At 35.3% G+C, this 51752-nt stretch overlaps 1 protein-coding gene and 1 long non-coding RNA gene across 5 annotated transcripts; both read left to right on the top strand.

The window, feature by feature from the left end:
- Nucleotides 1–220: 220 nt before the first annotated feature.
- On the top strand, nt 221–23571 carry LOC134841192 (uncharacterized). Its single transcript, XR_010162459.1, has 3 exons — nt 221–475; nt 544–691; nt 23186–23571. It is a non-coding gene; the product is annotated as an uncharacterized LOC134841192 (long non-coding RNA).
- An 849-nt stretch (nt 23572–24420) lies between these two features.
- On the top strand, nt 24421–47524 carry LOC134842252 (uncharacterized). Of its 4 annotated transcripts, none has more exons than XM_063858513.1 (21): nt 24421–24534; nt 24618–24656; nt 25332–25417; nt 25763–25950; nt 30253–30409; nt 32050–32172; nt 32445–32537; nt 32861–33106; nt 33418–33738; nt 34266–34543; nt 35103–35310; nt 36449–36538; nt 37213–37533; nt 39472–39546; nt 39986–40385; nt 40691–40884; nt 41834–42329; nt 42639–42809; nt 44881–45062; nt 45945–46085; nt 47095–47524. In XM_063858513.1, exons 3-21 carry the CDS (start codon nt 25345–25347, stop codon nt 47271–47273), a joined length of 3936 nt encoding a protein of 1311 aa, XP_063714583.1. In that variant the 5' UTR covers nt 24421–24534; nt 24618–24656; nt 25332–25344; the 3' UTR covers nt 47274–47524. The 4 variants fall into 4 exon arrangements, with proteins under 4 accessions (XP_063714583.1, XP_063714586.1, XP_063714584.1 ...); XM_063858514.1 differs by having other exon boundaries at nt 24476–24563; XM_063858516.1 differs by lacking the exon at nt 24618–24656 and having other exon boundaries at nt 24448–24563.
- Nucleotides 47525–51752: the final 4228 nt, after the last annotated feature.

Raw genomic sequence — 51752 nt, 5'->3', positions numbered from 1 at the left:
TTTTTTGCAGTTTGAAAACTCTTTTTAAAATTTCCAACAATGCTGGTTATTTTATTCCATGAATTTTTGTCCTTTTTGCAATTTTTTAAACTTTTTGACAAAAAACGTATTTTGAATGTTTTTTTTTTCAATTTTTGATTTGCTTGTAATCTTAGTCAATCTTTTTATGGCAAGTGGTGCGATGCTCATTTTCGCCTCTTAAATGCTCATTTTCGCCTGTTTTAAATCTTAAACCCTTCTTTCGAATGGTTTGCATAGAATACTTTAACTCTTTGTAAATTGATGCAGGTTATTTTAATTGTCTCAATGCATTTTCATGGCAAAAAAGCTTGCTTGTCGGTTAGAATTGAAAAAGATCTCGGCTCTGTCACTCACCTACCAATTCCGCTTAGTGTCTGAGGCTCGGCGGAATTTCGACCTGCTTCGGACAATTTTTTCCAAATGGTCTTATTCACTGTTCAATGGAACGGGTTCTGTTAGTGATATTACTAATCTAATCAGTATTCTAAAAACCGGATATTGAGGTTCGATGTTCAATTTCAGACATGGAGAGACTACATCTGTTTGCTAAATTCCATATCCCAAGATCCATTGAAGCGAAGCGGCCTCGCAGGGCTGTAGATCAGCAGGAGACTATCGGCAGGCATTCCGTTTGTAGTCAAACACAGGGACGTCGACAGCACGCACCACAGTAAGTACATTGCTCTGATTGACTTCCTATTTTGGAAACGGGGCTTGTCTTTATAGAAATCAAGGATACAGAAGTTCCGCAAATGACAATACCTCACCCTCCCCAAACAGTATTGAGCGAAAGGCATGCTCTTTCCGGGTTTTAGTTCCGGAACTTCCTAAGTCTGCCGGTCGCTTCGTCTATTAGTCCTTATTTTTCGTGCGGGAATAAACCTTAACCCTGGATCCCTTACCTGCTAGTAGTAGATGTTGGAGCTAAAGTGGAGGGGGGGGGAGGTGGATGACCCCCATGTTTTAAGATAGGGAATAGAGCAGCCGGTCTTCCAGCAATGTATTAACATTGGGTATAGAGTCTACAGTGTATTAAGATAGGGAATACCAATGGTAAGGTTTTATGGTTTGTGTGATTGTAAGATAATGGTAAGAAAAACGAAAATGTTGTGTGGAGAAGTCTATTTTTTCGCAAAAATTTTGGCACGCGTTATCTAATTAGTAATGATTACTGGTTAATTACGTGTGGGTTGTGGAATTAAGGTTATGTATTTAGGTTTTTGGTTAATGGTAAGTCAATGGTAATTTTTTTTGTGCAAAAACTTGGAGTTTTTGTCACGAAATTGAAAATTAAAAAAAAAAAATTTAAAACGATGTGATTTGCTGTAATTCGATCTATTTTTATTGGATAATCTTATTTTCTATCTACCTGAATCTATGCTGAAACCTACTGAAACTTGGAAAAAAGTCAAAAATTTGAGAAAAAAAGTAAATTACAAAGTATATAAATCACTGCATCGTATAGTAAATTTACTACAATATTTTACACTTACAAATGAAAAACTACACATTTACATAAAATTACTGATAAAATTCAAAACATGCACATCATGAATATTATTCATGTTTGTCTGGTAGAATTTAAAAAGAAGAAATGCTGAATAAATTGCGTAAAATCCACACAAATTATCAGTTTTTTGTAGTTTTCTGGGAACCATTCGCCGATACTTTTTGTTAGAAAGAAATAAGCTGTTCTTTTTCGACCCAAACAATCAGCAAAGTAGTAAATTTTGTTCAATCGAGCTATCATGATCTAGTGCTCCCCTCTATCATTGCTTGGAGCGGAGTTAACAATTGAAAAAGAGTATTTTGTTAGTTGAGGTACTTTATCAGAGGGGTAAGATCCTATGTACTTGAACCTGAGTTCAGGAATTCTTTCAATGATTTGCAGAAGTGAAAAATTATCCATCTTTGCAACTGTTAGCTGATCTAAAACAAAGAAATAGAAAGTTTGATATTGTAATTTAAGGTGAAAAAAACTAAAGTTATTGACTTACGCGCATTTAGGTATTGAATTAACAAAGTCCGATACACAAAACTTGTGAACTGCACAAAAGTTATTGAACACTGGTTTACATTCTAGGTTGAAGTATTTTCTTGGTTTTTCAATTAAACAGCATTCATTATCTGCTTTTTCTGGAGATTTAGGTCTGAAGAAAAACAAAATAGATATAACAGAGACAATAACAATGAAAAGTCCCAAAAAAGTTACATTATTTTTATAGGAACCTGAAATTCAAAAAAATATACATGGTTAGCGACTGTACCGAATTTGTCAATTTGAACGTTTGATGGTCTTTCTCCCAACACTATCACTTCCGTTACTTGTTCCCAGGGAAACTGGAAAAACATTTCTAATCGCAAGCTTTCTCCACTAAGTTCTGGATAATGCAACTGTTCAGCTGCATCCTGTAGTGAAGTCAAGTCAAAAACTAGAATATAGTGATTTTGAAAATCTTCCATAGGAAGAGCTGGGAAATCTTCGTAAAACTGCATTGCTTTCATTGTTGTAACATAAGGACGACAAGGAGAAGTTGTATCTAATGAAACAATTGCTCTTCCACCCCGAATAACTCGCAGCTCTCTCAAATGAAATTGTTGATAATTGAAAGGGTTTTCATGAAAAGATCCTGCAACAGCTGAATTTGTATTCATTGCAACAGCTACTCTTCTTATTGGAGCGTTATTGAATATATTTTCTTGTATGAATTGGTTTTGACGAGATGGAATCATAAAGGTTCTTGCTATAGTTTCCATGTAATTGTATTGAGCAGGTTCTCTTTCCAGATTCCATTGCAAGTATTGATGATTAGGTTCAGCGACCAAAATTCTTCTACTAAACAGCGAACAATCAACAATTTTCAGACTGACATTTGGATTATCAGATAGCATGTAAAAATTAGGTCTAGCTCGAATAAGTTTAGTTCGATCTTTGGTATTTGGTAGCAACAATTTTTCGCAAGTAAACAAATCAATGGCGAGCCTCCCATAGTGAAAAAGTTATCCCTGTTCCTAAGGAATTTGCTCTATCAATGAATGGATGCATATCAAATGCATCAGGATATTCTTCAAAACTGTATCCATGACAAGCAAGTATTCCTTTATTACTCACTGCTGACGAGTTGAATTCGTTCGGTATTTGTGCCTTATGAGGACATATCCATTGGCATTGTAAGCTATTGTATTGTTAAAATAAACTTACAGTTGGAGAATAGATAATGTAGTAGATTGTTTACATAAGTAAAGTAAGTTTGTGGTTCCTCATCTGAATCTTCCTCCAGTTTTGCTTTGTTCTGCTTTTTCTTTTTTTTGAAAGCATCAAACAATCTTCCTATGAATAGTTGAAGCTTTAAGCTAAGATGGGTATCACGCATATCCATGTAGAGATTACGATCCGTTTCAAATTTAAATTCAATACTGCTTTCATCCAGAGAAGTACTGGGGAATACTTCTTGTGTGTATGATGACATAATTGTTTCCAAAACTGGGACTTTAGCAAAAATCGCCAATGAAGAATTTGTAAAAGCCCCGTACCGAAAATGACTTTGGTTTACACTCATTTTATGTAGTCAAAATGTCGCGAGAGCGATTGTTTTTCGATAGGCTTTTTCGAGAAATGGATCTGGTTCTACCAGTTCTACGCTTAGATTTCTTTTTTCCACCTCCCAATTGTTTCCGAACTGTTTTTTGTTTTTTTGTTACCACATCTTTTGCAAATGTTTTGAGTTTTTTTTACATCCACTAACATTTTCCCCAATCTCTGGAGCAGCGATTCCAAACAAATCTGCCCCAATTCTTTTCGCAGCTGGGACTATATATTTTTTAATAAAGGGGATTGTAATTCTCCCAAGAGTTTGTGCAAGAGCTCCAAAACCTCTTCCACGTTGTCTTGCATGTCTTCGAAAAATAGGGAAATCTGCTGAGTTTTGAGCAACCATTTCGTATGAAGAATAAATCAAAAATGATTGTTCGAAATCTTGCGAAACAAGAGAACAACTCGGGCAATTCCTACGGACACAAAATGAGTTTTTTCACCTGTACTATCTTTAAGTTCTATCTTGATACTATGGAAAGAATTTTTCAACAGCTTTTTAAACTGTAAATTTGTAAAGGATTGATAATTCATGTAGTATCATGTAGAAATTATATCTCCACTCTTCACTTTGGAGATGAAAGGGATACAACGCAATAAGGGAGTTTTTGTATCACCGACTATGTATCACTATATATCATTAGGGAAAGTATTTTTATAATGTCGTAAGAATACTGGGGATAATGTGGACCTTTTCCTTTCATTATAACCCCTGTTTGATTTTGTTCTAAATCACAACCAAAAATGTGACTCAAATCAGCACTCTGAATTATGAACACTGATTGATTCTCAGGTCAATGACGGCTAACTTTTGTGTAACTTCGTCTACTGATACATCGATTCCGTTATATTCAAAAACTTGAGCACCTAGACGTTCTCGAATTTTGTTGTTCATGGCTACAATTATATCAACAATACTTGGATTCAATCCTGGTTCAATGTTCATCGGTACAATCTTTCTTTTCTCCGCAGAACTTTCTCTACCATCTACGAATATAAACTTTCCCTCTGTAACATTTTGGTACAAAGAAGGGTATGATATTTCTGAAAGAGCAACCTCCCTTTCAACTTTCAAATGTATATGTTCGGGTAGAAAGTTTGTAAAAGAACTAAAACTTTATTCGGATAACAATTAAAAGAAGCGTTGGAAACTAACTCAATAGTAAAAGAATCCATGACAACTGATTGATAGAACTTTAGTTAAAAAAATGATTTACCTTTAATCAGAACATTTTCTCAGCTATTTTTCGTAAAATTTTCCCAGATTTTCTTCTTTGTCGAGATCTTTGATGTATGTAGGAGGCTTCTTTGTAGATATTGCCGAAATTTCAAAAATTTCATCTGTAAATTGTGGTTTGTATCCTTTTCGGAACGAAATATCATTCTTTGAAATTCTCACTCTGTCTCAACTTTGCATTTTAGTTTCTTATACCTTGTTAGAGGTTTATTGTACAGAATTGAGAGGAAATCAGCATTCTAGGTGATTTCCCAATAGATCTATTGACGCGACAATTCATTTTAGACACAAATTACGGCAGCTTGTGAATGAATTTTTCACCATGATCTTCTATGAAACGGTAAATTATGTGTTTTAATGATTGAATGGCTCTCTCTGCAAATGCAGCTTTTGTTTCACTCGTTGTCGAGTAAACTTCAATGTTTTTTTCCTTGCAAAATTTTTTGAAAATTCCCGATATTCTGTTCTTTTATCAACCCAAAGCTTTTCAGGAGTGTTTTTTCATGGAGTGAAATGTTTTTTTTTTGGAAAGCTTGTAAAGTGTCTTTGGCGTATTTAGTTTTCATTGTTTGAACTTTGACAAATTGCGAAAAAACATCAACAGCAACCAATAAATATTTGACTCCATTGTTTTGAATCGCTAGTTTGTCCACAAATGCCAAGTCAATACACCAAATATCATTGATATATTTTGAAAACGCTTGAAACCTTCGAAAACGTCTGATTGGTGGATCAAATTTTGTATATGATGTCTTGGTTTGTAAAAATTGTTCTACCGAACACTTATGATACACAAACTGATGTTTGTCGTCGATATTTTACTACGTCACTTTTTGAAGATCCTTTAGCTCGCCTCGTAGCAAGTTTACTAGACATTCGCTGAGGAAGTGAATGAAACTTTTTGGACAATGGAGGATGAATTGTTTTTAAGGAAATGTTTGAAATATTGGGAGTTTAGAGAAGTATTGTATGCTCATCGTCCAAAAACATTGTTTCTGTTCCTTCTGGTAGATAAAATTTTGATAGAACTGAACCACTGTTTGTGCACTATCTTAGCGAATCAACTGTTTTTGTAGTTCAATCAATGAGTAAATGACCATAAGGAGTAGATGTTGCATCTTGATACCACTCTTTCAATTGTGATCCTAGACCTAGTTGTTGACTTAATGTATTGATTTGTAAAACATCTCTCGGTGACTTGAATAAGACTATATGTGTATTTTGTAACTCAACATCTCTTCCCAATTTGCTTTGATGAAACAAGTTATGCTTAATATATATGGTATTCAGTCCCCTGTGTCTTCCAGCAGTAGCAATTTTTACAAACTGCTTGGAATCTAAAATTTCTTTACAAGAGTTATCAAATATTCATAAGTATTTTGTTCCTTTATTGGGAAAGTTTTCAATCAGTTCAATGTCAACTCCTTGGATAAACTTAAAGTTTTTTCTTTGCATTTGTCCATAAAGAGGTTGATAATGTTGATAAAAAAAAAATTTTTGTCAAAATTTGGTTGAAATGTGCCAATTTTTAACCACTCAAAAATAAGATGCGATTTTCCAGATCTACTCGGTCAAACTAGCGAAATAAATACTCGTTCTTTGGTAGAAATTATTTTATTCATAGCTTTGGAGAAAATAAAATATAACCGACTGTAGTTGATAAAATTGCTACCCAAACTGTTGTTTCTTCACTTGAAGTGGATAAAATAATTCGCACGATTTCACTTGCTAGTATTAAAACTATGACCAAAAATTGGCACAAAAAAACTAAAAGAGATCTATTACACGTACGTCCAAAAATCTTCCATGATTTTCGTTCATGTTTCTCCTCATCAAAAACAAAATTTCCTAAATTTAATTGCTGGTCACATTCATCACCCATCTCAACTTTGGAATGAAAAAATTGATAATGATAAACATTTAAATTTCAAAAACACGATAATACAAAATTATTTAGATTATTTACAATTTATTTAAAAAAATCGAGTCCATGCTCCATATGCAAATGCTTTTTTTTCTGCACAGTGAAGAGTATTTGCATGACGAAATGGGTAGTTGCTACACCTCCAATCATATTCTTCATCTTTAAAAATCAAAATCTGAACTTTTGGACATGCGTAGTCATCCAAGTTTTTAACCTTTGTTTCCATAATTTCTGACAGATTTTTACATTTTTTATAACCTTTAGCAAAAAACTCCGTTTCTGGAGCTTTAAATTTTTTCAATATTTTTTCAAGCTCAGTATGTTTTTCATGGCCATTGTTCCAATTGATTCCATGAAGATGCTTCGTACACCAAGCAGACTGAGATGTAGCTTTGAATTTTTCGGGAGGAAGAAAGGAATATCCCACAGTTTGTCCATTTTTATAAACTCTTAACTCTTTCACTATTTTGTTTTCAATACATTCAATATCCAAAACAACTAGACTCATGATGGTTACTGTTTTTGCTGAAATTTTTAGTTAAAATAACTAACAATCGAACAATGCATATACTGATGAAGCAAAAATTTTAACATATAAACAGAAGAACAATCCAGTCACGTGACCAAGAAAACAAGAACTTGGAAATCTAGGTAAAACATAACAATAAACAGGTCCCTTATAAGTAGTAGACTTCAGATCCAGCTGCATCATGCATGAAGTCTGAAAATTTTTGAATTTGCAAAAAAATAATCCATACAAGAATTTACGTATCCAATTAGACCCCCAAAAGGAAATTTTTGGTCCATTTCTTTCAAATTTATGTTTGGGTCCAAAACAATACAGGTACAAAGAAAGTAATTTTTTCTTTTTGTATTTGATAAAAATTCATGCTTAATCAAATCAAAATTTCTGAGAATTTCATTCAATTTCTGAACGTTCATTTTCTACAGTGCATTCGTCAATAATGATTCAATTTTTCTTGAATTTTCCTACATAAGACAAAACCAAGGGGATAAAATCAACCAGTTTATCATACTCTTCTTTTTCCAACTGAAATTTCTGATTGTTTTTCCAAGTGTTTCCTTTTCTACGATACTCTATAAGATCTATTTTCTTAATACCTGAACGATAACTTAGAAAAACTTTTTGTCTTCTATAATGCAAAGTCCACTCAAATTGAGAAATTTGTGATTCTGTATCCAAATCTTGCATTTTTGGTAAACTTTGAGATTCCAAAACTGTTAGAGAAATTTACCTGGGCTCTTCTTGTAAGACGATATGAAAAAGTCCCAATTTATTTTGAAGCTTTAAAACAAGATTTCTGGAAAAAGCAATGTTCCAACTCATACTGCTCAGCTGAAAGAAATTCCTGCTCCATGGTTGAGTCTTTGTCCGAATAGGGTTCTAATACAGGAACGAGTCCAAGGTTTTCAGCACTGTGAATAACAGTATTCCTTATTACTGATATCCTTTCCCCTTCTTTTTCACCAAAATAGAGTTGCTGGGTTTTTTCGATTTGTCCCGATTCATTCTTCTTTAGCAATTGGAAGCAAGGTTCAAAGTAAATTTTTCCGTTGTAGGGTTTTTGGGACCAAGAAAATCTCTCATTCTTTTTTGGTTCTTTGCAAACTCAATATAGTTGGGATGGATATCTTTTCGTGAATTCATTTTTGATTTGAGACTCAGAGCCAACTGATCAGTAGTAGGTATTTCAAATTAATTTTATTTGTAAATAAATAGAAAATAGGAAATGTAGATGGCTCACTGTACATTCCAAATAAGGTATTATTACCTTATATGGAATAATGAGTAGGTGATGATCCAGTTATGGACATTGCGTAGGTGATGATACTATTATATAAGCAATTCAATGTAGAAAAAAATCATTTTCAACAAGTAATCGGTTATGGCATCTGCTGTGTGTCAAGCGTATCCCACTTTTTATTCGGACTACAATGCAAAATCTCTTTTTATCTCTGTCTCAGAAAACTTTTATGAAAGATTTATTGTCACCCAAGACTACTGTGGAAAATTGCAAATCTCACTTAGTATTAATCGGATCATCGCTCGATCAGATTTTGCAAAGATTAAATAAATATCATTTCACTTACCAAATTGTTGACTGTATATATACTTTACATAAATACAGATTTTATTCCAATATTATTTCAACAAGAGTTGAAGTTTTCAATAAATTGAATCGTGCAGTCGAACACAACTTGAAAAGTACAATACCGGGAAAATTACCCAGTGTTACAAAGAAACGTCTGCTGCAAAAAAAATTCAAAAGACATTATCTCAGTTCTGCTCAGAAGCTTGCGTCCACTCAGGCTCTTGGATCAGCTTTTTCTGGAAGGGATTCGAAAATTTCAAAACTCAAAGTATGAGACTGGTTTGTTGAAAATTGTTGAATTTTATTGATGGTTATCGTACTGTAAATATTTAGCGTATCAATTTTTCTATTAATAATTGAATATTTGTAATAAAAATTTTGTCAAAATTGTTTTTATTTAAAATCAAAAGTTTTGATTTGATTTTTTCAACACGTTTGCAAAAATTTAATTCAATTTTTTTTACAAGATGCAAAAAGTGTTTTGGTTTTTTTAACAAGGGTGCAAAAATTTTGAAAAGTTTTTTTGTGTTATATGCAAGTTTTTTCGTGGTTTTTCTGAAAACAAATGCAAAAATCTAACTTATTTTTTCCTATGCATATGCGAGAAACGCAAAAATTTATTGTAGAAAACTTGTTAAATTATTGCAAAATTTTTTTCACATTTGATGACTTTGAGTGCTATTCCCTACCTTAAGACATTGTTTTTCCGATATTTTTGATCAGTATACATGCAAAAAATGAATTTTTAAAAAATCAAAATCAGAACAAATAAATTCATAAATTTTAATTTTCAACAGCGCAATAAAATCTTTTAATTTTTTTTAAAATGCGAAGTTATTTATTGAATTTTTTCATAATTTGCGAGATTTTCTTTGATTTTTTTTTTCAACAAGTGTGCCAAAAAATGTATAAAGTTTTTTCATGGTTCAAAAATTAATGTAAAGTTTTTAACATGTTTGCAACAATTGAGAAATTTTTTTTTTGTCATGTTATTTAAGTTTTACAAGATGTTAAAATTGGTTTAATTTTATTGCCATCTTTCTAACAAAACTTGTGGAAGTTTTTACCAGTTGCATAATTAGTTTGATTTTTAACAAAGATTTTCAACAAATTTAAAAAAAAAAAAACTATACCTTTGGAATTTTTCAACAAACTTTTCTATGATCTCATATCTTTGTTTCTATCTCTTTGAAATAGAATTACTAGATGCAAAGAATTTAATTTACAAAACACAAGACAATAACCAAATTACTTACAAATCAAAGAGCTGTCGAGCAGCTGAGTTCTCAAAATTTTGCAAGTTCTCAATGGAGCGAAAGCTGGTCTTGCCTCCATCACTGGTGGTTCGCTGACTGGAGTTCTTGGCTCAGAGAACCCCTCATCCTCTTCGATGGTAATTGGGTTGTCCACAGATCCCTCTTCCCACGGCAACAGGAAATCGTCGAATGGTTGAGCCACATATCTAGAGTCAGGAGTTTCGGGGTAGTTCATTCCCACATGCTCGGCCACTTCCTCCATTTGCATTTCTCGAAGTTGGTTCTCTGTAGGGGGTACTTGAGTTATATGATGTTCGTTGAAATCCCTGCGCATTACCTCCACCATGTGCCAGACTTAGATTGGGATGTCCATTCGTGCCCGAAAAATTCCACAAACTGTTTCTCGCACTTGGATTTGTACTAAATCAGCCGAAAATTCTACCGAGAACATAAGGTTGTTGTTTTGTACTGAGAAGATCATTTTGAGCAATAAGTTGAGTTAACGATACAGAGTAAAAACACGATTTACAGTTGAGAGGGAGGTAGTTGACGGTAGTTAAGCTGAAAATAAAATGATTTTTTATTTAAGAGAGAGGGGTACCTTCAACTGGAATGTGTGGGTATAACCAATCAGAATGGATTTTCCTTATTTGATTGTAGTCGTGTCCAATCAGAATTCAGTTTCCTTTTATGGAATTCTTATAGAAAACTCGTATCCAATCGGAAACAAAGCTCCATTTTACCCATTGTCGTTTCCAATCACAAAAATGTTCAATTTTGTTCAAGTTTTCGTATCCAATCTGACAAAAGTTTACCTTTTAAGGACTTAAATCCTCCAAATAAGTAAAAAATTTCACAAAAGCAATCGCAAAAATAATTGACCAAAAGTTGTTTGCTGTAAAAATAAGAAATATTGCCGATATAAGTAACAAAAGAAGGAAAATTAATAGAAGTAGCATCTCTGCAATTTTTGTCATCAAGTTATTTGAATGTTTTGTATATAATCGATGATAAATTGCTGATTTTTGAGCAGATAGTCAAGTTCATTGATTTAGATGTAGATTTGAGAGGATAACTCAAAGTTGATGAATTTTTTCAAAGCAAATCTCTGGAAATCTGATTCCAAACCTGATCATGCAAGATTTTGAACTTTGATAATCTTTAAAAAAAATGGAGGAATGAAGAAGTTTGCCGGGGAGTTTTGACAATTTTGGGAGTTGGATAGGGAATAAAAAGAGTCTTTGAAATTTTATCGTACGACTTCTTTATTATCTTCAAATTTTCTAAAATAAATAAAATTTCTTTTCTAGTCAAGTGTAACTCAGTAGTAAGTTTATAGCTGTGATACGCAATATGTGAATCAAAAATAAACTCTTTGATATGGGTAAGTTTCTCCAAAGAGACCTTAACTTAGTCGGAAAACTCTTTTTTGGGCAAGATCAACGTCCAAAAAATTATGAAAAATGTAAGAGTCAATAATGTATTTCATCAATAAGGAAATCACACTGAATATTTTCTTTTTTTTTGTAGAGTAATTCGAGGAAGTTCAAATGCTTTTTAATTGACATTCTTCCAATTTGATTGTTTTTGATTCAAAGATATGTCTAGAAACTGTTTAATTCTGATTTATTGAAAATTTTTCTTGAAAAGTCTAGAATTTTCGAAGGAATAACGTAGGCGATGACGTCATTACCATAATGGGAATGTTGCGTGGGTGGTGTCGTCACTTCTAATTATAGAATGATGTCATTACCATAAAAGGAAATTGTGTAGGCGGCGACGTCACATCTATTCAAAGAATGACGTCATTACCATAAAAGTTTAATTGCGTAGGCGATGACGTCATTGTTAGTATAAATAAGCTGATTTTATTGGGTTAAAACATTAATTTTGTTTGCTAATCAGAAACAGTCAATTGAATTTTTTTTCAAATTTCACATTTCATTACTTCACGAAAAGAAAAAAGTAAGTATTTTCATTCTTTTGGTACTTCAAATTTTTAATTTTGGAATATTTCCCAATTTTTAGTCATATTTTTTTGTCCCAATTTGTTTAGATAATGCTTACCCTTAACCGAAACGCGAAAGTAAAGTGTGGAAACTGTGGAAATATGTATACTCGTCAAAACACAGCTCGACATCGAAAGAGATGTGCTAAAGGAGTTATTTCTTGTCCTGATTGTAAGTATTCTACTTACAATCAGCAAGAAATGAACTATCATATGGCCAAGAAGCATGCTCAACCAAGTTCAAAGCAGTCAACGGTTTGTCTTTCTTGTGAACAAGAGTTCCCAAGTTCCTACTCTCTCCGACAACATGGAGCAAAACAACGGAAACACAGTGATACGGTGGTCGACTTGAACAGGATTGTGGAGGAAGAATGGGAAGATGGTGAAAAACTAAAGGAGTAATTCAGTGCTTGTCAACATTTTTTGGCGAATACAGAAATGGAAAATGGGAGACATAAGGTATTTAACTTCCAAATGTCCAAATTAGACACTAAAATAATCAACGAGAAACTTGAAGAATTCTTCAACAAGCTCGATTCTGCTGCTAAAATCAACAATGCTCTGGGTTTTGTTCTTCGAAATCTTGAGACTGGTGAATATCGATATTTCTACGCCCATGAAAACAAAACTCTGTTTGAAAAATCACACTTACTTTGTACGAAAGCGGATTTGATAACAGTCCAAGGAAAAGTAGAAAAATTTGATATTGTGGAGCAATGTACCCAAGAACGCCAGAACACAAAATGGAGATTCAAGTTAATTACTAACGTTACAATTTTTGCTGCTTTGCTGAAAAACATCCCCATGGGATGTCCGGACTCTGTCTTACCCGAACCTTTACGACATACGCAAGTGAATTGTCTTTTATCTAACAAAAACAAGGAACCCTGCAAAGATCATTTGTCTTTTCCGTGCATTGGCCTTGTACATGAACGGACATAATGATCTCGACTCTCACACTTCTAGATACTTTACATAATTTGTATCAACGTCTGGTTATGATCCTAAAAGATTTCGTGGAGCTTCAGTAGAAGACTTACCTGTTGTCGAGGAAATTCTTCAAAGAAACATTTTTATATACGATTTCGATATCCAAGAAGGAGAATATATAGGAGAGCTAGCTCGACGAAGTATTGGAAGATTTGATAAAACAGTCGAATTACTGAGATTTAACAACCATATTATTCATACAAATGATATAGATCGTTTCTTCAAGTGCTTTCGATGTCCTAGCTGTGACACTTTCTTTAATAAATCGGACAATTTTAACAAAAATCTTCTGAGATGCAAGGACCGAGTGAAACATATTTACCCAAAGAACGTGTATGAGCTTCGAGAAAACTTGTTTGAAAAGCTAGAAGGATTCAGTCTTCCAGTTTCGGAAGACAACAAGCTTTTCAATAATCTAGCAATTTTCGATTTTGACTCGATTTGTGTTCCTGCAGAGGAACTAAAAGAAACGCAAGCTACTACCTGGATCGGAAAACATGTACCAATTTCAGTCTCTATATCATCAAATCTGATTGATGAACCCATCTGTTTGTACAACAAGGATCCACAGAACTTAATAATTGATTTTGTATCCAACCTCGAGCTGTTGGCTGAACAAAGTAAGCTAGAAATGAGAAAAAAATTTCAAGATATTGTAGCTGTGAATAAAAGAATGGAAAAGATCTTTGATCAGCTGAACGAACGTGGTAAAAACTATTCAGGTAACAAATTGAGTACGAAGACTACTCTTGAATATATTGAAGATTCAGTAGAAGCAGATATGTCAACACAATTCTTCCGAATTCAGAAAAATCAACTCATCGATTTAAAACAACAACTGGAGAAATATGTAAATACTTTACCTGTTTTAGATTTAACAGTGGTAGATATGATTTGAATTTGATCAAGTCATACTTAATCCCTTATTTAATTCGCGAAAAAGAACAAGAAACATCCGTCATCAAAAAAGCAAATGACTTTTTATCTTTCAAGTTTGGAGATGTACAATTTCTTGACATAATGAAGTTTCTGGTTGGGGCAACTACTCTGAACTCCTTTCTCAAAGCCTATAAAGCTAGCGAAACGAAAGGATTCTTTCCCTATGAGTGGTTTGATAACCCAGATAAACGTGACTTTCCTGAATTGCCACTGTATGAAGCCTTTTTCAGTAAACTTAGAAACGACAATCCTCTAGACAATGACTTCATTGATTATGAGAAGCTTAGAAAGAGTGGGCTTGACAAACAGCAGGCACTGAAAAAGCTTCAAATCAAGACTATTCCTCCAGCTAGTTTGGATAATTACAATTACTTACTAGAACTTGGAAGAAAAAACGGAATGACAGTACTCAAAGACTTTTTGAAATGGTGCAACAACAAAGATGTAGTTCCAACCCCGGAAGCAATGCAAAAAATGATTCAGTTTTATCATAACAAGGGGATAGATATGTTAAAATTTGGATGGACACTTCCAAATCTAGCAAACATATGTCTACACAATTCTACAAATTAAAGTTTGATCCATTTTGCGAAAGTGATAAAGATTTGTGTGAAAAAATTAGAGAGGACATGACTGGTGGACCTTCCATTGTTTTCACTCGAAAATCTGTTGTTGATGAGACATACATCAGAAATTCATCAATTGTTTGTAAATCAATCGTTGGAATTGATGCAAGCCAGCTTTACCCTTTCTCAAATTGGAGCCGGGTCTTTTTAAAGAAGAATTTAGATGTACATAAAGGCTCTGCTTGTGTAGCAAAACATATTGCTGCTATGACAACAAGTCAAACAAGTTCAAAGTCAGCAGTAAAGGTTTGAACAAACGAGTTCTAGAAGATTCTGTAGACGGACCTATGGCAAAGTACAGGAAAGTGCTCGATGAAGCAGTTAATCTCACATCTACTAATAGAGGATTCAGAACTATAAATGCTATATTTGCTACATATGAACAGACAAAGAAAGGACTAAGCTACTTTTATCCAAAAAGACAAGTTCAAGACGATGGAATTTATACAAAACCATTGAACTTATAAGAACTCATGCAAAGTAATAAATTTAAAACAAGTGATGCAATTTTTTTAAAACTTTTGTACGAAGTAGTATTTCGTTGGTGTATTATTTTAAAGTTGCGGTAAATTTACTATGCGATGCAGTGATTTATATACTTTTTTTGTAATTTAATTTTTTTCTCAAAATTTTGACTTTTCTCCAAGTTTCAGTAGGTTTCAGCATAGATTCAGCTAGATAGAAAATAAGATTATCCAATAAAATAGATCAAGTTACAGCAAATCACATCGTGTTTTGACGTTTTTTTTGAAAAAATTGCACAAAAACTCTTACCATTGACTTACCATGTACCAAAAAACTAAATACATAACCTTAATTCCACAAACCTCACGCAATTAACCAGTAATCAAAATAACGCGCGCCAAAATTTTTGCGAAAAAATAGACATTTCCACACAAAAACCAAAAAAGTTTCGTTTTTCTTACCATTATCTTACTACCATCACACAACCATAAAACCTTACCATATGGTTTCCCTATCTTAATACACTATAGACTCTATACCCAATGTTAATACTTAGCTGGAAGACCGGATGCTCTATTCGCTATATTAAAACATAGGGGTCTTCCACCCCACCCCCACTTTAACTCCAACATCTACTACTCCTGCTCCCCTTATTTTTTTGAGTTTCACGAATCCAATCAAGCGTCTCCTGTCACGTATGCAGATTGATCCATTTTGAGTGAAGTGGTCTTAGAAAGCTGAAAGATTGCCTTGGAGATTTTGCCTCGCTTGTAGCCAATCCTATGTGTTACACCATTCTGTGACTAACTAAACAAATCTCGCACGGCAGTCTGCAACTAATTCCCTCCAAAAATAATTTCACTTCCAGCCACCATACCACCTCTTTTAACAAATCTAGCACCCAATTTGTGTCCTCTGGAACCAATCCCCAATCAACCGAGCAAGTTTTCTCAATTAAATCACTGAACATTCTGCAACTGAGTTTGTACGGTTTCTCTGAGAAATATCTCGGAATTACAATCTTAATGTGTGAGTACCATACCCACATGGCTGTTTTCCAAAAAAAAACAAAGTGAAACTCATTAAAACCGTGAACTCCTCGCTGCCATTCCTAACTCTGTTCTAGAGAAAGAAGAGAAATAGTGGAACACAGAATTTTTGAGGCACAATGAATGCAAGAATGACGTCATTACCATAAAAGTTTAATTGCGTAGGCGATGACGTCATTGTTAGTATAAATAAGCTGATTTTATTGGGTTAAAACATTAATTTTGTTTGCTAATCAGAAACAGTCAATTGAATTTTTTTCCAATTTTCACATTTCATTACTTCACGAAAAGAAAAAAGTAAGTATTTTCATTCTTTTGGTACTTCAAATTTTTAATTTTGGAATATTTCCCAATTTTTAGTCATATTTTTTTGTCCCAATTTGTTTAGATAATGCTTACCCTTAACCGAAACGCGAAAGTAAAGTGTGGAAACTGTGGAAATATGTATACTCGTCAAAACACAGCTCGACATCGAAAGAGATGTGCTAAAGGAGTTATTTCTTGTCCTGATTGTAAGTATTCTACTTACAATCAGCAAGAAATGAACTATCATATGGCCAAGAAGCATGCTCAACCAAGTTCAAAGCAGTCAACGGTTTGTCTTTCTTGTGAACAAGAGTTCCCAAGTTCCTACTCTCTCCGACAACATGGAGCAAAACAACGGAAACACAGTGATACGGTGGTCGACTTGAACAGGATTGTGGAGGAAGAATGGGAAGATGGTGAAAAACTAAAGGAGTAATTCAGTGCTTGTCAACATTTTTTGGCGAATACAGAAATGGAAAATGGGAGACATAAGGTATTTAACTTCCAAATGTCCAAATTAGACACTAAAATAATCAACGAGAAACTTGAAGAATTCTTCAACAAGCTCGATTCTGCTGCTAAAATCAACAATGCTCTGGGTTTTGTTCTTCGAAATCTTGAGACTGGTGAATATCGATATTTCTACGCCCATGAAAACAAAACTCTGTTTGAAAAATCACACTTACTTTGTACGAAAGCGGATTTGATAACAGTCCAAGGAAAAGTAGAAAAATTTGATATTGTGGAGCAATGTACCCAAGAACGCCAGAACACAAAATGGAGATTCAAGTTAATTACTAACGTTACAATTTTTGCTGCTTTGCTGAAAAACATCCCCATGGGATGTCCGGACTCTGTCTTACCCGAACCTTTACGACATACGCAAGTGAATTGTCTTTTATCTAACAAAAACAAGGAACCCTGCAAAGATCATTTGTCTTTTCCGTGCATTGGCCTTGTACATGAACGGACATAATGATCTCGACTCTCACACTTCTAGATACTTTACATAATTTGTATCAACGTCTGGTTATGATCCTAAAAGATTTCGTGGAGCTTCAGTAGAAGACTTACCTGTTGTCGAGGAAATTCTTCAAAGAAACATTTTTATATACGATTTCGATATCCAAGAAGGAGAATATATAGGAGAGCTAGCTCGACGAAGTATTGGAAGATTTGATAAAACAGTCGAATTACTGAGATTTAACAACCATATTATTCATACAAATGATATAGATCGTTTCTTCAAGTGCTTTCGATGTCCTAGCTGTGACACTTTCTTTAATAAATCGGACAATTTTAACAAAAATCTTCTGAGATGCAAGGACCGAGTGAAACATATTTACCCAAAGAACGTGTATGAGCTTCGAGAAAACTTGTTTGAAAAGCTAGAAGGATTCAGTCTTCCAGTTTCGGAAGACAACAAGCTTTTCAATAATCTAGCAATTTTCGATTTTGACTCGATTTGTGTTCCTGCAGAGGAACTAAAAGAAACGCAAGCTACTACCTGGATCGGAAAACATGTACCAATTTCAGTCTCTATATCATCAAATCTGATTGATGAACCCATCTGTTTGTACAACAAGGATCCACAGAACTTAATAATTGATTTTGTATCCAACCTCGAGCTGTTGGCTGAACAAAGTAAGCTAGAAATGAGAAAAAAATTTCAAGATATTGTAGCTGTGAATAAAAGAATGGAAAAGATCTTTGATCAGCTGAACGAACGTGGTAAAAACTATTCAGGTAACAAATTGAGTACGAAGACTACTCTTGAATATATTGAAGATTCAGTAGAAGCAGATATGTCAACACAATTCTTCCGAATTCAGAAAAATCAACTCATCGATTTAAAACAACAACTGGAGAAATATGTAAATACTTTACCTGTTTTAGATTTAACAGTGGTAGATATGATTTGAATTTGATCAAGTCATACTTAATCCCTTATTTAATTCGCGATAAAGAACAAGAAACATCCGTCATCAAAAAAGCAAATGACTTTATATCTTTCAAGTTTGGAGATGTACAATTTCTTGACATAATGAAGTTTCTGGTTGGGGCAACTACTCTGAACTCATTTCTCAAAGCCTATAAAGCTAGCGAAACGAAAGGATCCTTTCCCTATGAGTGGTTTGATAACCCAGATAAACTTGACTTTCCTGAATTGCCACTGTATGAAGCCTTTTTCAGTAAACTTAGAAACGACAATCCTCTAGACAATGACTTCATTGATTATGAGAAGCTTAGAAAGAGTGGGCTTGACGAACAGCAGGCACTGAAAAAGCTTCAAATCAAGACTGTTCCTCCAGCTAGTTTGGATAATTACAATTACTTACTAGAACTTGGAAGAAAAAACGGAATGACAGTACTCAAAGACTTTTTGAAATGGTACAACAACAAAGATGTAGTTCCAACCCCGGAAGCAATGCAAAAAATGATTCAGTTTTATCATAACAAGGGGATAGATATGTTAAAATTTGGATGGACACTTCCAAATCTAGCAAACATATGTCTACACAAATCTACAAATTAAAGTTTGATCCATTTTGCGAAAGTGATAAAGATTTGTGAAAAAATTAGAGAGGACATGGCTGGTGGACCTTCCATTGTTTTCACTCGAAAATCTGTTGTTGATGAGACATACATCAGAAATTCATCAATTGTTTGTAAATCAATCGTTGGAATTGATGCAAGCCAGCTTTACCCTTTCTCAAATTGGAGCCGGGTCTTTTTAAAGAAGAATTTAGATGTACATAAAGGCTCTGCTTGTGTAGCAAAACATATTGCTGCTATGACAACAAGTCAAACAAGTTCAAAGTCAGCAGTAAAGGTTTGAACAAACGAGTTCTAGAAGATTCTGTAGACGGACCTATGGCAAAGTACAGGAAAGTGCTCGATGAAGCAGTTTATCTCACATCTACTAATAGAGGATTCAGAACTATAAATCCTATATTTGCTACATATGAACAGACAAAGAAAGGACTAAGCTACTTTTATCCAAAAAGACAAGTTCAAGATGATGGAATTTATACAAAACCATTGAACTTATAAGAACTCATGCAAAGTAATAAATTTAAAACAAGTGATGCAATTTTTTAAAAACTTTTGTACGAAGTAGTATTTCGTTGGTGTATTATTTTAAAGTTGCGGTAAATTTACTATGCGATGCAGTGATTTATATACTTTTTTTGTAATTTAATTTTTTTCTCTAAATTTTGACTTTTCTCCAAGTTTCAGTAGGTTTCAGCATAGATTCAGCTAGATAGAAAATAAGATTATCCAATAAAATAGATCAAGTTACAGCAAATCACATCGTGTTTTGACGTTTTTTTGAAAAAATTGCACAAAAACTCTTACCATTAATTTACCTTGTACCAAAAAACTAAATACATAACCTTAATTCCACAAACCTCTCGCAATTAACCAGTAATCAAAATAACGCGCGCCAAAATTTTTGCGAAAAAATAGACATTTCCACACAAAAACCAAAAAAGTTTCGTTTTTCTTACCATTATCTTACTACCATCACACAAACCATAAAACCTTACCATATGGTTTCCCTATCTTAATACACTATAGACTCTATACCCAATGTTAATACTTAGCTGGAAGACCGGATGCTCTATTCCCTATATTAAAACATAGGGGTCTTCCACCCCACCCCCACTTTAACTCCAACATCTACTACTCCTGCTCCCCTTATTTGTTTGAGTTTCACGAATCCAATCAAGCGTCTGCTGTCACGTATGCAGATTGATCCATTTTGAGTGAAGTGGTCTTAGAAAGCTGAAAGATTGCCTTGGAGATTTTGCCTCGCTTGTAGCCAATCCTATGTGTTACACCATTCTGTGACTAACTAAACAAATCTCGCACGGCAGTCTGCAACTAATTCCCTCCAAAAATAATTTCACTTCCAGCCACCATACCACCTCTTTTAACAAATCTAGCACCCAATTTGTGTCCTCTGGAACCAATCCCCAATCAACCGAGCAAGTTTTCTCAATTAAATCACTGAACATTCTGCAACTGAGTTTGTACGGTTTCTCTGAGAAATATCTCGGAATTACAATCTTAATGTGTGAGTACCATACCCACATGGCTGTTTTCCAAAAAAAAACAAAGTGAAACTCATTAAAACCGTGAACTCCTCGCTGCCATTCCTAACTCTGTTCTAGAGAACGAAGAGAAATAGTGGAACACAGAATTTTTGAGGCACAATGAATGCAAGTAATTCAGCAACCAAAATCTCTGTATCACCCCCAATGACTATGCAGCTTTCATCATATCTCTTAGATAAAAATCGACGCTTCTTGGCGATGTTGCACTAGTACTCCAATGTCTCCGAGGTCCAAAAAGAGGTTAGTTTCGGGGCCGTCATAATTGGATCGTTTTTACCACACTTAACAATCATCATTAAACGAGGCTCCCCTACGACAACACATTATTATGATCTCCAGATTTTCCGTGGCCTCGTCGTCTTTTGTAATAAATCTGCCATGGCAAACACTTTTAAAGGCAAGCTCAGATGAACTCTGAATTTTAATTAGCCTCTCAATTGCTGAAATTATACCATTTGCGCCTCGCAAAGCTTTAGTTGCTTTTCAAAAGTACACTGAAAAATTTTGAAAAACAGAATTGTTGACGCTTGAGCGAAAAAACCGTTGCAGTATGATGTAAACGCCGCTGACTAGACCTTCCGTGACACGATACTTGCGGCCGAACATCACCACTTTCTCAGAAACAGGCACCATTTCTTTGCTGCTGCCCTGAGTGAAGATACAGAAACTTGCGCTTATTTCAACTCACAAATGATGTAGATCAGAAAAAGCTTGTCAAATTTTATTTCTTTGGAAACTCTGAGCTGCATCAAAGCGGCAAAAACCTCAAAGTTATTGCACCAGATTGTCACTGTACAGTCCACCTTAAGCGTTTTGGCCCATTATCACAAGCATTTTTATCAGTATTTCTTTGTTTAGTTTCTAAGTTCTGGAAAAAAGTCAAGTAGTGCTTGCCTAAATTCTAACACTCATTAATCTCGAAGTTATGTCGCTTTGTTTAATCTTAAGACGTGCTGTCTTAGTTTTGCCCCCGATGTAAAAGTGCAATCATATGCGGACGTTGTCAACCCTTTTGTCAGTCAAGTATCAATACCACGGCATCCTCAGTTATCTTATCTAAATAACAAACCAACTTACGGTTTTTTCTTGAAGGTAATTTGTTTTTTCTTCAAACGGTTTCCACGTCTTAAAAAATTTATTTTTTTAGCAAAGGTCTAGCCCCGACCCAAAGGTGGAAATGATTAACTCAAACCTGCCCCTCGTGAAAAATTGCTGGCGAACGTTCGCCGCAAAAGACGCGCGCATGTTATCGAGGCTGAAGACTCTATCCGAGTTTTTTTGCTTTCAGTCCTAAGAAATTTTACTGGTTAGAACAATTTTGGATTTTGCTAGCCTTGCTTGGTCCCATGATGTCAGTAAAACTTCATTCAACAAAGCAAACAGTACAAAATGCTGCTCTCCGCGTTATAACTGAGTGCAAAAAAAAGATGAGTGCGCTCGAACATTTACTTTCGTGTCAATTTTTGATCGCCGACCACCACCATCGTCAACTGGCTTCGCAGTTTGCCCTGAAAACGTTCTTTCCACAATTCCCCTACTTTTTTCGTCCGCATCATCATCTTGAACCCTCCACGGGAATATTCGCCCGTACCTGCTGAATTGATACGCATTGAAAAAATATCCTATCTGAAATTACTAACCATTTGTTTTTCATCGCAATTAGATACTTATAGAGTTAGGCAGACCATATCAGACGCACCGCCCTCGAAAGATCGTGGCCTAAGACCACCTTAGATCTCCCCGCTGAATAGTCCCCCTCTCGTTTCACTAGGAGAACGCTAATTTAGTTGTTTGGGTACAGCCTATACTCCAACACTTTCTTGAACCATGCTAACACCAACGTTTCCCAAACTGCCCCTTGTCGTTCACCCGCATCATTCTCCATCTTTACTCGCGCCATTCCCATAATTGTGGCTTCGTCACGTTTCTATTGCATTTCGAAGTTGCGACTCTTCTGAAGCTCTGTTCGAGCATGTCTGATGTGCCTCTTTGGGCCTTAAAACAATAACACAATGAAACAAGGATAGACGGCTACTATGCAAGTAGCACAGTGTTCCGACTTTAGTCTAAAAGTCTTTTTTGAAATTAGTGTCGTTTTTTTCTCTACGCGATGTTATAAAAGGATCTGAACGAAAAACTGGGTTTTAGGATTGAATAAGTTCACAATTTGCAAGGATTGAATAAGTTTACCATTTGGAAATTTATTACAAACATTTCATACAAACAGTTCATACATCTCAATTTCATTGTTGAGTTTTTGATTTTATCTCGACGAATGAATTTTTTGCAGCTTTAGATCATGATTTTTTCGTATTTCAGATCTGATAATTTTCTTATTTGAAAATGTGGGAAAGTGAAGAAAACGATCCTACTTGTAGCTGGCAATATATTTATTGTTTCATTCGTTGTACTATTTCAAGGAAATTTAAGTCTTTTAGTAGTTGAACATTTTTTGCTGCTAAAATATCTATAAGCGTTTTCTCGTTTTTATCCTTTAAAATGGCGCGTATCCAATTGTTTGCTTGTGTTTATTGTAGTTGAGCGTGGCCCTATCAGACTAGAGGATGGCAGTTGGGTCATCTACAGGGTCTACCAACTCAAAAAGATCAACGCCATATTCACAGCTAACGACCAGATCTCATGACAGTTACTGTATTCAAGATCAACCGGAGGCGAGACAAATGGTTGAAAGAATACCAACGCGAAATGGAGCATCCGAGGAAAGATCTGGCAATGAACAATTTTTGGTTGAAAGTAGACTAAGTTTCACGAAGTTATAAGTTAAAGTTTTTGTATGCTCTGATTGAGTGTTCAGATTGATTAATTGCAATATTCAAATTGATTTAGTTAAATTGTGCATTTTGAATAATTATTTTGAAGTACAACTAATTTTTTGTACATAGCTCAAGTGAATTCAATTTATCGCCAGAAGTTTTCATTAGGGTACCAAGTAAAAAATCTTGCAGATTTTACATGTCGACTTTTGTGACGCTAGATATCGTAGCTATCAGGTATTAAAAATGCGAAGCACTACAATCATTTTGGATCAGCTTGACGATTCTGTGTTATTTATCCAAGAAGCGACCCACGAATTGTATTCTAATGCTGGCTTACAATTCTATTTTTTTTTGTCTGATTTTTTTGTCTGAAGTATCGACTAATCAAAAATCAGAAATTTGTTCACTTTTTTCAGAGGAAAGAATCGGCATCTAAACCCTTGTTGATTAGATTTTTGTACTCCCTTGTTGATTAGATTTTTGAATAGTTTAAAACATGAAATTACGATTGTTGCTGCCTGCCCCCGCACTTACACCGCCTTCGCCAAAGACTGACGGTTTTTGAACTGACTTTTAAAATATTTACATTACACTCCATAAATGGAGACTCAGTAGCTTTTATTACTTCTGTAATGGTGATGCAAAGAACTGAGACGCCAGAGCTTAATGAGCGGAACAAAAAGGCGAACGTTTTGAATATTTTCGCTAATGAGCAGATCTTTTGATGATTGGACATTTCTTCATTAAATTGTTCTACACGTGAACTGAAGTGAGGCCAATTACAGCTTTTTTATCTAGTTTTTCGATGTTCACTGTTCAACTTTTTTACATTTTACCATTTTAATACCATTGAATAACTTCATAAAGTTAACAAACCGTGCGATGGTACGTAGGCCTACTGTAATTACCATTGCTTTAGTTAAACTGCTCTAAGCAAAAATTTTTTAAATATAAATACACGTTCTATGTTATAAACGAATACACATTTAAGTTGCTAACAAGGTGGATTTGGATCTGAATCAGAATTTTGAACGCCTTCTTGCCAAAAGTGGTCATTTTTGTGGTAAAATTGATTAGTTTCATTCTTGTGATATTTAAAACCATCGGAGGTACCGTGAGACTTGCTGTTTGCTTATAAGTGAGTTCATTTTCTGCTCAACTTGAAACTTTCTTAGCATACATTATTTTTTAGGCACTTAATTCGGGATAGTCTGTGGAAAATCTAAAGAAGGTAAGATCTTTACTTAATTTCGTTCAAAATTACCGGTAGAAAGCCACGAGTTTCTGATAGGCTCTAAACATTCATTGACTTCCATCAAATTTGATTGTTCAAGTTAATGTGAAAATGAATTCAAAACGGTATTCAGAATTTTTTTCTAAAATTTCAAAAAATGCTGCTTTCCTTTGGGGTGATCTGATCATAATGAGACTGGTAAAGCTAATGATTTTGAAATTGATTCCAAATATTGCAGAGTGATTCCTAGTAATAAATTTCCTGAAAAGTGGCAGAATCTGGGACAATTTTGGTGTTTTATAAGTTGCTTACTCTTTAGATATACAAAGTAGCTCGGAGATTTCAGTGTAGCTCGGCCAAAACTCGATGTAAATCAGTAGTAAAGGGGATTCCTTTGCGCGTCAAAGTAGTAGTAGTTTGTACAATCTCTGGGTATATGCAATATTATATTTAATTGCTCCTGCTCCTACCCGCGACCTGCTCACTAATCCCCCCCCCCCCATTTGTGATTTGTCCAAACAACGTCTACTCTCCAAATTTCGGAGGGTAGATAAACCTCAATGCCACGCCCCCTTAAATCTGCTCCTGATTTAATTAGCTTAGAGCTGGTAAGGTTGTAGAACAAAATTTTAATCCCAGCAACCGCTGTTGGAGTGAAAGATTTTCTTTTAGATTTCTGTGTAAGATGAACTCGGTAGCCTGGGTCTTTGTGGCCCTGCTAGGCGTTGCACTGGTTCAGCACGCTGTAGCCCAAAACAGTAAGTATTAAATTGGAATTTTTGTAGTAATTGTTGTCTCTGTACCAGAAAACATGCTCTAGCTAATTTATAATTCTAGGAAGGTCGTGAACCGGTAAATTTGTGGAAAATTAGCTTTCTTCTGCAACTCAATTGTGTTTAAAAAATCAAAACTAGAGATTTTTTTGCGTTTTTTTTAGGTTTAAGAAATGTGTGACGTATAGAAAACTTGTAAACCTGAAATATTTTACCACTCAAGACTTTTCGAAATACCAATAGTTCCATCCACAGTGTTTGATTAAGTTATTTTAAATATTTGATGCCCTGTGTGAGCGCGTCAGGAAAAACTGCTGGGTTTTGTTGCAGCTATCACACAATGTTTTGTGTCTGACTTGAGCGAAGGCACAATCTACTACTCCTACGACTCCGCCACTAACATGAACAACAAGCCGATCGCGGTCATGCAGAGTCTTGACTCACAGAACAACATTGTATCGCCACTGTTCCAGATCGAACTGGACACTTCCACGTCCAACTACGAATTGGAGTGTTGGGTTAGTTGGCGATTTGTGATGAATCTGTAATTTTGCCCCTTAATTCTGATCTTACACATCAATTTTAGAGAAATTAGACGCATATTTCTTTCTCATTTCAAGTATCAGAAGACGTCAATTTTTTATTTTTGTCTCATAGCTCAACACCCAACTCACATTTCTCTACAAAAGTTCAATTATAAATGTATCTGTATATTTTGACCTAGAAAAGTAGCTGAACGTATGTATATTTTTTCTGATTATTTGACTTATTAAGAGGCGATGAACATAGTTCAGGCTCCTATATAGGTTAGGAGGTTTTTTTCTCGTTTTTTTTTTCAGGAAAAGTCTTAAAGGTTGTTCAGGCTCAATTTCACGGTTTTACTTCAGATTTTTTTAAGTTCAGTTCATTTCTTTGTTAAAAGGAAAGCAAGCTCACCTATCGAACAGCAAAAGTGTAAAGGTCACTAAAAACGTGATCGACTTCTAGTTTCGAAAGTGGAATTGAATTTTTAGATTTTCCAGCGGAATAAAAAATTTACTTATTGATCCAGTTTTCTCAAATTGGCCTAATTTTAACAAAGAAGTTTCAAATCAAAGAGTTTGAAGGTCTTTTTAATTTTGAAGTCCTTATTTTTGTTTATGTGTGCTTGCGGCCATGTTTTTAATTGAAAGTTTTCTTATTCGCCAAGTAACTGAGGAAATCAACCCAATCAGAATATTTGAAAAAGTTTTGAAGAAGTGAGTTGAAAAAAGCGAAGAAGTGCTTATTGCCATACATTTCAGAATAAGATATAAATGAACAAGGTGAATTTGCACTAATGAAGGCCGTGCGTTTTTCAGGAAAAAAATGATTTTGAATTGAATTTCTTCTGAACTGGTTGTAGTTTTCTTTAAGATCAATGAACGTAGTGAAGCCTCTTATGTAGGTATCACTGATTTTTTTGTTTTTCTTAGGAAAGTCTTAAAATATTGATGAACTTAGGTATAATCACTTATTGAGTTCAATTGAAATTAATCTGCTGAAAGTGACGTAAATAGCACTCTCCAAAAACGAACGTGGAAATGGCGCGAAAAGACATGAAGGATTTCTATTTTCGAAAATGGATTTTATTTGTAAGATTTCCCAGCGGAATAAAAAATTTATCTATTGATCCAGTCTCAAGTTGGGTTCATGTTATCAAAAAAGAGCCGATCAGAAACTGTTCTAGAAATTCAAAGAGCTTTTTTTCTTTGAAGTTCAAAAGTTCAGTTTTTTCAAGAAAGTCAGTGTTTTTTAATGCTTACTTGCGTTCATTGCCCTTTTCCAATCTTCGATTGGCTATGTGTACTTTTTGGAAGGCATTTTGGCAATAATAACAATTATATATGGCGGTTGCTGTGCAAGTAGCCTAGAATATTCCAATCATACTCATAAAAAAGTACCTAAAAAGCTTTGTATATTTTCAAATTCGTGTTGGTTTTTGTGAGTCGTGCGATAAAAATATTTGATAAAAACATAGAAATTAGGCGCGTTCGACAGTCAAAGTAAAAATATGAATCGGGCAACGGTTTTAGTCAAAAAATCCCAAAAAAAATTATTTCATTTTTTTCATTTCAAAAAAAGTTTTCTTCATTTTTGTGATCGAATCACGACTGAAAGGGCTTTGATATGATTTATTGCTTGACCTATATCAATGATTATTTATGGCACCTAATTTTGCGTGGTAAAGAAAAAAAGAAAAAAGTGAAACACCTGAATACAAAGTTTCTCCCCATTTTTCAAATGGTCGGAGCAATAATTATAATGATCATGATAATAACAATGGAATTGGAGCCGAAAAGTTGGGTGATTTTGTTTTAAAGGTTTATTTGTTTCTGAGAATTATGAACGGATTAAAATTTTTTACATATTGATCCAGTTTTTTTCATTAAAAGTGTCTTTATTAAAAAGTGCCTTGAATAAAAATGTATCTTTATCAAAAAAAATGTCAACAATAAAAGTTTCGGCTCTTTTCCACTACCCCTCACCCTTGAATTTCCATTTGAATTTCTGAATTGCATGAAACTTGGTATAGTGAACAAACTAGCAATTGTGAACAGATTTGTTCTTCATGCTTTACATCGTAACATAACGCGTTTAGACATTACATGTAAAACAACTATGAAAACAAAAACATTTGAAAGGGAAATAGAAAATAGCCAAAGGTTCTTCGAATTCAAAGAGATAAAAAGGGGTTGCAGTTTTCAAAGTTGCCAAAGGGGTTGCAATTTGCGGTAAAGCTTAAAGATGGATCTTGGGAATTCGATAGTTCAAAAAAAGTCGTAACGGTGAAAACCGTTTTGACTGCCCTTGCCTCTTTACAAATAACAAGCGTTATAATCATCAACAATCAAAAACTAGTGGTTTTCTACCCAAAGTTTGAAGAAAAGTATTTGCTCCATGAGTGAAGTTAGTCAGTGGCGGATCTACGATTTTCTTGAGCGGTGGGAGGGGGGGAAGTGGGGGTTGGGTTTGGACGGTATTTCAAAATTATCAAAATTTTGTCGACTTTTTTTAGATCGACAATTTTGATTTCCCGAGCTCTCCGAAATCACAATAAAGACCCTATGTTGGCCAAATTTCCTGCGCAACAGGCGAACTTGATAAAACAAACAGGCAATAAAGGCGTTTGTAGGCATTTTTTGGAAACGTTTGACCAAACAAGCGTGTTTTTTCGGCGCCCGCTACCCCTCAAAATTATTGTAAATTGGCGCCAAAGGCGCTTTTATGAAGATTTTTGCGTAGTTCAGCCACAAATGGATGTCTTGAAATACAAGCAAAGGGGGACCCCTTGGGTCGTCAGGGGATCGAATCCCCGAGGGAGGGGAAGGGTATCCGCTAATCACCCACCCCGCCTAAGTCAGCTACTAAAGTTAGTACCAAGTACTGGTAATGCCTCGGAGTTGAATTCAATTGGTTGTGTGAAGTAAATTTCATTCCCACTTTGAGGGCTAGACGAAAGGGGGAAAGAACTTCAATTTTGGATGTATAATTTTCCTCGTTCGACAAGTACCATAAATAAGCGTTGGTTGTAGTCGAATATGACTAGAGTAAATTTTTTGCAGTGTCGAGAAGAAGCGACGGGCGAGGAGTTTAGGATTTTAGACTAATTGAGAACTTCAGAACAGAGGATGAATTCGGTCAGTTTTTACTGTAAGTAATGGAACTGAAATAGAATGAAGGATTTAAGTCATTATTAGTTAATTAAGGAAGATGAATTTTTTAACCTTTTCTGTCTAAAAACAAAAAGTATAATCCATTTAAAAAATCAATTTTATTATTAAAAAAATATATATTTACACAAGGGAAGCAATGCTTTATGGTACGATTTTTTTCCAATCTAAGTCTTTATTGTTGCGACTTTTGTTGCGACTAAGTCGCAATTTTTGTTGCGACTTAAAGCTACAATATTTTATGCGTCGAATTTGATGCATAGAATTGGCAGCAACATATTTTGATAGTTTGTTGCACCTTTGATATTTACTTGCTATGACTTCGAATAGTTATAAGTTTACACAGTTGATGCATTTTTAATTCATCAAGTGAACCGAAGAAAGCTTTTTGTTGCAAACAACATAACAATAATGAAATCTCGATATCAGAATTTTTCTAACTCAATATATCTCGCAATATATCTCGAAATGGATGATTTATACATAATGTGCCTTATGATTTGCGATTTTTTTTTACATTCAAAATTTTACCTTTTTGTATTTGATGCTACTTTTGCTGCATCGAATTGCAATTTATTAGCATATGTAGCTGTTTTATTGGTGGCTAGTTTTTGGGGATCTTAAGCATCCGTGGCTGAATGGTTAGTGCGTGCGTGAGACTCAAATTTGCTAGGTCGCAGATTTTTGCTTATTCGAATTTTTGCTAAGCCTCGAGTTTTTGCAAATTCGATGCTTATTTCTACTTTTTCTTATGTCACATGATAGAGCTGCTTTTTGGTCGTGTTCTCGCAAGAGACTATCTGTGGCACTTTTCGTTTTTCAAAATGTGACGGGTCAAAACATAGTTAGTTTTTGAAAATAAAAACATGAAGTAATATCAAGTTTTGTTAAGTTGAAATTGTTGATTTTAAGTGAAGTTGGGCAAATTTTAGTGAAATAGAATATATTGACCGAGTGGTTGGTCTTCACCCAAAACCATGTAGACTCAATGGCTTGAACGAATTTTTGTCTTGAGATGGGGTTGTATAAGGCAAGACTAGAGCGCCAAAAATGGTAACGATTTTCTTGCTAAGCGAAAACCTTTTGTTTTTATGTATTACATTAATCAAAACATGGAAAATTCAACAGGAAAATTTGAAATTGTGCAAAGCACATCTCTGGGAACTGCTGAGCCCTGCAAGGAGACAGTTCTTTTTCGGACCCTCAAGTGGAGCCGCGAGCGCATCGCTGGGCAGAGTGCAGGTGGCTGGAATCGATGGTGGCACATTTGTCGACTGCTATCCGGGTAAGCAGACAAAAACAGCTATTTTATTCATTTTGAAACTGGAACTGACACTAGTGTTTAATTACAGAGCATCCTTTGAGAAATGAGTTTTTTGCACTATATAGAAATTATCTCTCTAGTTTGTTTTTAAGTCTTAAGTTTTTAATTTTTTTCTAGAAAAAGACAAAAATTTGTTCACGTTCAAATTTGATTTGTGCTACCTGACTTCTGATTTAATTTCAAACTCAAATCATTAGCTAAAAATAAGACAGAATTAAATCAGAAGTGCTACCTGACTTCTGATTTAATTTCAAACTCAATTCATTAGCTAAAAATAAGGCGGAAAAAAAAGATTCTTAGTTTCAAAGATGGATTCGAATTTGTAGATTTACCATCAGCACTATCTCTATATGGCGTCTCGAAATAATTGAGGCAGTTGAATTGAGTCTCTTTTTAATTGCGATATAGATATATGCACCTATCTTTGGTAATCTGTATCATAAATTAATTTTTAATCCTCTATGGGGTATTTTATTGACGCGGGCTATATTGGCATGGGCTATTGTGCCCATTGGGATATATCGGTATGGGCTATTTTGTAATGGGATAATTTCGTATGGGATACTTTGTCCTGTCACCGTAGATTTCCCACTGAAATTTAAAAAAATGCTATTTGCTGTAAATTGGGTAGTTGAATTTTAAAAATCCATCAAAAAAGCAATCATAAATTTGAATTCAAATTGCCTTGAAATGATATATTTTTTTCGCTGAAAATATTTTATGTTGAAGCCTTTTCATCAGCTGTGGTTTCGATTCGAAAAAATATCAAGAATAGATGTCTCACTATTGAGAAAAACGGGTCTGAAGTGTGTCGTTTTTCTAGACTAAATTGATAAAGGCTAACAGGAATTTGGTTTGAGGCGGACCTTCAAATATCGTTCTACTGCATTTTTAAACGTTATATTAATCTAATACAATCGAATTTTGCAGAAAAAAAAACAGGAAAACTTTTAAGAAATGAAATAAAAAAAAATGAAAAAGATTGGGTTTTTTGGTTGAAGTTTTTTTGAACTATATTCTTCAATCAGTGTGGTCGGATTGTTGTGTGCAAATAATTGTCCTTTTTTGGTAAATCTATTGTATTGAATATCGAATTTCTCCAAAGCCTGTTTTTGTTTTGCCTTGGTACGTTTCAAACACCGTTGATATGTGATGATTGAAGGAAAGGGAGACTTAAAGAATGTCATTCTCTTGAAGACGTACGAAGCTCACGTTTCACTGCGGGAGCCGAATTGTCTTGCTATTCGGTTTTTTGGTCGCTGGAAAAATGAAAGACTAATTAGTCATTCAGTCTTCACTTTTCCTGCTTGGTTCCTCTCACAAAAGTAAAATTTGTTATTGTACAAAATTTCACGAAGCAACTTCTTTTGACGAGACCCTACTGCTTTTTTTTGCTATCACAATTGAAAATTCAGTTAGGTTTAATGTTATATTCGCTGTTTATCCTAAATGATACTGGATAGTACGGTGCTAGGTATTTCAGCAAACCGGTTTTTAGCAGACCGATTTTTTTAAGCAGATTCAGAACAATTACCAAGTCAGAACAGTTACTTCAAACGCGGCATTGTTACTAATATTTAGTGCTGACAATTTTGTTACAGTCGGAAGAGTGTTAGATTTCATCAATGATCCTGTGGACTCACTTACTTCTTTCACTGGAGCCGAGACGGATTTTGGAGGTGTTAACGGAAACTTGATCGGAATTCAGTATTGGCCAGTTTCGAGTGAGTATAGAAATAGGAAAACTAGCTGAGCGTTGAAGCTTGCACGAATCATGATCAAGGAGGTTATACACAGAGAAGAGCCCACATGACGAGGGGCTAATTTTTCTTGTTAATGATTCCGCTTGCACTTAGGGGAAATATTTAGTTTTTTTTCTTCTCAGTTTCAGTGTTATTTTTGTTAACATCGTGTTTGCATAATTATATAATATAATTTATATAAGATGGATTCCGGTCCCGTCTTTGTTGTTTTTAAAAGACAATTGTATTTTCAGTTACACCCTATTTGAACAATAACAACCTGCAGGGTCTTACGGTTTCGTATGGTGGCGGCAACAGTGCTAATTTCGGAATCACCAATAATGGAGGTAAGTCAGATTGATATATTGATTTAGTTGTGAAATGCGTATCGAAATTTTCAAATTTACCACATCGTTCTGTATTTTTACCTTTGATTTCAGATCAGTATTTCATCTGTGTTTAGTTTTGAAGTTACTATGGGGACTTGAAAGTTGTCAATTTTGTTATAATTTGGTTTATAGTGAAATTTGGCGCGAAATTTCATATCTTATGTAAACGCGCAGCAAATAGGGCGAGTTAATCCGGCTCAAAACCATTCCAAGACTCTAGGCCGAAAGCAGGTGTCGAAAAGGCAACGGATAATCGATAATTAGTTCTGTTGTTATTATAGGTCAGACCGCGGAAGCATTTTCTGCCGGCAATATCCTAAGAATAACTCTTTACTACACTTCGTCAATCAGCGTGGGAACTACGTGCGGATTGGCAATTGATTACGCTGACAACACAAATGATTACGCAGTCGGTTGTTCTACATTCGGTGACACCTTCACTATTTCGAACGGCTTTGATTTTGCTGGTTTCATGGGATACCATGCCAGTGGCGACAACAACCTTCTTCTTTTCCCTCTCGAAAACCGTTAGTTCATAAGTTTGATAGGATAGGTAATCTTTCTCTGTAAATGAAATTCAGACACAATTAAAAACAATTGGCGGAGACTTAGCCACTTTCTCACCGCTCATCTTAATTAAGTGCTGCCAATAGATGTATAAGGCTATTTCATTTTGTCCTAAGTGTCGGAAGTTTTGCATTAGGTTGCATCATAACAAACTTTGAACTTTTGGACTAAATAGTTTAGTCTCAAGTTAAAATTTATCGTTATAAAAATATTTTAAATCCCTTTTTCGAGGATTTCGAAATTTGACCGATGAGCAGTTGTTGTTGTTTAGAGCGAATGCAGCCTAAAGTGTTCTACTACGGCCGCACTCACAGTTCAGTGACAGCCTACGTGAATGCTTTCTTCCCGCTTCCCACAGATCTGAGCTACACCTATACACTAGTTAATGGCATCGACACTAGCTCTGACTCGCCTTCATATTCTTCAGTACTTGTAGGAAGTGTGTCTGCATCACAAGGTAACTCTGGACAATTCCAATTCCAAATCAGAACCGACTGCGGGTGTGTGCCTGTGAACTTGACCGTGGCCGCAGAATACACAGATGACAGTGACGTTGTGAATGGTCCTAGTGATCAAACGACTCTTTGGTCATGTAAGTTGGGAAGGATTTTTTTCCCCAAGTGTTACTCTAACGCAGCCGAGACACTATTCTAATCATCTGCTTCTAATTTTGCCTGCACGTTCATATCCTATTTTTGTTTTGATGATTTTTCCTATCGCAAATCAATAGTAAATCGCAATGTCTAATTTTCCAAGCAGAGATTGGATTGTCAGTTTAGTGTCAAAATGTGAGTATTTTTGAATTGTGTAAAAAATCAAATTTAGTTAAATGTTGTGCAAATATTGCCCATGAGAGGTTTCATTGAAGCTCACAATCTGATCTGAAATTGTACTGACTGCGAAGTTATATCTTTCTTTTTTATCGGTATTGGGCACAACTGGGTGCGTTCCGTTAATGTTTCCGATGACACAAACAAAAACATTCGTTTCTTTGCATCAATCATGATCCCTTATCAAATTTTTGATCGGCATTGAATGGTATGTTCTAATTATTCAAAGCATTTTTAGCCTTGTACTCTCTTTAGACGTGCGATATAATTATGTTAATGTTTTGTACAGTTGGTTATGAGGCTGTGGAGGTTGATCAAACCAACATACTTGGGGGAGTTCAGAATTATGGAGCTACCTACGAGACCTACTCGCAGTTCGTGTCGCCGGACGAAGGTCAGCAGCGTGTGGATAAGTGTCCCGAAATGTTTCTGCTCTGGGCCATAACTGACCTTGTCAGAGGTCAACTCTACATTGATGGACTTCTGGGAGACGCCGATAACAGTGTTCCTACTGCATATAATGACGCCATGTTCACCCAAGCCTCTACTCTGGGACCATTCAATACAGTAAGTAAATAAAGCTGCTTTGAAGCACTGTTTTTGCTGCAGGCGGTTTAGATTTCATAATCCTCGAGTTTCAATTGAATTGATTCATGACGTAGTTCATAGCTCTAGGTCTTTGTTCTCTTCAGAAGCAAATCCTCAGTTCAAATTTTTTTGTGCAGTTTCTTTTTCGCCTATTTAGTCAACATAAACGCTGTTGCTTTTATTTTTTGCAAGAAAATATTACACACCAGGTTTTGTAGCATAGTAGGGCGCCTGAAAATTCAGACGGCATTTGTTTGAAAAAAGTGAGGAAAGAGTCTATTTGAGGGACAGGTTTATTTTCCAGCGTCCCAGGCAATCCTTCTTTATTTTTCAATTTCAATTTTTGTCGTACCAGTTTTCAATTAATTGTGAATATTGTTCAAAATATTCGTATTTTGATTGCATGTTGTCTCAATTTCATATTCACACTAGTTAAAACTCGAAGTCTTAGGTTCTCAAAAACGGCTTAAGAATAATCTAGCTTTAAATTGTCTCAAGTTTGTTGTAGTTCAAAAAAATACAACCTTATTCTTTTTAGGTCATTGTTTCCTTTGATAACAACAACGCTGTTCAAGCGTTATCGTTCGGCTGGAATGGCGGTAGTGCGCTGACTATCGGCGATACTACTGGTGCTGCTCAGAGTGTTACATTGAACTCCAATAATCCAAATGTCATTGTGATGAAGGTGGCTTTGAAAAAAGTATCAGGCGCATCAACGGCGGAAGACATTGAAGTTACATTCGGGCGTAAGTTCCTTCTGATCAACCAACAAGTGATCAACTTTAACATGTTCAGTCTGGTTCTTGAGGGCGATTTTTAGAAAACTAAAGATTACCAAGCTTGTGTCTTTCTGCATTTTTCCCGGAAAAAAAGCTGTTTTTTAAAAAATTTATTGTGTTCAGAACTTTCTGTGCTACTTTAACAGCAACCTGCTATTCATGTGTGCATTTAGAGTTCTTAATGTGATGAACTTAAACGGTTATCCTTAATCTCGAAACTTTGAGAAGGATAATTTGCACGGTAAAAATCCGACTGTCTTTCTGTTCGGAATAGCTTCTTCGCGGCAGATGATTTTTTAGATTCGTGCATGCCAGTTATTCCGTATAATATTCAACGTTGGTGGAGCTAATTTTTTTTTGCTATATTGTAAAATAGTAACGAAGATTTTTCAAAATGTGTTTAGTGAACTGTAATTGCCTTCAGATTAACGATTGCTTTCATTTTTGAAGAGTCTATGAATGTAGTTCAGACTATTATACAGGAAAAAGACTTAAAATTTGTTCATGCTCAAATTTGATTTTCGGCGGTTTTACTTTTGATTTTTGTATGTCCAAATCATCTCCTTTGTTGAAAGAAAGGCAAACTCACCTATCGAACAGCAAAAGTGTAAAAGTCACGAAAAACGTGATCAGTTTCTAGTTTCGAAAGTGGATTTTAAATTTCAGATTTCCCAGCAGAATGAAAAGTTAACCCATTGAAACAGTTTTCTCAAATTGGGTTCATTTTTCAAAAAAGTGTCAATCATAATTTTTTTAGAATTTCAAAGAGCTTTGATGCCATCTATTTTTTTTCTTTGAAATTCGTTATTTCCATTTTTTAATAAAAATTAAGTCATTAGTTTTTATCCGTTTACTTGCGTTCATTGACTCTTTTCCAACTGTCTGTTGGCTAGGGTTAATTTCAGGGTGGATTTTGTTACTACCCCTATTGGTAAAATCGTGTTTTCCTACATGGTGCAAAATTTGTATTCACTTAGCCGTTAAATTAGTCCTTTGTAGGGGGTGGAAGCTCTTTCATGAGTTAGCATGAGGAGCTAACACTTTATTTTCTGTTTGATGTAGCAATAGTTTTGCTCTTTTTTTAAAGTAGTTTGTCTGTGTTTAGAGCCCATAGCTCCCTGTCTGATCGAAAAGATGGTGGTTCCGGACGTGGCTGGACAGTGGTTCACCGTTTTCACCAATATCTTCAGTGTCGGTAAGCGTCCAAACTGTTTATTTATTCAGTTTCAGTCGCATTCATAATCTGAAGAGAAAAAGAGCAAGGAATATGCAAGTTTATTTATTGAACTATAAACATGGCTGAGCGAAACAATCATGCGCACCCTTTGGTAATTGATGTCCATCTTTTCATTTGATTACATTTATTCAATTTAATCCTGTTGGTTGTTTCCTTTATTTTTGGTTTCATAGTATCACTTCGTCAAGAAGACAGCTGATGCAAATTTATACCCAACTTCTGATTGACTTCGTTGTTTAACTAACATCTTAAGTTAGGTAAACGTGAATTGGCCATGATCGGACCGGACCCAGTGATGTTTTTGGGGAATTAAAATTAGACCTGAAATGACATCTTTGTCGGCTGCAGTTAGCATATAGGTTTCATATTTCACAGCGGAAAAATATTAAGGTATTCACAATCAGAAATTGCCTGTTTTCAAATTTTCCTAGTTGAGCATCTTGAAGAACAAAATTAACTATGTTTAAAAGTAACTAAATGCAGTTTATAATGGTGCCTAATTGCTGAACAACCGTTTTTTTTTGGTTGAGAAGTGTTGTTTAACCGCTCTTAATTTAGAAACAAGCGCTAAAGTGGGCCTGATCGGAGTAAACAATACATCTAATGGTAGTCATAGTAGTGCTTCTGCTTAGATGATGACAACGATGCGGACTTGTATGATTTCTGGCTCTACATACCGGTTGACTACACCCAACTACGATCCAGACTCAATGGATACTTCTTGACAGATGGAGGCACTTACAATCTCACCATGCTGCCTGGGCCTGCAACGGTTGCATTCGACCGAGCGACTGTAGTTAACGCCAAGTTCTACCACTTGCAAGCTGAACACACGTACAATGTCGATTTCTGGGGCGAAGTTGACAACCTGGCTGGTAATAGCAATGCTGATCTGACCAGTCTCGAAACGGTATCCACTGATTTCGAGGACGGCATGGAAACATTCAGAACGCGTGAGATATTTTACCTCTTCATGCCGATTTTGATTATTCATATGCGCTTGATGTAACAACACTTGATTTGGGTTGTTGACTGAAAATAAATTCCAAGAAGAACCAAAGGATCATCCTGACCTTTAAACCTCTATGGAGGGAGAAGGAGGAAGCTAACCTGATTTAAAGCATACAAAAACTTGACCTGACTTTCAATGGTTATTACGAAAATTGTTTTCTCAAGTGGGCACATACATAAAAATATGAGAGGTTTGTGAAGTGTATGGATTTTTTGATTATGTATGTGCCCACTTGAGAAAACAATTTTCGTAATAACCATTGAAAGTCAGGTCAAGTTTTTGTATGCTTTAAATCAGGTTAGCTTCCTCCTTCTCCCTCCATAGAGGTTTAAAGGTCAGGATGATCCTTTGGTTCTTCTTGGAATTTATTTTCAGTCAACAACCCAAATCAAGTGTTGTTACATCAAGCGCATATGAATAATTGAGTATTGTGGGGGATGGCCAAAGGTTGTTGGATTGATTTTCTTTCAAATAAATATACAATTCAGCCCAAATCGAATTTAAATAAAACGTCGAATTAACTTATTTTGTAGCCTGCCAAAGTACAAAATGTATGAATAATTTATAATTTCATTCAGAATTAATCTGAAATATGCTTGGGGAGATTTTATGTTATTATAAATTTTTTTATATTCTGTATGAAATTATAAATTATGCATACATTGTGTTGTGTACTTTGGTAGGCTACAAAATTAGTTAATTCGACGTTTAATTTAAATCGATTTCGTCACTTTTTTTAAGGGGGAGAGGGGAAGAGATGATTAGATTATACGGTTGATCCACATTTTCTTCCGAACACCTCACTGAAAGAGACTTGAAAAAACTATGGGACAGGCTCTTTTTTTCAGCTGATTATATGGTATCGTATAAAATTTTTCAGAGCCAAAAAAATTTTGTTTCGAGAAAAGCTGGTCTGAACTTTTTTTTATATTAAATGACACAAAGTTGACAATAGACACGATGAGAGACTAAAATTTCAATTTAATTATACTGCAATTTTTTCATTTATTTAGCTGATATATTATCTCATTTTGGATCTTTGTACTTAATTCAAACGCTTTTTACCAGGGGCGGATCTAGGATTTTCTCGAGGGGGGGGGCGGATTTTCAAAAAATTTTCCAAAATTTTGACGACCTTTTTTTTTTTTTAGGTCGACCAAATTGATTTTTGAGCTCTCCCAAAGCACTGTTTTTCCCCTATTTTGGCAAAATTTTCTGCGCAGCAGGCAAATTTTTGAAAAAACAGTCAAAAAAGCCGTTTTTGGGCACTTTTTGAAAAAATTTTGACAAAAAAAATCGCGTTTTTTTTGGCGCGCGCTCCCCCTCAAAGTTAGTATATATTGGCGCCCTAGGCGCTTTTAGAAAAATTTTAGGGTCGTTCGGCCTAAAATGGATTTCTGAAAAAGTATCAAAGGGGAAACCCTTTGGGTCGGCAGGTGGTCGAATCCCTCAGAGGAAAGCGTCCGCCCCCCCCCCCCCCCTAAATCCGCCCCTGCTTTTTACTAAAAAACAAACTTCAGCCAAAAAATGAAAAAAAAAATTTTTTTGGTTTATTCGTATTTTGGATTTTTCTTAATTCTTTTGTTATTGATTTTTACTGTACAGCAACGGGATATCCTGGTTGATACAACGTCAATGGGCAGAAAAGGATAAATGAAGAGCGCAAAACAGAGAAACAGACGTTTTTTTTTCACAAATAAGATTGAAATCAAAGAAAAGATGACGCACTTTTTGTTGCATACGGATTCATCAAAATGAATGTTATTTGTCGTAAACCAAAAAAAAAATGCTGTACTTGAGACCTATTTGAGCATTCCAAATGAAATTAAGTTGTAATATCCCTGCATTGTGGTCAAATTTCCACTTGAATTTTTTTCAGCACATGGTGTGAGGTTGGAGTGTACCACGGATGGACAAATGTATGAACAAGTGGAGTACGAGGCCGTTCCCGACCGTAAGTTGACAAGTTTTATTTCTTCGTTTTCCTGCCTGAATTTGGGACCAGGTCTAGACTGGAATGGTTTAATGTTTAAATGTCAATGAGTGCTTCTGGCTGTAATTCCAGTTAGTGAACAGGTCTATACTGCCATCATGCCTTATATTTTTTTCTGTTGTTTGATACTATAAAGGTATGTAGCCATAAGTATCTTTACGTGCCAAGTACCAAGGGCTTAATTTGGTAAGCTAAAAGCTCAGTGTGCTAACTTTTGCTAATTTTATCAACCAGTCAAACAATTTAAATCATTTTCACAAATCTGCACTAATTCGCACATAAGTCGCGTAAACTGGCATGGTTATTGAAACACATGCTATCTTAGAGCTAAACGATATGAGCAAAACCTATGCTTATTGACATGCATTCTAAACACTATGAAGATGTGCAATAATTTCAGCCGAGATAAAGACATACTACACTGCTGACTCTGGCAGCCTCGGGTCGACTGTGGGGGGAGTGGACACAGAGGCAGCCCAACAGGACCAGTTCAGCAACTACAATTTCTTCCACTATGACCCGAACAGCGACAACTACCCCAAGTACGGAGACTTCGCTGGATACCCCACTGGAGCAGCTGTGTATTACAGCAATACTGATAATTGCATCCAGGGTTTGGCTCTGACTTACCGTGCTTTCGACGGCAGTACATTTCGTTCGTTCGTGGCCGGAGACGAGGCTGGATACAACACCAATACCTTAACTAGAGATCAAGTAACCTTCACGATGCCCGTCACTCATGTCTATGGCAACATCGGTAATGATGGAGGGTCGAGTTGCCTGTCCGGAATCAGATTCACGTATGTGCTTGTTTTGAGTAGTTAGTTAATCGGTGGAGACTCTTTTATAATGTGCTACTTGCCAAATTATACTATTTGCATAGACCCTTGTTTGGAACAAAAGACAATAGACAAAACCAAAACTGATCACTGCGAACAGTGTGGTGAAGATAACTTTCAGATGCTACAAACATCACTGATCTAAAAATAATTTTAAGAAAAATATCCAAAACTCATGTGTGGCTTATGTGGCTTACTGGATACTATTTTTTGCCACCTCAAATACTGTTTTTCTAGTCTCCTCTTGTAAATTTTGACTGTTTTAGAATCGGACCTGCTGGCTCAGTTGGCACGACTGATTTTGGCTGCATCGGGCCCAGCGCTACCAGTTGCAACACTCAGTTATTCCAAGATGACCAAAGCGATACAGGTATCACCTACTACCTGAGCGGACTCAAAGTTTCCAGTGACGCAGACGGAGACTACGTCAGAGGAATTGCAGGAGCCTTCACATATGTCGGTAAATAAAACGATCACAGAGTTGCTGATACGTTCACAACATGGCAAATGGTTTACTATTAGTCATTACTCTAGTTTCTCGTAACTTAAGATTACGAATAAGACCATTTTATCCACGGGGGAAAGGACCAACACAAGAGCTGTTCAGCTCATCATGGCGAACCGCTGTTGTGCCCCTGTTTAAGAACTACATGCAATTTTTTTGATTATTTTTCTGGGCTGGGTAATGTTGCGGATTTAGGGAGGGGGAAGTGTGGAGGCCGGACGTCCCCCCCCCCTCCTTGGGGATTTAGGGAGTTGACCCTCTCACCAACCATAGGGTCCTCCCTTTGGTATTTCGTCATGACATCCATTTTAGGCCGACCAACCCCATTTTTTTCTAAAGGCGCCTTTGGCGTCATTATACTAATTTTGAACGGACCGTGAGCCGAAAACAACGCAATTTTGTGGTCAAAATAGGGTCTTTATAGTGTTTTGGGAGTGCTAGGAAAACCGTAAAAAAGGTCAACAAACTTTTCTAAAAAAAATTGAAAATCCCCCCTCGAGAAAATCCTAGATCCGCCCCTGGTATGGCAGAAATGTTGGTTCAAATAACTAATTTAAGTTTTTATGACATGACTCCCTCGCATTGCAGTGTTACATATTTTATCTCAAGCAATGTTGTGCAGGTAAATTAAAGTATGATATAAATCATAAAGTAAGTTTTCCTTTTAATTATGTAACTCATAAACTGTTTTCTGGACTTCATGTTAGTGTTACCGTCTTCTTTCGTTGTAAAAACTGTTTGGACGGGAAGTTGTATCAGTTTTTCTTTTTCTTTTTGGTGCAAACACTGTAGTTTTTGCCGGAGATTTTATCTTCTGTTTTTGCTAGATCATTTATGCATTGATTTGTAAAAGTGAAATGCAACGTATATAAATTGAATACAAAAAGACTTACATTTTTTGTAGACCTGCCAGAGGTTGAAACCAACGGTAATTGCATCTTGGACATGGATATTGATTGGAACTATATTAGACATTCCAGTTGGTGCAAGGAACTCAACTTGATTACTGATGCGATCGACTGTGCTATTAGTACCTACCGATACCCCGACCACCAAACTGACACTACTGATAAACCTGACCAGAGAGACCCGGATGACGCTTTCTACGAAGGCGACGAACACCAGATCACTTACCACCAAAAACTCATCCGAACCAGAGACCGAAATCAAGAGACTTGGAAGGATAATACCAAGAACACAGGAGGTACAGACCTAGGTCTGACTATAGTGAGACAGAACGACTGGCAGGCAAATCTGTTCTGCTACTACAATGCCACTGGTCTGGTCAGCAGCAGTTTCAGTGTGGAGCCAGAGGAAGGGATCTTCGCCGCCGGCAAGAATGAGTTCAATTTCGCACTCAAGATCTACCAGGATCACACCTACAGTACCGCATACGGACCGTATGTTTGCTAATTGTACTTTATAATTGTCATCATTCAGTCCACGCTTCTATGATTGATATTATTGATAGAAACTCATTGTTAATTAAAATTGGGCAAAACATGCAACAATTTCAGCTCAAGGATAAAAAAGACAAGTGTTCGAAAAGGACATGGTGGATGAAATAATAGCGGTCTGAACTCGACAATTTTGACTTGAAAATACTTTCAAGAAATTTTTAACATGACAATAAAATCAAAAACGATAGAAATGATATATCGATACTCGAATTTCCAAGAGAGTTGTTAAATATATTTGTGGTTTGCTAGAAACGAAGTGCCTATCATGTTGTTGGATGAGCCAGTGTACATGGCTGTGACCATTGAAGACAGCGAAAGTGCCTTCTATGTGAGAGGATTCAAGTGCTGGGCTTCTAAAACAGAAACTCTGCCCGCACCTACAAACAACGAAGAATGCTATACCCTGTCCCAGGAATCCGGGTAATCAATTCGTTTGTTAAACGCTGCTCTCTGATTCCTTTTTAGGCATGGCGACAATTTGTCGCAGGCGACAACTCGTAGCCAGCGATAATTCGTCGCAATGATGTAAAGCTACCTTCGTCGCAAACCTATTCCAATTTAAGCAGAACTCATTGCTTAATAGTTTTGTTAAACATTGGATAAAGAAGCCCACACCCGCTAAGGCTTTCGCCGGTTGGTTGCTGCACCTTACTTAAACAGTTTGTAAATATTTTGTTTTGTTCCGACTGACAGAATATTTAAAAATGACGGAATATTTATTGGCGTTGTATTCAGTCAAATTTCGACTTGAGTAATTTCATATTGAATACAATTTGAGATGCATTTGCATCTAAAATATCGCATGGGAGCATAAAAAAGGACAAACATAAAACAAGGCTAGCCAGTTGCTGTGCAAGTAGCACAGAAAGTTCCAACCATATTCATAAAAAATAGAATTTTTAAATTGCTTTAAATTAGTGTCGTTTTTAGTGGGTGGTGTGATTCGAGAACTATACGATCGCGTAAAAAATAAGTGAATTAGACATGATCAACAATTTTTTTTCAAGAAAAGAATACCAAACAAAAAATGAAAATAAAGTTTAAATGTTTTTAAAATTTTTTAAATAATTTTTCTACAATAGTTTTAATTAATTTTTTTTTTGTAAATTTTTATTGTCAAATGAGCGCTGAAAGAAACGTCCAAAACTAACTTTCTTGATGGTAAAATCAAGTTTTGTGAGCCTAAAATTACTTTAAAAATTGTTAATTTCCATATAACGAACGTTACTCAATCGCGTTTTTGCTCGATTTTGAACTAAAAATCAAAAATTTTAAACAGGTTTTTCCCGACACTGAATAAATTTTTTGGAAATTTTTAATGCCATTTTAGTCATGACTGAAAGGCTTTTAATATACTACACCACTCAACTTTCTCGATGATTATTTGTGGTAGCTGATTTTGCGTAGAAAACAAAAAAGAAAAAAAACAAAGAACTAAAACACACCCGAATACAAAGTTCCTCTGTGTTTTCAATGGTCGGAACAAAATATTCTTTTTTTTTCGATTATTTTGATTTTTTTTTCATGCTTGGTCGAAATAGGGTCTTAATAGTGTTCTGGGAGTGCTCGGAAAATCAATTTGTTTGGTCGACCTAAAAAAAAAAGCTCAACAAAATTTTCAAAAAGTTTTTGAAAATCCCCCCTCCCCCCTTGAGAAAATCCTTGGTACGCCCCTGTTCGGAACATTCAGGTTTTTTTCTTGGCGCGCGGGTAGTATTGTTTGAGTTATTTATCGAAATGATGATCAATTTAATGCCTCATTGGACAATTATTCATTCCAGCCGGATAGAGGGTATAAGCTATGTTTCCTACTTAGGAAAAGACAAAAAAAGCACATGGTGAATGGATACATGACATTTCAATTGAAGTATTTGGTGTAAAAAATATTATAGGCCGATAACCCTTTGCTGTCGATGAATTTTTTTGGTTAAAATAACTGTTTAAAAATGTACGAAAAAATGAAAAAATGTTTTCTGTTTTTTTTTTAATTGATCCACCTACAAAGTGGTATCGTTTGCTTCTATATCGTATCCTAACGTACAGTTACCAATGAGAAAAATATTTTGAAATTCAATCCCTAGAATTTTACAAAAGGTCCCAGGTGAAATTTCTTTTGAATTTTGGGCTTTGGACATCAATATTGTTCAAATGGTATTAGAAAAATCCGCAATAAATGGCCAGTTAAAAATTGAATTTAGTCTCGAGGAAGAACGCTTGGCATAAATTTTTCATCACTTCTTTCAAAAAAAAATTCCGCTTTAAAAAATTCAATTTATATGCTCTTCGAAGCAGAAAGGAAAATGTGTCGACAATCGCTGTTGGCTTCATGTTTCTAAATTGGTTTTAGATTGAATGTCTCATTTCAAGTCTCACTTGAATACAACATTTTATCCACCATGCTTAATCAGATTGGATGAGTGTAATAAAAAAGCGCTGTGTTTTAGCCAGATTTTGATTTGTTATTATAACGGGTACGTGATCGTTGCTACAGGTGTTATCAAGACGACACTTTCCGATGGGACACAGGCTTTAGTACGCGGCTTATGGATCCTTTCTACTTCGATGCCTTCGCCTGGTTTGATAATAACGTAGTTTCGACCGAAGTTGTCTTCATTCAGTGCGAAGTCAGGGCGTGTCTCGAGGACGCGGAAGATTCAACATACTGCTCCAGAAGTTAGAACTATTTCTTTTAAGATCTTAATAATTAGTTCGTTTCTGCGGATCGTAAAAGGATAGTTAGTATTTCATTATAATCAGCGATTTTATCAGTGATCCTTATGCAGCAAGTGTCATTGATCAGTGTTCGAAAGTAGATTTAAAGTGTTGAAAAAAAATCCGCACTCTGGAGATTCCGCTTCAACAATTGTTCAGATATTGTTCTAGACTATACATATTATTGAGACTTCATCATTGCGAAGTTTTCAATGCAGCCTACGGGCCCACGGAGTTCTGAAAAAAGCGCGGAAAGTTTTAGCAAAAAAAATTCTTATAGAAAAAAGCGCGGAAAATTTTAGCAAAAATTTTTTTATTGCGCAGGCGTTTGATTTTCGAGCTCTCACGCCAGGGGCGGATGTATTTATGGAGGAGAGCAAAGGATGGGCAGAAAAACTTCCTCCTCCTTCACGGTTTAACCTTCTTGCCACCCAGTGCCCCTTGCAACATAGTGCCCTTACAGTGTTTTCGGAAATCCATTTGGTCGACATCAAAAGTAGCAAAGTCCGTTCTACCCCAATTTAAATTAATTCGCAGATCGGCATTGTCTCACGAGCCATGTCTCCTTTGAGAGACAACTGATAGAGGCATGATGAGTGGTCGCTTCTATTTATAGCACAAGATTGATTTATCTTACCAGCGAAAATCTTTTTTCAAATAAATGTTTGTAACATTAATATTTAGTATTAAATGTTACAAATAAGTTCGCCAATGCGTCGTATTTATTGAAATTTATATCTACGAACTTGAATCTTGCCGTTTGAATGAAATTGGATTGCTTGTTGTTTAGTATCTGAGCAACTACTTTTGACTCATAATTTAGTGGCAGCTATGATGTTTCAGCTTCTGAGAATAATGCATGTACAGATTTGAATACACGGCAGCGTAGGGATCTTTCTCCGATCGAGAATAACATGGAGACGGTCATCACTTCCACGCCCATCATCATCAAGCGACGAGACACTGCGGCCAACACTCTCAACAGTTAGTGTATTTTACCCTCCTCCCACCCCTTGCTTTTTTCCAATGACGAGCCAAACCCGCCATTGATATCATGTCAACATAATGCATGGCTATAATTGTTTTCAAAGAAAGTTTTATGTTGCTTAGGCCGCCGAAATTGATACCCGAAGCACTGTTTTTCAAATAATGATGGAAGTTTGTTGGCGGCACCTTCAGTTCTAGTTTTTGATACAGCTTTTACTGTAATTTTGTGTCCGAGTCCTGAACAAATAAGATTAAAGACAGGTCAAATTGAGCATACTTCATTGCTTAAAGTAATGATACACATGAAAAACATTAAACTTTTTGTGTGACAAAACTCCTGTGATTTTCATTCTGTGTTGTTTTTTGTTGACTATTTTCCCCTTTTTTTACTCACAAAATGGGAAGGAGGAATGAATTGTTGAAATTTATTCGCCCATTTTAGGTTCACCAAAGAAAGCTTGAAGATTCAAGGTGGTATCATAATCTGCTCCTTTTGGTTCAGATTTGAATTTCAAACCAAATAAAGTAAAATTTTTGCAAGTGTTTAAAACGCGGGTCTATTTTTATACCTCTTGTGTTTTTCGCAATTGACCCGAGCTCAGAACATTAACAGTCTAATTTTTCTCGCCGATGTATTAATTGGATTTAAATTACCTGAAACTAATTAATTTCAATGGCAGTAAGGAAGGAATGTTGTTAATTAGAAATGATATTTCGGCGTCTTCTTAATCGCAATTTTTTTACATCGAAAAATTTTGCATTGTTTTGTTGATGAGAAACTTTGGATCTACTTAACAATCTCCAAATATGGTACCTAAGAATCTCCACCCCTATAAATAAAAGCAGTAAATTAGAGCTAGTGCTTTGTTTTGAGAGGTCTAATTTTGCTTTATTCTGATTGGTCAAAAACCGACCCTTTTGATCCCGCGGAGTTTGTTAAGTAGATACGAAATTTTTTACCTCTCAAATCGGCTCACAATGAATTGTTTATTTGTGTTTGTTGTAGTTGAGCGTGGCCCCATCAGACTGGAGGAGGGAGGAGTAAGGATGGCAGCTGGGTTGTTCAGTCTTTTTGTCACCACCATGTTCTTCTGCGTCCTTGTCATCTCCTACAAGGTCTACAAACTCAGAAGCAACTACACCAGACTGAGGACTTCCACCGGAACGGTTAACAACCAAAACTAAGAAGACCAAGAAAAGAAAGGACTGGAACAAAGAGGAGCAAATATAATGCTTGTTTTTTTTCTATGAAGATTTCAAATACATCTTTTTATGCGGAAAATACTACGCTTTTGTAAAGCGGAAATTGTAAATAATTTCGTACCCTTTGAAAATTTTTGTATTCACATTTTGATGTTATTATCGGAGATTCTTGAAAGTAAAAAAAAATAATTTTGCATGTATTTTGTATATACGAAAATAAATGTTTATATCGGCGCTTTTGACGATAGTGTCGAGTTGTTCCTGAACAAACTCTTGGGTGAAAAGAAACCATAGTCTGTTCCACAAATTAAGCCTTGAGCGTGGAATCATCTAAGGCTTAGCATGATTCCTATTTAAAAAATAATAACAACAAAAATGGCGTTGGTGTAAAGTGCAACTTGTTTGAATATTTCAGCTTTTCAGACCTCTTTACACCAGCAGATGAGATTTAATGATTTGAATCATTGACTTTGATTTTGATTTTTTTTTCAGTTAAGTTTTCGTTACGACATCTAAGCTATTATTATTCCGCTGGAGATTGGCAATCGTTATCATATCGGAATGTAGGTTATTTGCTTTAATAACTTTTTGACAAATTCACTTGAATCGTTTGCCGGTGACGTATCTGTTCTGATGAAATTTAAGGCCGACTGAGAGTTCTATCCTTCACAGCAATCCTAAGTTCTATCGAACTTATTCCCCAGCGATGAAAAAAATGTGCCAAAAAATCACATCAAGTATGCAAACATTCCCTTTTTTAAGGTTACGTAAAAAACTCGTAGTTTCGCTCGGCTTCACCATCAAACGCAGCAGCAAAAAAGTTATTTTCTCCGTTTCTGTCATGCTTAAAGGCAATTTATTTAGATTACTGTTTGGTTAATATTTGTGGAGGCCAACTACCTTGAACGGTTTAAACACATGAAAAGTAAGCCAGCAGTCCATGTGAGTCAATGCAATAAAGGTTTTCTGTCCGGCAGCAAAATGCCCAGTTTCAAAATCGGTAATAAAATTTTTGGGCAGAAAATAAATTTGTAATGTTTCTTAACACTTTCTTTCAAACGTTTGAAAATTTTTGAACACAGGCTTTTATTTTTTTTCATTTTGTCAACTATTCCCTTGTACCCCCTTTTGCAAGGGGAGGGCTAATTCGTTACAAAATACCGTAGGGGAGAGAGTTAAGTAAAAAAGATCCAATTTTGTTTTTACTTTTTATTCGGTTCACCGTTGCCAATCACTTCACTATTTCAAAATCGTTTTCTTTGAACTAAAAAAATGCATTGTTAAAGAATATAAACTGAATCGCTAAGTTAAAAATTTGGGCTCTTTTCCAGTCCCCCCCCTTTCAAAATACCGAGTTTTATATTTGTTTTACGTGTTATTACGGCTAAATACGTGATTTTACGCTGCAAAGTATGAAGATCAGAATTGTCGATTTGTTCACCACGCCAAATTTCATTGCATTATGACAACGTTAAATAGACTTTTCAAAATTGAATTGGAAAGGGGGAGAACTGGAACAGAGCCAAAATTTGTTTTTGGACATTTTGATATCTTAACTCTTCTCTCCCTTTGGTACCTAATCGGGACTCGCAACTCCTCTAGTGAACTGTTTCAACGGTTAATCATTTGTGACTTTGTACCTACTAACAATCTCTCCTCCCCCTTGCAGAAGGGGGGGATATTTGAAGAGAACGAAACTTTTTTGCTTTTTTGGTTAGCCAGCCAGAGGCCTAACCTACAGGTTAACAATTTAAGGTTAACTAAGTCATGGCTATCTTACAAGAGCTCACCTGGTAAATTGCAGCGCACGTGCGAATTGAACCAGCAATAATATGGTTGCAGGGCACCATCACTACCGGTGCGCAACCACACCACTTTTCTACATAATTTACAAAGACCCTCATGTGGGCAATCAGCTAGTGGAGTGCAAAAATTTACTTCCCTTTGACCCACTAAAATCTATGCTAACAAGAATAATCTCTTGGTTTCATTCAATCTACATGCTAAGCGTCTATTACTCAGCTGTATTTCAATATCATAGCAGAATTGAATGAAATTAAACTATATACGCATTCAAGACAAAAAACGAAACGTTTTTTTTTTCAAAAATTAACGCTTTTTTCAGAAATTTTTCTAGTAGATTTCCCGAGTTGCTATAAATTTTTTTCTCCTTTGATTATGTTTATAAAGCCTCTTATGTGTACGTGCAGCTAGTGTGTTCAAAGCTTAAAAAAACTATATGTTCACCATATGAATACGGACCAAAAAATGTTTCGTTTTTTGAATATTTTTTGTCAACTCAACTTTTGAAGTGACTTCTCAAACAAATTTCCTTAATATCTTTATTTTCGACAGTGGCGATTATATATTTTTTTAAATTAAAACAATAAATGCGGGCAGTTTGTCTATGTCAACTAAATGTGCAATATTGTTAAAAATTACCATAAGATTTTTTTTGTTTTTCTAGTTGTTTTCTTTTTCAGTTTTGTTTCCTAGATTGTTGTCGTTTTTATGCAATCAGCTAGCTCATTGCAACGGGTAAATTAATTATTGCTCAGAATAACCCAAGTCAATATTTGTATGCCCATCATCAATTTATGTTTGTAAACAGAAATCTTGAAATCAAGATATTTTTGTTCCGACCGCCTCACTAGTGATAGAAGCAAAATATAAAATATGTGCGTTTTTTCTAAAGTTGGACTACCGCAATGTAAAAGGGCTCAAAGGTTGTATTGCATTGAAGCCCTTTTTTCCGTTTTTTTCTAACACTTGCTAGCTGCTTTATTTTGTTCTCAGAATGATCAAACAGTACATTTAGGTTCAGCTCAAATTGAATTGAAGCACATTTGGTTTAGAGGAAATAAATATGCGCGGGACGTCAGAAATCCTGCTTTCGAATCTGATAGGGTCTGTTGTTTTTGAATGGAAAATATTCCCCTTGATAAGATACAACACAAATTGGAGAAAAATCGTTGGATTTGTTAATTTGCTTGAAAAGTAGCCTTGCCTTTACTTATGCACTCCTTGAACAGCCAACTGTTACCATTGTGTTTGTTGAAGACCATTAGTTTTTCATTTGAGACATTTTGAACACTGAAGCTGCTCACACAACAACAATATTTATGACAAGAAAATTTTTCATGTAGACAACACAGAAAAAATAAGTAACGGCATAAAAGCTTTTGTGTCAGTTCATTTACCTGTACAATCGAAAGAACCTTATTTTTTCACTTTCACAAGTTAATTGCTATAAACTGCATATAACTGAGTTTTGCTGAATATTTAGGCAAAAAGGAGTTTTTCATTCTCCAAACATTTTGATAGCTCATTGGAAAATAAGGTAATCAAGTTTTGCCAACATGATTAGCTAATTCCAAATTAATGCTATCTCATTGTTGCAATTGATATCGCTAGATGATGCTAGGCAAAGAAAGCGATGGGAAATTAAGACAAGACCTTTAGACGACAAAATGTATTAGCATCCAAATTTGTTGCTATTACAAACAAATCCATCCCAATAAGTTTTTTCAAACAACGTTTCACCTATAGACAATAATTTTAATAAATTGCACGAAATTGTCAGTTAAAATTAACTTCTGACACTTTCTTGTTCGGGTAGCCAGTGTATTTTGAGAAATTCGTTGAATAACACTGTTTTCTTTCGGAGTTTTTTTGAGAATGTTTCAAGAAACTGTTTTTTATTCACTCCGTCTTTTTAATGCTCTGAGATTGCCATCCTTCACAACTATTTCTAAATAGTTTTAATTTAGATTCGTGTTTGTTTTCAAATTTTGAAGGCCATCTTCCAGGAACTTTTTAACGCATATGGAAAAGAGGACGGCAGCCCATGTGAGTCAATCCAATTGAGATTTCCCATGCGGCTGCAAAATCTCATGAAAACCCGAAGCAACTGGAAGTTTCCGGTGTATATTGCTTCCACAAGAAGTTTCTATACTTTGAGAGTATCTATGCTAACAAGAGTAGTCTCTTGGCTTCGCTCAATCTATATGCTGGGCGTCTACTGCTTCTGCTTAGCCTTATATGACAGAGTCGCAAAAAAATAAGTTTGCATACTCATTTTGTGCATACAAAACGAAATTAAGAAAAAACCACGATGTCATTTTTATTAATTTCTCTTCTAAATTTACTGGAAAAAAATGAAGATGCTTTCCAGTTGACCCTACTGGTTGCGAGTTGGAAAATTTTGTTTCTTTTCATTTCTTATTAAATTTCATAACAAATCTTTTGAGTACGTGCTGCTAGCGTTTAAAAATTAGTGTTTTTAAGGCTTAACAAATTATATGTTCACCTTACGCACACTGAGAAAAAAAAGTATCTACATTGTTTATTTTTCTTTTTTTTCTATTCAACTTTTCAAAAGGCTTTTTAAACAAATCTTTTGATTATATTTAGTTTTCGACAGTGAAAAATAAACCTTTGAGAACTTTAGGCAAAAAATGA

This window comes from Symsagittifera roscoffensis, chromosome 3, assembly GCF_963678635.1.
Source record: "Symsagittifera roscoffensis chromosome 3, txSymRosc1.1, whole genome shotgun sequence".
In the NCBI taxonomy this organism is placed as follows: Eukaryota; Metazoa; Xenacoelomorpha; order Acoela; family Convolutidae; genus Symsagittifera; species Symsagittifera roscoffensis.
This window is presented reverse-complemented; position numbering and strand designations above follow the sequence as displayed.

Bases quoted from the DNA above. Each gene is read 5' to 3' on its own strand.
- LOC134842252 (XM_063858513.1), top strand. From the start codon at position 25,345: ATGAACTCGGTAGCCTGGGTCTTTGTGGCCCTGCTAGGCGTTGCACTG. The intron at 25,951-30,252 runs GTTAGTTGGCGA...AAAATTCAACAG, and splicing joins ACTACGAATTGGAGTGTTGG to GAAAATTTGAAATTGTGCAA. The intron at 39,547-39,985 runs GTAAGTTGACAA...CAATAATTTCAG, and splicing joins GTACGAGGCCGTTCCCGACC to CCGAGATAAAGACATACTAC.